The sequence below is a fragment of the Scyliorhinus torazame genome, chromosome 17 (assembly GCF_047496885.1).
Source record: "Scyliorhinus torazame isolate Kashiwa2021f chromosome 17, sScyTor2.1, whole genome shotgun sequence".
In the NCBI taxonomy this organism is placed as follows: domain Eukaryota; kingdom Metazoa; phylum Chordata; class Chondrichthyes; order Carcharhiniformes; family Scyliorhinidae; genus Scyliorhinus; species Scyliorhinus torazame.
Window position 1 is genome coordinate 1,874,778 of NC_092723.1, and position 72,089 is coordinate 1,946,866.

A 72,089-nucleotide genomic window follows, 5' to 3' on the forward strand; every position below is an offset into this window, starting at 1 on the left:
ATCCCCCCTCCACCATATCCCCCATATCCCCCTTCCCCATATCCCCCTCCCCCATATCCCCCCTTCCCCATATTCCCCCCTCCCCCATATCCCCCTCCCCCATATCCCCCATATCCCCCCTCCCCCATATCCCCCCTCCCCCATATCCCCCATATTCCCCCCTCCCCCATATCCCCCCTCCCCATATCCCCCATATTCCCCCCTCCCCCATATCCCCCCTCCCCCATATCCCCCATATCCCCCCTCCCCCATATCCCCCATATCCCCCCCTCCCCCATATCCCCAAGTGAATCCAGCCCTAACCTTAACCTCTGCAATGCACGCGCAACCGATGGCGTGCATTCATATACCTGCCTAACACTGTTGCCTTTTACCCCTGCCACCACCCCCCCCCACCCCCCCACCCCCCCAGGAGAAGCGCGCACACAACAATAGGGAGCATGTGAGGACTGGAGGAGGGCCCGCTGATGAGAGGCCACTGACCGTACACGAGGAAAGGGCCCTGGAACTGGCTGGCGGACCTGAGGACCGGGACGTTGCTGATGCAGAGGTCGGGGCCCCACGAGCAAGTGAGCCACCAACAGCCCGTCCCCATATCCCCCCTCCCCTATATCCCCCTCCCCCGTATCACCTGATCACTGCCTGATGTCTAACCATGCATGCTTCATTGTGTATCGCAGGACCAAACGTCCAGGCACCCATCCCCGCAGATGCAGACCGCCCGCAGGATGCCCCTCGGAGACCACAGGAGATGGAGAGACCCGCACCCTCCAGCATGCGACGCCCGCAGGATGCCCCTCGGAGACCACGGGAGACGGAGAGACCCGAACCCTCCAGCATGCGACGCCCGCAGGATGCCCCTCGGAGACCACGGGAGACGGAGAGACCCGCACCGTCCAGCATGCGATGCCCGCAGGATGCCCCTCGGAGACCACGGGAGACGGAGAGACCCGCACCCTCCAGCATGCGATGCCCGCAGGATGCCCCTCGGAGACCACGGGAGACGGAGAGACCCGAACCCTCCAGCATGCCACGCCCGCAGGATGCCCCTCGGAGACCACGGGAGACGGAGAGACCCGGACCCTCCAGCATGCGACGCCCGCAGGATGCCCCTCGCACACCACGGGAGACGGAGAGACCTGGAGCAACAGGGAGACGACACCCCCGTCACGTGCGGGAGCGACCACCCAGCGATGAGGGGGGCAGCCACAGGCCCCCGTCACATCCGAGCCAGGACACCACTACCCAGGACACCACTATCCAGGACACCCCTACCCGGGACACCACTACCCAGGACACACCTACCCGGGACACCCCTACCCGGGACACCACTACCCAGGACACCCCTACCCGGGACACCCCTACCCGGGACAGCACTACCCGGGACAGCACTACCCGGGACAGCACTACCCAGGACACCCCTACCCGGGAAGACGAAATACCGGACAGTGACTCAGAGTGGATGGGTGGAGACGAACCCCCACCCCAAAGTGCCATGGACTCAGAGTGGGACGAAGAGCACGACACAACTCCACTGCTGTCACCAACACCCTCCACCATCGCAGAAACACTCACCACGGTTGGGCACTTTAGTGATGAGGCGTCTGGTACACTCACTGGTGCGCACAACACAGCCGTCCCGGTACAGCAGGTGGAGGTAGGAGCAGCAGAGGGACCGGGCGGTCGGAGGGCAGCCCAGGCCAAGCGAACATCTGCCGCCCAGATGGATCCCGGGTTCCTGCAGTTACCACACCCACACATAGATCCGATGCAACCACCGACCCGGAGACGAGCGAAGAGGGTGACGGGTGGCTTGCGGCGGCTGCGGTCGCAGGTGCAGGAGTCCACCCGCGTCCAGGAGCTGGGAGTGGTCCCGGTCATGCGTGCCACCCAGGCTGACACCGCACGGGTGGCGTCCGCGGTGGAGGCAATGGGTGCGATGGTGTCAGACATGGGGAACGGTTTGCGAGGCCTGGGGCCTTCCGTGCAGGCGGCGTCTGTGGCCCAGGAAATGGCTGCCCTCTCACAGGAGGCCATGAGCCAGTGCCAGCGCCAGATGGCAGAGGCGCTCAACGCCATAGCCCAGTCTCAGCAGGCCATGGCCCAGTCTCAGCAGGCCATGGCCCAGTCTCAGCAGGCCATAGCCCAGTCTCTGCAGGCCATGGCCCAGTCTCTGCAGGCCATGGCCCAGTCTCAGCAGGCCATCGCTGAGGGCATCGGCGCCAGTGGCCATGTGCGAGCTGGCGTCGCACTGTCGCAGACAGGGTTCGACAACCCCCTGGGCTCCATGGCTGCAAACCTGCAGACCCCTGTCGATACCAGCACGGGCCTCCAGGACTGGCAGCGCCAGATGTCGGGGGCGCGTCGGATGGCCAGTCCGTTCGCATCCCCCACCCATGTAGAGGCCTGGGGGCCATCGGGCACCCCGAGGGAGGAGGAGGTGGTGTGGTCCATCCCGGCTCCCTCTGTAGGGGAGGTCCCGGTACACCGCGACACCTCGGACTCCCCCCCTTCCGTCCCAGGTGCATCGGGTGGGCAACGGGCAGGACAGGCTGGCAGCTCGCCATCCCAGTCGCCCGGGCCGCAGCCTGGCCCATCTAGGCCAGGACGCCCCAGGAAACGGCCGCCAAAGGGATCCAGTGTCAGAGGGCAGGAATCACAGGAGTCCACCTCCAGTTCTGCTGTACCGTCTGGGGAACCACGTAGACGTAGTCAAAGGGCCCGTAAGGCCAAACAATTAGACACTGAGTAAGTTGGCACGGGTGCAGGGCACAGATGAGTTTTAGGGGCTAGGGCACGTGCATGAACTCCTTTGGTTATTAAAGTCAATGTTACACCTACCGAAGCTGCCTTTGTGCTCTGTCCAAAGTGTGCGGGGGTGTCATGTACGTTGAGCGCAAGTGTGTGTGTGAGGGGTGGTCTTACCTCAGCCCCAGGTGAGTCTGCCCCCTTCCCCCTGGGCCGCCATCAACATCCCCCGGGCAGAGGACGGGACCATGCGCTGCAGTGTCACAGCCGCATGCAGGGATGGTCCGGGTGGATGGTGGTACTGTGGCCATGGGTCAGACATAGTCCAACGATGTAGAGCCAGGAGCTCATCGGAGGCGGGTTGTCATCATTCTCCATGGCCTGCGATAGACACGCGTCCACCCGCAACTGGGTGAGCCCGGCCCGTTGTGCCGCCGGTGGATCGGCAATTGGGGGTGGGGGGGTGGTGTGCATGCGGGTGGGGTGTGTGGGGTTGGGGAGGGGGGTGAGGGTGCTGGGTGGGTGGATGGGGGGGGGGTGTGGGTGGTCGGCTGTTGTCATGGTGTGCGGTCTGTGGCCATACTACCCGATTCCCACGCCCATCTAGTCAGTGAAGCGGGCGTCTATCAGTCTGTCCCGTGCCCGCTGGGCCAGCCGGTAACGGTGGACAGCCACCCGCCTGTGTCTACCCCGTCTGCCCTGACCATTGCCCCCATCCCCCTCATCTGGGGAGGACTGGGCCTCTTCCTGCTGCTCCTCCACTCCGCCCTCCTCTGCCTGCGGCACATCGCCCCTCTGCTGGGCTATGTTGTGCAGGACGCAGCACACCACAATGATGCGGCCGACCCTATCTGACCGATACTGGAGGGCGCCCCCAGAGAGGTCCAGGCACCTGAAACGCATCTTCAGCACGCCAAAGCACCTCTCGATCACTCCCCTTGTCGCTACATGGGCATCATTGTAGCGGTTCTCCGCCTCATTGCGTGGCCTCCGTATAGGCGTCATCAGCCACGATCGCAATGGGTAGCCCCTGTCGCCCAGCAACCAGCCCCTCAGCCGGGGATGGCGTCCCTCGTACATGCCGGGGATGGATGACCGCGACAACACGAATGAGTTGTGTACACTGCCTGGGTGACGGGCGCAGACGTGCAGGATCATCATGCGGTGGTCGCAGACCACCTGTACGTTCATTGAATAGGTCCCCTTCCTATTAGTGAACACGGCCCTGTTCTCTGCAGGTGGCCGCACGGCGACGTGCATCCCATCGATCGCGCCCTGGACCATGGGGAACCCGGCAACGGCAGAGAAGCCCACGGCCCGGGCATCTTGGCTGGCCCGGTCCACGGGGAAGCGGATGTAGCAGTGCGCCATGGCATAAAGGGCATCTGTCACTGCCCGGATGCACCGATGCACCGATGTCTGCGATATGCCGGACAGGTCCCCACTCGGTGCCTGGAATGACCCCGTTGCATAAAAGTTCAGGGCCACCGTAACCTTGACGGACACGGGGAGAGGGTGTCCCCCGCCAGTGCCACGCGGTGACAGGTGTGCCAGCAGGTGGCAGATGTGTGCCACGGTTTCCCGGCTCATCCGGAGTCTCCTCCTGCATTCCCGGTCCGTGAGGTCCTGGTATGACTGCCGGGGCCGGTACACACGGGGCGCCCTCGGGTGCCTCCGTTGCCGTGGGGCCGCGACGTCCTCCTCCCCCTCCTCGTCCTGTCGGTCAGGTGTCCCTCCAGCCTGGGCGGCTGCCGCCTGCCCCTCTGCGGCAGCATGCGCCGCCTCTCTGGCACGCTCCTCCTCCTCCTCCTCCTCCTCATCCTCCTCCTCCTCCTCCTCATCCAGGGCAACATAGACATGAGCGGCTGCCACCACGGCGGCCAACATCGCTGGATGGTCTGAAAACATGATGGCCTGGTGGGGGGGAGGGGAACGACGACATGTCATCATTGCCTATATCCCCTCCTCCCCCCAGCCAGGTGGCATGGACCGCATGGGTCCAACTGTTGGAGGCTGGCACCTGGCCAGGTGGACCAACTCATTTGCCCTCCCATCACCCACCCCGGCACGGACCCCAACCCCCAACCTCCACCCTCCACCCCGGCACGGACCCCCCCCCCCCAACCTCCACCCCGGCACGGACCCCCCCCCCAACCCCCAACCTCCACCCCGGCACGGACCCACCCACCCAACCTCCACCCCGGCACGGACCCCCCCCAACCCCCAACCTCCACCCCGGCACGGACCCCCCCCCAAACCTCCACCCCGGCACGGACCCCCCCCCCAACCCCCAACCTCCACCCCGGCACGGACCCCCCCCCAAACCTCCACCCCGGCACGGACCCCCCCCCAACCCCCAACCTCCACCCCGGCACGGACCCCCCCCAAACCTCCACCCCGGCATGGACCCCCCCCAACCCCCAACCTCCACCCCGGCACGGACCCCAACCCCCAACCTCCACCCCAGCACGGACCGCCCCCAACCCCCAACCTCCACCCCGGCACGGACCCCCCCCCCCCAACCTCCACCCCGGCACGGACCCCCCCCCAACCCCCAACCTCCACCCCGGCACGGACCCCCCCCCCAACCTCCACCCCGGCACGGACCCCCCCCAACCCCCAACCTCCACCCCGGCACGGACCCCAACCCCCAACCTCCACCCCAGCACGGACCACCCCCCAACCCCCAACCTCCACCCCGGCACGGACCCCCCCCCAACCCCCAACCTCCACCCCGGCACGGACCCCCCCCAACCCCCAACCTCCACCCCGGCACGGACCCCCCCCCAACCCCCAACCTCCACCCCGGCACGGACCCCCCCCCCAACCTCCACCCCGGCACGGACCCCCCCCCAACCTCCACCCCGGCACGGACCCCCTCCCGGCACTCCCCCGGAGCCCAGCCTACTCTAACCACCCCCGCCCTCCCCCCCCCCCCCCCCCCCCCCCCCGCCGCACACACACACACACAAGCCGAGACACACCTCTCCTCACGCAATCAGTCTGCGGCCACGCCATTTCCTGCCCAGAGCCAACCCCCCAGGCCGTCACTCACCTCCTCGCTGGTCGGCGTGAGCCTGGAGCACCGGGTCACGCCGATGAAAAGGTGGTTTGATTCACGTCGACGTGAACGGTCATCACGTCGACGGGACTTCGGCCCATCCGGAAGGGAGAATATCGGCAGGCCGAAAATCGGCTGCCTTGCGCAGACCCGTGACATTCTCCGCGGCAGCGGCGCCATTAACGCCCCGCCGACTTTTCTCCCTTCGGAGACTTCGGCGGGGGCGGGGGCGGGATTCACGGCGGCCAACGGCCATTCTCCGACCCGGCGGGGGGTCGGAGAATGACGCCCATGGTGTCTGGCCACAAACCCAACATGATCCTACTTTGCGGATTGAAATCAGTTTGCAGGGAGCCAGTGGTATTGTCACTGAATCAGTAATCCAGAACCAGTAAACCCTATCTCTAACCCTAACCCAGAGCAAGATCTGGGGACCGCGGTTCAAATCCCCCCCAGGGCAGATGGTAGAATTTGAAAATCTGGAATTGAAAGTCTAATGATGACCACAAAACCATTGTTGTAAAGGAAATCTGCCGTCCTTACCCGGTCTGGCCTGCACGTGACTCCAGACCCACAGCAATGTGGTTGACTCTCAAATGTCTTCAAAAATTAATTTTTTAAGAAGTCAGTTGTGAACACTGCATGCCATAGTCAACTACTTCATTGCAGCAAGGGAGCATCATATCATCAATAGCCTCTGCTGGAGTGGACATTCAGCCCTTCAAGCCTGTTCTGTCATTCAGTATGATCATGGCTGTTTTCAATCTCAACACCATACTCTCACGTTCTCCCCATATCCCTTGACACCTCCAGATTCTATAAATCTATTTTGTTCTTAAATATATTCATTGATTTGGCCTCCACGATCTTCTGTGGTGGAGAATTCCACAGATTCATCGCCCCCTCTGAGTGAAGAGGTTTCTCCTCAGCTCAGTCCTAAATGGCCTGCCCTGTATCCTGAGACTGCGATGCCCTGGTTCTAGAGCACCCCCCCCCCCACCCCCACCCCCCCCCCCCACCCCCCCCCCACCCAGGCAGAGGAAACAATATTCCTGCAACCAGGCGGTCCAGCCCTGTCAGAACTTTATACGCTTCAATTAAATCCTCTCTAATTCTCCTAAACTCTCGTGAATACAGGTCTAGTCGACCCAATCGCTCTTCATACAACACCAGGAAGCGGTCTGGAGAGGCGGTAGAAGAGGATTCTGGGAGAAGGCAACTCAGTCACCTCGACTGTGCTGTGGGTAGCTGAAGAACTGTCGTCAAGAAGCAGTTCAGCCCGAAATACGACATTAGTGTTTCCCTTCCTCCCTTCTAATCAAAAAAGGAAGACAAGCAGGGCTAAAAAAGGATATCACGGCCAGCAGGTAGGTGATTGGCTGGTGACTAGTAAGTAGTTTTTATTTTTATTTTCTATTTTCTTTTCTCTCATTCTCTCTTGGAGTTGTTGTAAAGTTAACTTGAGGGTTAATTCATAGCAGGAGATCCCTGGCCCATGTCATGCTCCTCCTGTGTGATGTGGGAATCCAGGGACCCTTCTGGTGTCCCTGACTCCGTCACATGCAGGAAGTGTGTCCAACTGCAGCTCCTGCCAGGCTCTGGAGCTGCGGATGGACTCACTTTGGAGCATCCACGATGCTGAGGAAGTCGTGGATAGCACGTTCAGTAAGTTGGTGACGCCTCAGATTAAAATTACTGAGGAAGATAGGAAATGGGTGACCACCAGACAGAGGAAGAGTAGGAAGGCAGTCCAGGCGTCCCCTGCGGTCATCTCCCTCCAAAACAGCTATACCGTTTTGGATACTGTTGTGGGAAATGGCTCACCAGGGGAAGACAGCAGCAGCGAGTACAGACCCAGAGTCCTGGTGGCAGGGCTATAGTGATAGGGGATTCAATGGTAAGGGGAATATACACGCGTTTCTGTGGACGCAAACAAAACTCCAGGATGGTATGTTGCCTCTTTGTTGCAAGGGCCAAGGATGTCTCGGAGTGGCTGCAGGCCATTCTGGAGGGGGAGGGTGAACAGCCAGCTGCCGTGGTCCACATAGGCACCAACGATATAGATAAAACACGGGATGGGGTCTTACAAGCTGAATTTAGGGAGTTAGGAATTAAAGTAAAGAGTAGGACATCAAAGGTTGTAATATCAGGATTGCTCCAGTGCCATGTGCTAGTCAGAGTAGGAATGTCAGAGGGCAGCATGTGGCGCAGTGGTTAGCACTGGGACTACGGCGCCGAGGACCCGAGTTCGAATCCCGGCTCTGGGTCACTGTCCATGTGGAGTTTGCACATTCTCCCCGTGTCTGCGTGGGTTTCACTCCAACAACCCAAAGATGTGCAGGTTAGGTGAATTGACCACGCTAAATTGCCCCTTAATTGGAAAAAAAAATAATTGGGTACTCTAAATTTATTTTTAAAAAGGAATGTCAGGATAGATAAGATGAATGCGTGGCCCGCGAGATGGGGCAAGAGGGAGGGGTTCAAATTACTGAAACATTGGAACCGGTTTTGGGGGAGGTGGGACAAGTACAAACTGGACGGTCTACACCTGGGCAGGACTGGAACCAATGTCCTAGGAGAAGTGTTTGTTAGTGCTGTTGGGGAGGGTTTAAACTAAATGGCAGAGCGATGGGAACCGATGCAGGAAGTCGGAGGGAAGTAAGGTGGGGACAGAAACAAAGGCAGTAAAGGGAAAAGTGGAAGGAAGAGAAACCAAAGACAAAAATCAAAAAGGGCCACATTACATCATAATTCTAAAAGGGCAATAAATGTCTAAATAACAAGCCCTGTCTGTGTCTCAATGCGAGGAGCATTTGTAATAAGGTTGATGAATTAACTGCGATGACAATCAGTAACAGATATGATGTAATTGAGATCACGGAGACCTGGCTCCAGAATGACCAAGGATGGGAACTCAACATCCAGGGGTATTCAATATTCAGGTAAGATCGAAGGAAAGGAAAGGGAGGTGGGGTAACGTTGCTGGTTGAAGAGGAGATTAACGCAACAGTGAGGAAGGGCATTAGCGTGGACGATGTGGAATCTGTATAGGTGGAGCTGCGGAACACCAAAGGGCAAAAAACATGAGTGGGAGTTGTTACAGACCACCAAACAGTAGTTGTGACATTGAGGATGGCATCAAACAGGAAATTACAGATGCATGCAATTACTATGGGTGAATTCAATCTGCATATTTATTGGGATAATCATACTGATAGAAATGTGATGGAGGAGGATTTCCTGGAATGAATAAGGGATGGTTTTCTCGACCAATACATCGAGGAACCAACTAGAGAGCAGGCTATCCTCGACTGGGTATTGGCAACGTTGTGGTGCAAGATCCTTTAGGGAAGAGTGACCATAATATGGTAGAATTCTACACTGAGGTGGAGAGTATCAAGGTTAAGTCTGAGACTAGGGTCCTGAACTTAAATAAAGCTAATTTTGATGGTATGAGATGTGTATTGGCTAGGATAAGCTGGCAAAGGATTCTGAAGGGGCTAACAGTGGATATGCAATGGCAGACACTTAAAGGATACGTGGATGAACTTCAACAATTGTACATCCCTGTCTGGCGCAAGAGTAAGACGGGGAAGGCGGCTCAATCATGGCTAACAAGGGAAATCAGGGATAGTGTTCAAGCCAAAGGGGAGGCAGATAAATTGGCCAGAAAGAGCAGCAAGCTTGAGGACTGGGAAGAATTTAAAATTCAACAGAGGAGGACAAATGGTTTAATTCGGAAGGGGAAAATAAAATATGAGAGTAAGCTTGCAGATAACTTAAACACTGACTATAAAAGCTTCTATAGATATGTGAAGAGAAAAAGACTGGTGAAGACAAATGTAGGTCCCTTACGTTAGAATCAGGTATCCAATTCAATTTTCAAAATTAAGGGGCAATTTAGCGTGGCCAATCCACCTACCCTGCACAGCTTTGGGCTGTGGGGGCAAAACCCACGCAAACATGGGGAGAATGTGCAAACTCCACACGGACAGTGACCCCGGGCCGGGATCGAACCTGGGACCTCAGCACCGTGAGGCAGCAGTGCTAACCACTGCGCCACCGTGCTGCCCATAATCGGGTGAATTCATAATGAGCAACAAAGAGATGGCAGACCAGCTGAACAAGTCCTTTGGATCTGTCTTCACTAAGGAGGACACAATAAACCTTCCAGAAATACTCGGGGACAGAGGGTCGAGCATGAAGGAGGAACTGAAGGAAATCCGCATTAGTCAGGAAATTGTATTGGGGAAATTGATGAGATTAAAACCCGATATGTCCCCAGTGCCAGAGCTCAGCATCCCAGAGTACCTCAGGAAGTGGCCTTAGAAATAGTGGATGCTTTGGTGATCATTGTCCAGCATTCTATAGACTCTGTAAGAGTTCCACTGGATTGGAGGGTAGCTAATGTAACCCCATTTTGAAAAAAAAGGGGGCGAGAAAACGGAGAATTATAGACCGACTAGCCTGACATCGGTGGTAGATAAAATGCTGGAGTCAGTTATTAAGGATGAAATAACTGAGCATTTGGAAAGTGGGGATAAGTTCGGCCCATTAGCACTGTGAGATTCTCCTGCAATTGGCGGGGCGGGACGTACCGACGGCAAAGAGCGGCGTGAATCACTCCGTCGTCGGACCACCCGGAAGGTGCGGAATTCTCCGTACTTCCGGGGGCTAGGCCGGCGCTGGAGGGGTTGGCGCCGTGCCAAAGGGCCTTCGCAGGCCGGCGCGAGTTGGCACATGCGCAGAACCGCTGCCATATTTCCTGCACATGCGCCGGGCATTTCTTCTCTGCACCAGTCATCACGGAGCCTTACAGAGGGCAGAGCGGAGGGAAAGTGTGCCCCCACGGCACAGGTGCGGCCGCAGATCGGTGGGCCCCAATCGTGGGCCAGGCCACTGTGGGGGTCCCCCGTGGGGCCGCATCCCCCCTTGCCCCCCCCCCCCAACAAGGACTCCGCCGGCCACCCTCCAAGCCAGGTCCTGACGGTATTGATCATGTCTAATCCACGCCAGCGGCACCGGCCGAAAAAGGGGCCCGGAGAATCGGCGGGGGGGGGGGGGCCACTACCAACGGCCACCGACCGACGCGGCGTGATCCCCGCCCACAAACCGACGCCGGAGAATTCGGCAGCCGGCGTTTGAGCGGCGGGGCGGGATTCACTCCGCCCCCCCAGCGATTCTCCGACCCGGCGGGGGGTCGGAGAATCCCGTCCGTGGTCAGTGAGAGCAAAGGATCATTTTGTCTGACATGAGCAACTGACTTGAGACAGGTCACCTGGGTGAAGGGGCAGTGCATCCTCACCTCTCTGGCGCAGGTGTGGGTGTCTGCTCTCTCCTAGGCCAACCCCACAATCTGCGGGGCCCGTTCCTCATCGGGGGTGAGAACTCGAATCTCTGGGATTTCACCCCTGTCTCCGCCCCTTCATGCTTATTATGGGCTATCTTCTCCTGCACGGACAAAGAGAGGGCATTGTGAGCTGGGTGCTTGATTGCTCAGGGTATCTGTAGCAGGTAGCAAGTGTGGGCACCACACCTGGTGTTACAACACCCTGGGCTAGTGCAGGGTCAGTTCTAGCCCCACCTAACCTGGAGTGGCAACACCCTGGGCTAGTGCAGGGTCAGTTCTAGCCCCACTTAACCTGGAGTGCAACACCCTGGGCTAGTGCAGGGTCAGTTCTAGCCCCACCTAACCTGGAGTGGTAACACCCTGGGCTAGTGCAGGGTCAGTTCTAGCCCCACCTAACCTGGAGTGGCAACACCCTGGGCTAGTGCAGGGTCAGTTCTAGCCCCACTTAACCTGGAGTGCAACACCCTGGGCTAGTGCAGGGTCAGTTCTAGCCCCACCTAACCTGGAGTGGTAACACCCTGGGCTAGTGCAGGGTCAGTTCTAGCCCCACCTAACCTGGAGTGGCAACACCCTGGGCTAGTGCAGGGTCAGTTCTAGCCCCACCTAACCTGGAGTGGTAACACCCTGGGCTAGTGCAGGGTCAGTTCTAGCCCCACTTAACCTGGTGTGGCAACACCCTGGGCTAGTGCAGGGTCAGTTCTAGCCCCACTTAACCTGGAGTGGCAACACCCTGGGCTAGTGCAGGGTCAGTTCTAGCCCCACTTAACCTGGAGTGCAACACCCTGGGCTAGTGCAGGGTCAGTTCTAGCCCCACTTAACCTGGAGTGGCAACACAAGTGAATTAACCAATAATTTTTAGAAAAATACCCACAGTCTTTGCATCTTGGCCGCCCAATAATTACAGTCACCAGGTTTGTAAATTTAAACACAGTTACTTTTTATTCACAGCAAGAACTATAATGAAATATGCAGCAAATCCAACTGGTTAACTATTATCTCAATCATAATCCCCACTTGAACTTGTATATACATACACACCACACAAACACACACACCACACAAACACACACCACACAAACACACACACACACCACACAAACACACACACCACACACACACACATACACACACACCACACACACCACACACACCACACAAAGACACACACAAACCAGACAAACACACACACCACACACACACACATACACACACACCACACACACCACACACACCACACAAACACACACACACGCCAGACAGACAAACACAGAGAGGAGAAGAGGGGTATAAAAATAATAATGAACAGGTTATAAGTCTTTTTCAGATGGTTGTCTTACACCTTCCTTAAATTTAGGCTTTCAGTTTGAGGTGTTCACTGTAGATTCATTCATTCAGGTCTCCATAGCTTCAGAAATACAGCAGCTCACGGAATTTCTGGAAAGAGAGAGAGAGAGAGAAGAGAGAGAGAAGAGAGGAAGAGCAGGCACTCACAGCTCCTTGTTCCTTAAGCATCCAGGACCAACTCTGCTTCACTTCGGTCTGTGGAAATCATTCCGCTCGGGCAGGACCCATCTGTTACCGGGCAGAATACGGCCGTTTGGCTAATTCATCGAAACCAATCGAACCGAGTGCCACCCCACCTCTCGGGTGCCATAAAGACTGGGTTCTACTGTTCGAAAACTAGCACCACACACTATGCTGCAACATTTAAATTCCTCATTCTTTCTGCTGCTAGACTTAAAGATACGTGTCCATTAACCATCCACGGGTCAAAATGATAACGGCAAAATAATAAAGAAATGGGAAGTAAGGAAATCACCAGGAAGGCTGTGGGTGCTGGGGTTCTGAGGAACAAGCTTGAAAATTGGATTATTGTGAGAGTGCGAGGTGTCAGCCAGTGGATTGAGGAGGAGCGGGACAGATTGCGAAATTGAGGGGCGGTAGGTAGAACTGATACTTTTTTTATTGGTTCTTGGGATTTCGGTGTGGCTGGTTGTGCATTTGCTGCCCACCCTTACCCTTGAACTGAGTGGCTTGCTTGGCTATTTCAGCGGGCGGCAATTAAGAGTCAACCACAAGGGGCCGGGGTGAGATCAGAGATTTTTTTTGATGGCCTTGGGGATCAGCACACCTTTCACAAATGGAGCTGTGTGCGACCTCGGCCGCACCTTCCCCAGTCAGGCCCCTGATTCAAAGCGAGTCGCGTTGAATAGCCATGTGTTCCTCAACCCTGCGAGTGCTGGGAAACACGCAGCTGAACCCGCTCGCGAGGGGACTTTCGTCCCTTTTGGGGAGATTTCCAGTCCACTGAATCATGCCCAATATTTCCAAGTTTGCTGATGACACAAAATCTGGTGAGTGTTGAGGGGGTGAGGCAGATGCTGAGAGGCTTCATGGTTATTTAGACAAGTTTTTTTTTCAAATATAGAGTACCCAATTCATTTTTTCCAATTAAGGGGCAATTTAGCGTGGCCAATCCACCTACCTGCACATCTTTGGGTTGTGGGGCTGAGACCCACGTACACACGGGGAGAATGTGCAAACTCTACACGGACAGTGACCCAGAGCCGGGATCGAACCTGGGACCTCGGCGCTGTGAGGCAGCAGTGCTAACCCACTGCGCCACCGTGCTGCCTGTGATTTAGACACGTTTAGTGAGTGGGTGAGTTGGCAAATACATTTTATTAAAATGTTTTTAATCCGGCATTTATATCATCAAACACAACAACAATCTCATAACAAACAAATAACCAACACCCTCACCCTCACTGCCTCCTCTTTTGTTAACCTCACAATCCCTCCTCCCCCTGCTGACTTCTTAAACATTCTGGAAGAAATCGGTAAATAATAATATAATAATAAACATTCCGGTGCCTTTTCGGGTACACAGAGGGAGAATTTATCAATGCCAATCCACCTAACCTGCACATCTTTGGACTGTGGGAGGAAACCGGAGCACCCGGAGGAAACCCACGCACACACGGGGAGAACGTGCAGACTCCGCACAGACAGTGACCCAAGCCGGAATCGAACCTGGGACTCTGGAGCTGTGAAGCAATAGTATGCTACCCACTGTGCTACCGTGCCCGTAGCCATCTTTATCTCCGGGCAAACCCCTCCACAGTCCCGCTCAAGGTGAACTTGATTTATTTCTAGCCTAAGGAATTCCGCGAGGTCGCTCACCCACAACCCCCTGGTTCGGCGGCCCCGCGTCTCTCCATCCCAACAGGATCCGTCTCCGGGCTACCAGAGAGGCAAACGCCAAAATGTCAGTCTCTCTCACCCCTGGACTCCCGGGTCTTCCAACACTCCAAAAATTGCCGATCCTGAACTCGGGACCACCGTCACCCACAGCACCTCAGACATCACGGCAGCGAATCCCCACCAAGATTTCTGCAGCTTCAGACATGCCCAGAACATGTGGACATGGTTCGCGGATCCCCCCGCGCGCTGCCCACATCTATCCTCCACCACTCAAAAAACCTGCTCATTCTGGCCACCGTCATATGCGCACTATGGCCTACTTTCAATTGAATGAGGCTAAGTCTAGCACACACAGAGGATGCGTTAACCCTCCTCAGAGCCTCCTCCCAGAACCCAGCCGCCCATGCGCAGGTACCCTCCCCCCCCCCATCCTGAGAACCCAGCCATTCATCAGCCCAGGGAGGGACCCAGAGGGGGACGCCCACAATGGCCCAGGGAGTATAGGTGTTCGAGCCCCAGCTGCCCCTGCATCATCTGGCTCTGCCAGCCCTGGTGGCTCCCCAATGCCTGCTCCATGGTGTTGACGCCATTAGCGATGCTCCTCAGTGACTGGGCCACGCTCTGCAGTGTCTCAGCCATGCCCTTCTGCGACTGGGACATGTCCGGCAGAACCTCATCAAGGTCAGCCTGGTACTGGATCACATCCTCCAGCGAGTCAGACATTGTGTCGAGACCCTCAGCCATGGCCGTCACCGACTGCACGACACCTTGGACACCTCCACTCATGCTGCTGACGTCGTGTACTGGAGTCGCCACCCTCCTGCGACATCTCCTACAATTGCTCAGGACCTGCTGGAGTGACGCTGACATCTCCCCCTGAATGTCCCGGCTGCTCCCTAACATCTCCATCAGCTCCAGTCACCCTGTTCCAGAGGTTCAGCATCAGGCTGGGACCCAGCTGGTCCTGGGATCCAGTAGACGTCCGACTGCTGACACGCCTGGGGGTTCCTGTCTCCGCCTTTTGCAATAGGGCTAGTTTAGCCATAGGGCTGGTTTAGCTCAGTGGGCTAGCCAGCTGGTTTGTGATGCAGAACAAGGCCAGCAGCGCGGGTTCAATTCCCGTACCAGCCGAGAATTCTGAATTCTCCCTCTGTGTACCCGAACAGGGGCCGGAATGTGGCGACTAGGGGATTTTCACAGTAACTTCATTGCAGTGTTAATGTAAGACTATTTGTGACAATAAAGGTTACTTATTTACATCAACAGCTGTGTGGTGCTCACCAGATTGTGCCCCAGAAGCCTGACAATTGTTTCCCACCGAATTGTGTGTTTCTGCGCTGGTGGAGGCTGGGGATGAGAGCTGTGACACATCGATCGGTGTCTTCCTAGGAAAAATGAAAACGCTCTCGGAGTCAGGACAGGGGACTGTTATATTCCTGAATTGTAATATAAACTCGTTTGTCTTGCTGAGTTGTATTGAATTCTGATGATAAACAGTCAAAGTGTTCGACGTGGGTCTTCGATGACAAATTATTTATAGAGTAATATAATAATAATCTTGTGAGTTCTTTCACTTTAATATTTTGACTTGTAAAAAAAATAAGGAAGATTGGAAAAAATTAACAATTATGATATTACACTACACTCTGATCTGATCACGCCTTCACTCCAGCTGTTCTCCACACACACTAACTAAAGAAAGAGCGGGAAACTCCTTTTATGGGTCCTGTTAGTGTTGCCATCTAGTGATCATCTGTCTGTACTGACTTCACATTAACTAAACATGTATTAACACAAACAGAGAGATAATGGAGCAGGAGATAAAAGATGCGATTGGGAGGATGCAGTCGGGGAAGGTGGCGGGGCCGGATGGGTTTCCGGATAATTCAAAGATAAGCTGGTACCGCTGATGGTGGAGATGTTTGAAGAGGCGATAGGGAAGGAGGTGTTACCACAAACTTTGGGACAGGCATCGATTTCCCTGTTACTTCAGAAAGATAAGGATCGGCAGAGTGTGGATCGTATAGGCCCATATCACTTTTAAACGTGGGCGCAAAGATATTAGCGAAGGTACTGGCGGGTAGGCTGGAGGAGTGCCTCCCCTAGGTGAGAGATGAAGATCAGACGGGGTTTGTGAGAGGGAGGCAGCTCTTTTCAAATGTGAGGACGGTATTGAACGTGGTTATGCACCAGCGGAGGGGAAGGAAACAGGTGGTTGTGGCAATGGACGCCAAGAAAGCATTTGACCGGGTAGAATGGGGGTACTTGATGGCAGTTCTGGAGTGGTTTAGGATTGGACCAAAATTTGTGGACTGGGCAAAGCTACTTAAAAGAAGCCGAGGTCGAGTGTCCGTACAAACAACATCAGCTCAGTCCTATGTCTCCCCTGCAGTTTGCACTCGCGATTGAGCCGTTGGCCATCACATTAAGAAGTTTGGGGTATGGAAAGGAATAGTACGGGGCGGATAGAACATAGGGTGTCTTTATATGCCGATGACTTGTTATACGTGTCGGAATCGAGTGTGTCGATAGGGGGAATACTGGAGCTGCTTCGAGTGTTTGGGTCTTTCTCGGGGTACAAATTAAATCTAGACAAGAGCGAGTATTTTGTGGTGTCTCGGCCGGGGGTGGGGACAGGGGTGGGGGGGCTGCCATTCCGTAGGGCAGGGACTCACTTTAGATATCTGGGGATGCAGGTTGCCCGGGAGTGGGGGGGGGGATGCTCCGCAGGTACAACATTTCTAGTTTGGTGGGGAGAGTGAAAGCTGATCTGGCAAGGTGGGATGGCCTTCCTCTGTCACTGGCGGGTCGGGTACAGGCAGTTAAAATGAGTGTGCTGCCGCAATTCCTGTTTATTTTTCAATGCCTGCTGATTTTCCTGCCGTAGGCATTTTTTGGAGAGATTGAATGGATGATTACCTCGTTCATATGGGGAGGGAAGGTGGCCAGAGTTAGAAAGTTACTGCTACAGAGGGGAAGGCAGGCAGGGGGTTTGGATCTTCCGAACCATGTATTACTACTGGGCGGTGAATGTGGAGAAGGTGCGGAGCTGGGTCAGAGGGGTTGATTCCCTGTGGGTCAGAATGGAGGAAAGTTTGTGCAGGGAGTCGGGATTGAAAGCACTAGCAACAGCGCCGCTCCCGATGGCCCAGGGAGATACTCACGGAGTCCGGTAATAATAGCTTCATTGAGAATTTGGAGGCAGTTTCGCCAACACTTCGGGTTGGGGCAGGCTCAAGGGAAATGCCGATTCGGGGGAACCATGGATTTGAGCCAGGGAAGTGGGATGGAAATTTTCGGAGATGGGAGGAGAAAGGAATTAGAACACTAAAAGATTTGTTTCTTGAGAGCTGTTTTGAGGGATTGAAGGAGCTGGGAGCGAAGTATGGGCTGGAGCAGGGGGAAATATTCAGATACATGCAGGTTCAAGACATACAAGACTTTGCCAGAAAGGAGATACAGAGCTTCCCGGTGGAGAAGGGGGTAGTGTCGGCGGTTTACAGGGCTATTTTGGAAGAGGAGAAGGCACCACTCGAAGGGATCAAAGCAAAGTGGGAAGAAGAGTTGGGAGAGGGTATGGAGGAGGGTATGTGAGGTGCTCTGGAGGGTAAATGCCTCCACCTCACGTGCGAGGTTGGGGCTGATACAGCTGAAGGTGGTATACAAAGCACACTTCACAAGGGCAAGGACGAGCCGGCTCTTTGAGGGGGTAGAAGATGTGCGTGAACGTTGCGCGGGGGGGGGGGGGGGGGGGGTTGGGGGGAGGGGAGCGTTGTGTGTTAATGGTGACTATGGGTGATTCCTGATTCCTCTTTGTCATTTGTTTATGTTAACATGCGGGCTGCTGTTTGGGGGTTTGGTGGGAGGATGGGATCGTTGTTATTGATATGGGAATTGACATTAGATTTGTTACTGATTATTGTTGGGTGTAAATTAGGGAGAAAATGTGAAAAAGGAGGAGAATAAAAATATTCTTTTAAAAACATACAGAGATCACTACAGGGACCACCAGGGATGGGCCAGTGCCATTGCCTGGACCACCTGCGGGAAAATGAACATGTGGTCAGTCAGTAAGGCAATAATAATTCACGTTGGACAGGTCCTCCGAGTGGAGCCCAGTGGATCCTCACCTCTGCAGAATCCGCCAACCTTTGTGTTGGTGACCCCTTGGTCCTCGGCCACACCCGTCACTTCCAGGACCTCTTCCTCGAAGGAGGTAAGGATTCTTATGTCCGGCACCCCTCCACCAGTCTGGGCCATCTCGCAGCGATCGTGCGAGAGCTTTTCCTGAGGAGACACAGAGAGGGCATCGTTAGCCGCACACGTGGTTCACAGTGATGGGAGGGGGGCGGTGAATGAAGTGCTGGGGTTTGAAGGGAGAGGGGTGATGGGAGGGTTGAGGGCCACATAGAGGTTTGGGTGTGTGGATGCTCACATGGGGCTGACAAGGTCTCGGGCGGGGGGGGGGGATGAGTGTTGGTGTCAACTCACCCGTATTGCCCGGTGTAGGTCGTTGATCTTCTTATGGCACTGGGGGCCAGCCCTCCTGGTCACACTGCCCGAGCTCACAGCCGCCGCCACCTCATCCCAGGCAGCACTGGCTGTCCATTGGCTCACCCTCTGGGACCCTCGGGTTCCAGGACATCTCTCCTGACCTCAACCGCATCTAGGGGTCTCACCAGGTCCACATCACCGAATCTTGGGGCTGTTCTCGTCGCCGACATTGTTGTGAGCTGAGCGGGGTTGGCTGAGCAAGTGCTGCTCGACCTTGTTAGCGGGGGGCTGGTGAGGGTGGTCCCGGCGAATCAGCTGGCGAGCCTTCATTTACGGCTAGAAGCCCGTGGGCCCTCGTTAAATGGACCAATTAACGTTGAATAGCGTTGCCGGCCTCGCTGGGCTGATTGCCGGGAAGCTCGCGGCAGTTCCCACTCATTAGCACACTTCGAAATCTGTACGGAGAATTGTGCCCTAAATCAACGATTAATGTCTTGTGCTGAATTGAGTCTAACTGCTGAGTTTTAGCAGGAAACTCGGCAGCTGGGCAGCCAGGAGAGTGGGAGTGGCAAGTTTCAGAGGTATCTGTCCTGGAACAATAAAAGCAAATATCTGAAGAATTAAGGAAGTTGTGCTGGTAATCCAAATGGTGGGTGTTCACAGTTGATAGAGAGTTTGTATGTAACACCTTGCTTGTTTTGATTCCTATCTTCAATTAAACCTATCACCCAAACTGATGTGCATCAACACCAAGTTCATTTGCAACTCTGACATGCCCCAGGGTTTACTGTAGAAAGTGATAAGCCAATTAACAGGAAATTGCATGAACAAATCCATGACAGTGCATTACTTTACTAACTGAACATGTTTTGCAGTTGTAATAAAAGCAAGTCGCTGACAATCAATGAAAACTAAAGACATCGCAAGACTCCTGAACCCATTCACTGTTGAATAGACTAAGACACCCATTCTGCAAATATCCACGATTCGAACTGTAGCACAAGTTAAATGTTTGTTCTTCGATTTGGGTTGAATTACTTTATTGTCCAATCCTCGTAGTCCTGAGAAAGGGGCATTTTTCCTGTTTCTTGATCAGTTGCATCATTCATGGTGATGAAACTCCCACAGTGTTGTCAGCTCAGAGACTGTTGATTCAGTGATGATAAAGGTGCAGCAAATATCAGATCATGATGGTGTGTAACTGATACACGATCAATGACCACTAAAGCGAGGTTGTAGTCCAACTGAAGGTTTTAATAAGCTAGATGTTTCCCCCAGCAGCTCAGGTACAGAATGAAGGCTGCTGGGGCGGCACGGGCTCTTATACCCCGCCTTGCAGGGCGGAACTACCATACAGCTTGACCAATAGGAAGCATACAATACCTACCAATGGTGTTCCAGCATTACCAGGTTCCGTAATACTTCTACACAGACTACCACAGTAACCGATTGGAAAACTGAGATATTCATGTTCTTATAATGTTACCAGCAGAAAAGGCGGCAGTAGCAAAGATTAGACGGGAGGTGCTGTGAAAATAAGAGTGGTGAGTTACTGCAGTGCGATCTGTGTGTCCAATTTGGCAGACTTCACCACCATATTGGTAAAAGCTGATGTGGTAATGTCCCTTTAAGAGCAACACAGCAAAGTAAGGGTCACATGGCCTGCGTGACCAATCGGGTCTCAGAGTGTGGCAGAGACATTTTGGGAGTTAGCTAGAGTTATGAGGCTGCTGCACCATTCTTATTAATAAATACCTTTTGTGTTCACTAAGTATGTCTGTGAAAGTGCATCATTCCATCTGGTAATAAGGATAAATTATCCTGACCCTGCCTCTGGCCCAACACCTGTAAGTATCCTGTTTTAATCAAAGTCTGTAAAGAAGTATTCATCAGAAGGCTTCTCTTTGGATGAATAGCCACATGTGACTCCTCCGCAGAGGACTGGACACAATCCGTTGAGCACCTTGGAGATTACCGTAACATCTTCGTAACATCTGGTACAAAAGGTGAAGTCACACGGGATCAGGGGTGAGCTGGCAAGATGGATACAGAACTGGCTAGGTCATAGAAGGCAGAGAGTGACAATGGAAGGATGCTTTTCTAATTGGAGGGCTGTGACCAGTGGTGTTCCACAGGGATCAGTGTTGGGACCTTTGCTCTTTGTAGTATATATAAATGTTTTGGAGGAAAATGTAACTGGTCTGATTAGTAAGTTTGCAGACGACACAAAGGTTGGTGGAATTGCGGATAGCGATGAGGACTGTCAGAGGATACAGCAGGATTTAGATTGTTTGGAGACTTGGGCGGAGAGATGGCAGATGGAGTTTAATCCGGACAAATGTGAGGCGATGCATTTTGGAAGGTCTAATGCAGGTAGGGAATATACAGTGAATGGTAGAACCCTCAAGAGTATTGAAAGTCAAAGAGATCTAGGAGTACAGGTCCACAGGTCATTGAAAGGGGCAACACAGGTGGAGAAGGTAGTCAAGAAGGCATACGGCTTGCCTTCATTGGCCGGGGCATTGAGTATAAGAATTGGCAAGTCATGTTGCAGCTATATAGAACATTAGTCAGAGGCTTTTCCCCAGGGTAGAGGGGTCAATTACTAGGGGGCATAGGTTTAAGGTGAGAGGGGCAAAGTTTAGAGTAGATGTACGAGGCAAGTTTTTTACGCAGAGGGTAGTGGGTGCCTGGAACTCACTACCGGAGGAGGTAGTGGAGGCAGGGACGATAGGGACATTTAAGGGGCATCTTGACAAATATATGAATAGGATGGGAATAGAAGGATACGGACCCAGGAAGTGTAGAAGATTGTAGTTTAGTCGGGCAGTATGGTCGGCACGGGCTTGGAGGGCCGAAGGGCCTGTTCCTGTGCTGTACATTTCTTTGTTCTTTGTTATTAGTTAGGCCACACTTGGAGTATAGTGTTCAATTCTGGTACCACACTACCAGAAGGATGTGGAGGCTTTAGAGAGGGTGCAGAAGAGATTTACCAGGATGTTACCTGGTATGGAGGGCATTAGTTATGAGGAGAGGTTGAATAAACTCGGTTTGTTCTCACTGGAACGACAGAGGTTGAGAGGCGACCTGATAGAGGTCTACAAAATTATGAGGGGCATAGACAGAGTGGATAGTCAGAGGCTTTTCTCCAGTGTCGAGGGGTCAATTACTTGGGGGCATAGGTTTAAGGTGCGAGGGGCAAGGTTTAGAGGAGATGTACGAGGCAAGTTTTTTACACAGAGGGTAGTTGGTGCCTGGAACTCGCTACTGGAGGAGGTGGTGGAAGCAGGGACGATAGTGACATTTAAGGGGCATCTTGACAAATATATGAATAGGATGGGAATAGAGGGATACGGACCCAGAAAGTGTAGAAGATTTTAGTTTAGTCGGGCAGTATGGTCGGCACGGGCTTGGAGGGCCGAAGGGCCTGTTCCTGTGCTGTACATTTCTTTGTTCTTTGTTCGCTTATCTATTACTTGGCGATGGGTATTATTTCTAAGCAAACAAAATGGGGGAGGAGGTGAAACACAAAGCAATTTTCCTCCGTGTTTGTGGAACTCAGACCTAGAACCTTATTCACAGTCTTACAACCCCAAACATGCCCAACTCCAAATCACTTTGTGAGCTTGTGGATTTAATGAAGCCTCCATTGCAACTCAATCATCAGTCATACTCCAGGGATTCAAACTTTAATTTGAGGGTGAGATCTCCAAAACAATCACAAATTACTTTGCTAAACTGAAGCAATTATTGGACTATTATGATTTTTGTGCCACCCCAAATGACATGCTGCAGGATAGGTTAGACTGTGGTGTGAACAACAAAGAAATTTAACACAGATTGTTTGATGGGGCCAACATAACTTTTAAACAAGCAATGGAGTTAATGTTGGATTTCGGCGGCAGCGGTGCGCAGGGGCCTTCTTGGAGGTGAGTAGTGAATTTAAAAGCACTTACCTTTACAGGAGCAGCCCTTTGGATTTCGGCGGCAGCGGTGCGCAGGGGCCTTCTGGGAGGTGAGTAGTTAGTTTAAAAGCACTTACCTTTACAGGAGCAGCCCTTTGGATTTCGGCGGCAGCGGTGCGCAGGGGCCTTCTTGGAGGTGAGTAGTGAATTTAAAAGCACTTACCTTTACAGGAGCAGCCCTTTGGATTTCGGCGGCAGCGGTGCGCAGGGGCCTTCTGGGAGGTGAGTAGTTAGTTTAAAAGCACTTACCTTTACAGGAGCAGCCCTTTGGATTTCGGCGGCAGCGGTGCGCAGGGGCCTTCTGGAAGGTGAGTAGTTAGTTTAAAAGCACTTACCTTTACAGGAGCAGCCCTTTGGATTTCGGCGGCAGCGGTGCGCAGGGGCCTTCTGGGAGGTGAGTAGTTAGTTTAAAAGCACTTACCTTTACAGGAGCAGCCCTTTGGATTTCGGCGGCAGCGGTGCGCAGGGGCCTTCTTGGAGGTGAGTAGTGAGTTTAAAAGCACTTACCTTTACAGGAGCAGCCCTTTGGATTTCGGGGGCAGCGGTGCGCAGGGGCCTTCTGGGAGGTGAGTAGTGAGTTTAAAAGCACTTACCTTTACAGGAGCAGCCCTTTGGATTTCGGCGGCAGCGGTGCGCAGGGGCCTTCTGGGAGGTGAGTAGTTAGTTTAAAAGCACTTACCTTTACAGGAGCAGCCCTTTGGATTTCGGCGGCAGCGGTGCGCAGGGGCCTTCTTGGAGGTGAGTAGTGAATTTAAAAGCACTTACCTTTACAGGAGCAGCCCTTTGGATTTCGGCGGCAGCGGTGCGCAGGGGCCTTCTTGGAGGTGAGTAGTGAATTTAAAAGCACTTACCTTTACAGGAGCAGCCCTTTGGATTTCGGCGGCAGCGGTGCGCAGGGGCCTTCTTGGAGGTGAGTAGTGAATTTAAAAGCACTTACCTTTACAGGAGCAGCCCTTTGGATTTCGGCGGCAGCGGTGCGCAGGGGCCTTCTGGGAGGTGAGTAGTTAGTTTAAAAGCACTTACCTTTACAGGAGCAGCCCTTTGGATTTCGGCGGGAACCGGAAGTTCGACCTCTGGCAAGTCCCCCCCCCCCCCCCCCCCCCCAACCAATAAATTCTGGTGGAGAGGAAACCCGAGACACTACACGTGTAGTGTCTCCCACCCGCCCTCCTCCTCTAACCTAATAATAAGACCCATTGGTGTAAGGTAAGTGCCATATTATATTATTATATTATTAGCATTGTGCAGGTCAAGGATTGGAGGTGGAGGAGCAGTCTCTGTCAGCGAGAGAACCTGAGAACATCTCAGAAGGTAAGCAAGTGATTTTTACTTTTATACCTGTTTTTCAAATTGTGTGTGTCGGGGGGAAACTGAAGTGACATCACAGAAAAGCTGTGACCTGAGTGGCTGGTTGGGATTCTAACCTAAATTTTTTTGAGTATTTGGGAACTAATTAAACATAATAACTTAATTATAATTTAGAGGATATCTAAGCCAGAGATCGGAGAATATTATAGTTAGCTATCGCATTTCTATTAGAAATCTAGTGCTAGGAAACAGATAGTTGACAGTAACTTTGAAATTTAAAAAAAGTATTTAAAAAAAAAAAAGACAAATTTTAATTTTAATTAATTGACGCAATGTCAGTTAGAGGGGTGCTGTGCTCTGACTGTGAGATGTGGCAGGTCCGGGAGGCTTCCAGCGTCCCGGATGGCTTCATCTGCAGAAAGTGCACCCAACTGCAGCTCCTCACAGACCGCATGGTTCGGTTGGAGCAGCAATTGGATGCACTTAGGAGCATGCAGGTGGCGGAAAGCGTCATAGATCGCAGTTATGTAAGTGTGGTCACACCCAAGGTGCAGGCAGAGAAATGGGTGACCACCAGAAAGGGCAGGCAGTCAGTGCAGGAATCCCCTGTGGTTGTCCCCCTCTCGAACAGATATACCCCTTTGGATACTGTCGGGGGGGATAGCCTATCAGGGGAAAACAGCAGCAGCCAGAGCAGTGGCACCACGGCTGGCTCTGATGTTCAGAAGGGAGGGTCAAAACGCAGAAGATTAATAGTTATAGGGGACTCTATAGTCAGGGGCACAGATAGGTGCTTCTGTGGACGTGAAAGAGACTCCAGGATGGTATGTTGCCTCCCTGGTGCCAGGGTCCAGGATGTCTCCGAACGGGTAGAGGGAATCCTGAAGGGGGAGGGCAAACAGGCAGAGGTCGTTGTACATATTGGTACTAACGACATAGGCAGGAAGGGGCATGAGGTCCTGCAGCAGGAGTTCAGGGAGCTAGGCAGAAAGTTAAAAGACAGGACCTCGAGGGTTGTAATCTCGGGATTACTCCCTGTGCCACGTGCCAGTGAGGCTAGAAATAGGAAGATAGAGCAGACAAACACGTGGCTAAACAGCTGGTGTAGGAGGGAGGGTTTCTTTTATCTGGACCACTGGGAGCTCTTCCGGGGCAGGTGTGACCTGTATAAGATGGACGGGTTGCATCTAAACCAGAGAGGCATAAATATCCTGGCCGCGAGGTTTGCTAGTGTCACACGGGAGGGTTTAAACTAGTATGGCAGGGGGGTGGGCACGGGAGCAATAGGTCAGAAGGTGAGAGCATTGAGGGAGAACTAGGGAATAGGGACAGTGTGGCTCTGAGGCAGCGCAGACAGGGAGAAGTTGCTGAACACAGCGGGTCTGGTGGCCTGAAGTGCATATGTTTTAATGCAAGGAGCATTACGGGTAAGGCAGATGAACTTAGAGCTTGGATTACTACTTGGAACTATGATGTTGTTGCCATTACAGAGACCTGGTTGAGGGAAGGGCAGGATTGGCAGCTAAACGTTCCAGGATTTAGATGTTTCAGGCGGGATAGAGGGGGATGTAAAAGGGGAGGCGGAGTTGCGCTACTTGTTCAGGAGAGTATCACAGCTATACAGCGAGAGGACACCTCAGAGGGCAGTGAGGCTATATGGGTAGAGATCAGGAATAAGAAGGGTGCAGTCACAATGTTGGGGGTATACTACAGGCCTCCCAACAGCCAGCGGGAGATAGAGGAGCAGATAGGTAGACAGATTTTGGAAAAGAGTAAAAACAACAGGGTTGTGGTGATGGGAGACTTCAACTTCCCCAATATTGACTGGGACTCACTTAGTGCCAGGGGCTTAGACGGGGCAGAGTTTGTAAGGAGCATCCAGGAGGGCTTCTTAAAACAATATGTCAACAGTCCAACTAGGGAAGGGGCGGTACTGGACCTGGTATTGGGGAATGAGCCCGGCCAGGTGGTAGATGTTTCAGTAGGGGAGCATTTCGGTAACAGTGACCACAATTCAGTAAGTTTTAAAGTACTGGTGGACAAGGATAAGAGTGGTCCGAGGATGAATGTGCTAAATTGGGGGAAGGCTAATTATAACAATATTAGGCGGGAACTGAAGAACATAGATTGGGGGCGGATGTTTGAGGGCAAATCAACATCTGACATGTGGGAGGCTTTCAAGTGTCAGTTGAAAGGAATACAGGACAGGCATGTTCCTGTGAGGAAGAAAGATAAATACGGCAATTTTCGGGAACCTTGGATGACGAGTGATATTGTAGGCCTCGTCAAAAAGAAAAAGGAGGCATTTGTCAGGGCTAAAAGGCTGGGAACAGACGAAGCCTGTGTGGCATATAAGGAAAGTAGGAAGGAACTTAAGCAAGGAGTCAGGAGGGCTAGAAGGGGTCATGAAAAGGCATTGGCAAATAGGGTTAAGGAAAATCCCAAGGCTTTTTACACTTACATAAAAAGCAAGAGGGTAGCCAGGGAAAGGGTTGGCCCACTGAAGGATAGGCAAGGGAATCTATGTGTGGAGCCAGAGGAAATGGGCGAGGTACTAAATGAATACTTTGCATCAGTATTCACCAAAGAGAAGGAATTGGTAGATGTTGAGCCTGGAGAAGGGGGTGTAGATAGCCTGGGTCACATTGTGATCCAAAAAGACGAGGTGTTGGGTGTCTTAAAAAATATTAAGGTAGATAAGTCCCCAGGGCCGGATGGGATCTACCCCAGAATACTGAAGGAGGCTGGAGAGGAAATTGCTGAGGCCTTGACAGAAATCTTTGGATCCTCGCTGTCTTCAGGGGATGTCCCGGAGGACTGGAGAATAGCCAATGTTGTTCCTCTGTTTAAGAAGGGTGGCAGGGATAATCCCGGGAACTACAGGCCGGTGAGCCTTACTTCAGTGGTAGGGAAATTACTGGAGAGAATTCTTCGAGACAGGATCTACTCCCATTTGGAAGCAAATGGACGTATTAGTGAGAGGCAGCACGGTTTTGTGAAGGGGAGGTCGTGTCTCACTAACTTGATAGAGTTTTTCGAGGAGGTCACTAAGATGATTGATGCAGGTAGGGCAGTAGATGTTGTCTATATGGACTTCAGTAAGGCCTTTGACAAGGTCCCTCATGGTAGACTAGTACAAAAGGTGAAGTCACACGGGATCAGGGGTGAACTGGCAAGGTGGATACAGAACTGGCTAGGCCATAGAAGGCAGAGGGTAGCAATGGAGGGATGCTTTTCTAATTGGAGGGCTGTGACCAGTGGTGTTCCACAGGGATCAGTGCTGGGACCTTTGCTCTTTGTAGTATATATAAATGATTTGGAGGAAAATGTAACTGGTCTGATTAGTAAGTTTGCAGACGACACAAAGGTTGGTGGAATTGCGGATAGCGATGAGGACTGTCTGAGGATACAGCAGGATTTAGATTGTCTGGAGACTTGGGCGGAGAGATGGCAGATGGAGTTTAACCTGGACAAATGTGAGGTAATGCATTTTGGAAGGGCTAATGCAGGTAGGGAATATACAGTGAATGGTAGAACCCTCAAGAGTATTGAAAGTCAAAGAGATCTAGGAGTACAGGTCCACAGATCACTGAAAGGGGCTACACAGGTGGAGAAGGTAGTCAAGAAGGCATACGGCATGCTTGCCTTCATTGGCCGGGGCATTGAGTATAAGAATTGGCAAGTCATGTTGCAGCTGTATAGAACTTTAGTTAGGCCACACTTGGAGTATAGTGTTCAATTCTGGTCGCCACACTACCAGAAGGATGTGGAGGCTTTAGAGAGGGTGCAGAAGAGATTTACCAGAATGTTGCCTGGTATGGAGGGCATAAGCTATGAGGAGCGATTGAATAAACTCGGTTTGTTCTCACTGGAACGAAGGAGGTTGAGGGGCGACCTGATAGAGGTATACAAAATTATGAGGGGCATAGACAGAGTGGATAGTCAGAGGCTTTTCCCCAGGGTAGAGGGGTCAATTACTAGGGGGCATAGGTTTAAGGTGAGAGGGGCAAAGTTTAGAGTAGATGTACGAGGCAAGTTTTTTACGCAGAGGGTAGTGGGTGCCTGGAACTCACTACCGGAGGAGGTAGTGGAGGCAGGGACGATAGGGACATTTAAGGGGCATCTTGACAAATATATGAATAGGATGGGAATAGAAGGATACGGACCCAGGAAGTGTAGAAGATTGTAGTTTAGTCGGGCAGTATGGTCGGCACGGGCTTGGAGGGCCGAAGGGCCTGTTCCTGTGCTGTACATTTCTTTGTTGGTCAGGGAAAGCACTGAAACAGGTGCATAGGAGCTGCAGAGCACACAAAATGGTGCTGTTCACCTGCTGGGCAGGAACCTGCAACCAGCTACGGCACTGAAACAGCTGCAAAGCGGGAAACAATTTCAGTCACTAACAAAACAAAAAGGTACAGAATTGGCAATCAGTCAGTTTAGGGGAATGTTACCAATGTGGAGGAGACCACACTCCTGAATCGTGTTGGTTTAAGGAGGCTGAGTGTTTTTATTGTCTTAAAAGAGGACATTTGATAAAGCAGTGCAGAGCAAAGTCAGATTGGCGAGTGATCCGTCAATCAAGGTGATACACGTATGCAATGCGGAAGAGCCCAGCACCAGTGATTCTGGTAGTCACTCTCTGTTTGACCTAAAAAACAGACTAGATAGAACCTATTGCTGTAAAGTCCGAGTAAATAGGAAGCCTCTCAAGATGGACATGGATACGGGGCCACTGCGATGGGCAAGCAGACATTTCAGTATCTAAGAGAGGGAGTCCAAACATTGAACGTGAAGAGCTTACCGGGGAGAAATAATAGAAACAAAAGTCACCACAATGGTCTCTGTAAGCTTTGGACAACAGACTACCCAGCTTCCAATGACAATAGGGTGAAGAACGTAGCCTTCTCAGCTACGATTCGTTTAAAGAAATCAAGTTGAATTGGGCCGAGTCTTTCAAGTGAGAGACGGGGACTGCCCGAACTGACAAAGAAATACGATAGTGCCTTTGTGATGAATTAGGCAAAGTTAGAGGGCTACAGATACGATCAGAGACGACACCAGATTCTTTATGGCAAGACCGGCATTATATACCTCACAGGAGAAAGTGGATATTCAGTTAAACCGGTTCTTAATAATTCCTTTTACGGGATCTGGGCGTTGCTGGTTGGGCCAGCATTTATTGCCCATCCCTAGTTGCCCTTCACAAGTTGATGGTGAGTTGCCTTGTTGAACCGCTGACGTCCCTGAGGTGTAGATACACCCACTGTGCTGTTAGGAAGGGAGTTCCCGGAATTTGACCCAGGTACGGCGATATATTTCCAAGTCAGGGTGATGAGTGACTTGGAGGGGAACCTCCAGGTGGTGGGGTTCCCAGGTATCTGCTGCTCTTGTCCTTCTAGATGGGAGTGGTCGTGGGGTTGGAAGGTGTGGACTAAGGAATCTTGGTGAGTTACTGCAATGCATCTTGTAAGATGGTACACACGGCTGCCGCTGTTCATCGATGGTGGAGAGTTTGAATGTTTGTGGAAGGTGGAGCAATCAAGCTGGCTGCTTTGTGTTGGATGGTGTTGAGTTCTTGGATGTTCTTGGAACTACACTCATCCAGGCAAATGGGGAGTATTCCATTACACTCCTGACTTGTGCCTTGTAGATAGGCTCTGGGGGGTTAGGAGGTGAGTTACTCTCCGCAGGATTCCTAGCCTTTGACGTGCTCTTGTATCCACAGTATTAATGTGGCTAGTCCAGTTCAGTTGCTGATCAATGGTAACCCCCAGGATGTTGATCGGAAAACCTTATCCAGCCAGTTAATTTTTTGGAGATGGCAGCATCGATACTCCCCTATTGAAACCAGACCATCAGCATTTTAATTAGGCCACCAAACTGGATAAATATCCAATCCTGCAATTTGAAGATCTGTGTGCAAAGCTGGCAGGAGATCAATCTAACACAAAGCTGGATATGAGTCACACAACTGATATCTGCAACTTGAGATAGATAACACTTGCCGGGGGTAGGTCACGATAAACACACAAAGGTTTGTTCCAGTCCCATCAGCATTTTGCCGTGTCTTCAGCATGTGAACTATTCCAAAGGACAATAGCGAATCTGCTACAGGGGCTACCGTGAGTTGTAGTCTACCTTCCTGATGTCCTTATAACTGGATCAACATAGGCCGACCATCTGACAAAATTACAGGAGGCTGGGGTTCACGTCCAGAAAAAGAATGCATCTTTCAAGCCACTGAGGTGACCTACCTGGGGCACTGTGTGGACGCACAAGGATTACATCTCATGGTCATTTACATTTACAAGGTCAAGGTGGTGAAGGAGACGCTTGCCCCACTTGGAGGGGGTAGGTAAATTACTATGGCCGTTTTTTAATCAAATTAATCGACGGTATTGGCCCCTGTGCAGATTCTGCTAAAGAAACACCATCATTGGTCCTGGAACTCTCCCCAGGAGGAAGCTTTCAACAGAGTTAAGTAATTGCTGCACTCCTCAAACCTGTTCATAATTTTGACCCATGTAGAAAGCTGATATTGACCTGCGATGCCTCTCCATACGGTGTTGGTGCAGTGCGGTCCCATGAGATGGACTCAACTCTGAAAGGCCGACAGGGTATGTGACAAGAACCCTCAGAGGCCGAAACAGACTGCTCACAAATCAAGAAATAGAAACTATCAATACTCTTTGGTATCAATAAATTACACCAGTACTTACACGGTCAACACATCACCATGGCTATCCCACCGATCGCCACAACGAGAACTCAATAATGACCGTTAATTCTGTCCGTCTATGAATATACTTTCCAGCACCAATCTGGAACATACATAGTGAATGAAGAGATCCTTAGCCACCTACCCCTGTAAGAAAGTATAGCATATACTCCAGTACCACAAGAAATCTTCATGGCATCAAATCCTTTTGACAAATTGCCCGTCTCGGCGAAGCAGATCAGGAACTGCACCAATCGAGATCCACCTCTGTCCAAAGTGAGAGACAGAATACTGAGAGGATGGGTAAATGAGCCAGTTTACGAGGAAATGATGTTAGTCTTTACCTGCAAGAATGAATTGAATTTCCAGGATAGCATCAAACTCTGAGGAGCAAGAGTAGCTGTTCCTGTACCAAGAGTAGCTGTTCCTGTACCAGGCAGTGAGCTGCTCCTCACTGAGTTACATAGCACTCAACCTGGCCCCTCTAAGATGATGATGCTGCCAGGAGTGATGTGTGGTGCCTGGCATTGACATTGATATCAAGAAGCTAGTCAAGCACTGCTAACAGTGCCAACTGCAACATACGTTGCCTGTTATAGCCCCACTGCCCCCTTGGGATTGGTCTGACTGGCACGGGTACAAATCCATATCGATATGTTGGCGCATTCCTGGACACAATGTTTTTGCTCATGGTTGATGCACACTTGGGGGGGAGGGGTGGATAATGCCCATGTGTGTGGGGAATGATGTTGGCCATGGATGGGAGGGGGGGGGGGGGTTTAGGGGGCCCTAAGCTCATTTAGAGACCAGGACATCCTTTCAAATGTCTCTGAGGAGACAGTCTGGCAGAGAGTTCGGCTCCCCAGTGATGAAGAAAAATCACTGAGACAGCTAGTCTCACTGTAATTTGCATTCCCGAGATCAAACCAAGCATGGGCTCTAACCCCCTCGCCTCGGAGACCTTGGGCAAGTGCCATTCAGTACTGCTCTCTAGAAGGGGGGGGGGGGCAGACAGAATGGCACGTGTAGGGATGTCCCAGGGGATTGGAGGCCCCCTGGGACTTGTCCTCTGGCACTGCTGGGACCACCTGGACACCCTGAAACTTCCAGCCTGGCACTCCAGCAGTGCTACCTGGGTGCTAGCCTGACACTGCCAAGGTACCATGCTGACATTTTCTGCATGATGGGGATCGGGCCCAGGAGTGCCCTCCCAGGTGTGGGGGGTGGGGGGCCTGAGAGAGTCCCTAATAGGTGAGTTGGGGCTTGGAGGAGCTTCGGGGGTCGTGATTGGGAGTCGAGAGATCAGGACGCCATTTTTAAATGGTGTCCCGATCTCTCGCTTCACGGAGGAGTTCCAGCGAGTGGAGCACCTCAGTGCAGAAAACTCGACTGAGTGTGACGTCTTGGTTGTGCGTTCCCCGCTGAGGCTCCTGATCTACCTGAATAGCCGTCGAATACCCTGGTGTTTCACAGCACTCCGAGCGCCGGGAGACACTTGGCTAATCGCGCGCTGTGGGACTCTGACCCCATTCGAGTAGATCGTTCCCAATATTTAGGATAGAGTGAATTAGTTACTAAAAATTGAATAAAGAACTTAAAGGGTGCGGGCTGTGGTAAATTTCTCTTTAAGGGCAGCACAGCTGAATAAGGGTCACATGGCCTGTATAACCAATCGGGACTCAGAGTGTAGAATCACACCCATGGGGAGAGAGGTTCCTCGGCAGAGAGTAGATACAGCCATGAGGCTGTTGTACAGCCATGAGGCTGTTGTACAATTCTTATTCATGAATACTATTTGTGTTCACTAATGAAGTCTGTGAAAGTACATCTTTACAGCTGAATGTGAGGCATAGGCCAAAAGCAAGCATTGGACCATTTGCAGACGCAAATAAAAAGCGTAATCCCTGTTTGAGCTCTCCTTTGCAAACTTGGTATGCCCTCAGTACAGCCAAGGCCAGGCCTAACCAGCAGTTATAGATTTCATAGAATTTACAGTGCAGAAGGAGGCCATTCGGCCCATCGAGTCTGCAGCGGCCCTTGGAAAGAGCACCCTACCTCGACTCTATCCCCATAACCCAGTAACCCCAATTTTGGACACTAAGGGCAATTTACCATGTCTAATCCATCTAACCACATCTTTGGACTGTGCGAGGAAACCGGAGCACCCGGAGGAAACCCACGCACACACGGGGAGAACGTGCAGTCTCCGCACAGACAGTGACCCAGCGGGGAATCGAACCTGGGACCCTGGAGCTGTGAAGCAACTGTGCTAACCACTAAGCTACCGTGCTGCCCAGTCCTTGAAGGAATCTCCCTGGAAACTGCCATCAAAAAGGTAAGTCAGTTACACAAAAACACTTAATTGAATGAGGAGTCAGCTGGTGCAGTCTTCGCAGCAAAGACCATCAGCCCCTTCCAGCTGCCAATCCATGATCAATTTCTCACTGTTGCGTCATTCTCCCCCAATTATTTCTGCCTCTCCCAGGATCTGGCTGAGAGTCACTCCACAAATCATATTTAAGTAGGTCCCAAGGCCAATTTAGGGTGTTCCTCAGGTCTACAGATTATTGGGGCATCGATTAATAATAATAATCACTCATTGTCACAAGTAGGCTTCAATGAAGTTACTGTGAAAAGCCCCTAGTTGCCACATTCCGGCGCTTGTTCGGGGAGGCTGGAATGAGAATTGAACCCTTGCTGCTGGACTTGTTCTGCTTTACAAGCCAGCTGTTTAGCCCACTGAGCTAAACCAGCCCCTTGCATTGTTCCATTCATCGCAATATGAAATGAATTGAATTTGCAAAAATGTGTTATCAAGGTCATTAAGGCAGCCTTAAAAGATTGTGGGCCTGTTCAGTTCCCTGCTTGTGTTCACTGGGTGGCAGTGTGATTGCGAGAAAGACATTTGATCTGCAGCACATGATTTGTCTGGCATTTGGCTAAAGGGAAGCCAGTGTTTTACCAGATTAAGCAACAAGCATGTTCTCGAACTAAAATAGGACAATATGAAGTGTATCTCGTATGTGTTATCGCTGAGCAATACAGTCACTACTTCGATATGTCCTCAAGGGGTGGTTGGGGGGGGGGGGGGGGGGAGAAGAAGTTGACATGGACAACATGAGTCAATCAAAAGCTGAAATCCTGTTTTCCATTGGGGTGATTACGAGTTTTAAGAAAGCAACTTCACATCTTTCTGCAGGTCAGCAGTTATTGTCAATGCTGAGCGATTAATTATCATATATCATCACTAATGTGTGGACCATTCTGCAAACTTTACTCCACGCCAAGACACTAATATCTTGTTTCAACATTAAGAATTAAGACTAAATGCTCAAAGAGAAAAATAATGACTTGTTTCACTTAAAGTTGATTTTTAGTTTGCAATCAACATTGCAATCTCTAACACGTGCCTGTGTTTACAAGAGTGTGTGACAGATCTAATGATGCCAGTTCCACTAAGTCATGGAGCAGAGCACAAGTCCAAACACTAACGTCAGAACTTTCTTAAAATCTACAAAGTCAAGGCAAAAAAGGTTATCGCGAGGCAAAATTTCAAAAAAGGAAAAGAAAAAAAGAGGTGATGAGTGGTACCTTTAGATAACATTTTCTATGATTCGTAAAATTGTCGATTGGTGGTTTTGTGGTAGAGTAGCTTCAATCGAGTTACTTTTTAGTGTGTCGAACATGTCTCAATCAAGAATAATACAGACATATCTTATCATTGTCCCACAATCCAGGAACAGCCCTGTTTCAGAGCCTCCACCATGATCGACAGTTTAATACATTAGAGATTTCCATTATATTTGCACATCAGAAATTAAGAAATTACTTTACGAAGAAGAATCTGAATCAATTGTTTCCTTTATCGTGTATTATCTCAATTATTAAAGCTGTTTATCACTGTTTACTGTTAAAGGAATAAAATGTTGCTCCACAATTCAAAACATATCATAACTTATGATCAAATACATTCAACAATTTTCACTTTAAACCAATGACTTTCATGAATGTCTTAAACCTTTGTGCGACGCAAAATTATTGTAAACCATACGCTGCACCTTGACCTAATTTGCAATATAAAATAACTATAATTGGCAATTCAGTGCATTTCAGTATAAGAAAAGGCAAGGGGAGTGAGCTCTATCATTACTTTAAGACATTTTGGCACAATCTCTTCAAGGGAACACTGGTGTTGCATAAATACTCAAACTGTGGCGTAGGATATGTTCTGGTCCATGTCTCCACAGAGAGTAAACTTGCTGAAATGATACCAAACTGAAGCGAAATGTTTGCAGACAAAAAAATAGGAATTGAGGTTTGTAAGAAAGTTATTTAGGGAGCAAATAGTTAATTGTGCTAAAGAACAACAAGAAAGACTGTTAGATTGACAGCGTGAAATATAACAAAATTCTGCCGTTTAATTTCACAATATTCATAGCGGTCAATGGAAACTACAGATTGCCGGGAAAATTTGACTGACATTAAAAATTTGACAGTAACCTCAAATAATATGTAACCAACAGGAAATTTGAATAGGAAGTAAGAAACCAATAGTGGTCACGCAGGAAATATATAAATAAAGAATCAAGGTATACGCTTTCGCACACATAAACGTACGGTTGTGCAAACTAGGCAGAAACCATGAAGTGTGTCACTGTTATATTGTACACAGTGATTAGCATTCAGTGTTGTTACTGCAGGCAAGAACAGTCGGGCGATCACTGTTTCAGCTATGCTGTGTTCCCTGCTCACCTCAAAGAACTCAGAGCTTCGTATCGGAAAATCAGGGCCTATTTTGTGAGTATGAAAATAAAATGCATCTTGTGCAGTTGTGGAGAATGATTCAATCTTTGTAAATTGCAGGTCTAGTACATGACAATATATACATTGCTGGAGAGTCAATTGCCTCAGTGACTGGCCTGTGACCAGGAATAATTAGAGCTCTTTAGTTTGCTTGCATGTGAATATATTGCAAACAGTATCTTGGGATTAAAATAGTTTAATTTGATTTGAAGATAAAAGTTGAAGTTGTTATAATGGTAATTCTAGCAGTTCAACACCAGCTACAATGGCATTGACATCAATTGTTTGTCAAATGGAATGTATTTTTACTGAGATAATACGGCAATTGCAAAACTTTTACATGTAGATTTATTCAATTTTACTTTGCAATACTCAATATGACAAATATGGATGTTGTTGCAGGTAAATTAGAACAAAAATGATTGCACTTACTCCGAAATGATTTTAACAAAAGCCACAAACCTGACACTGTGACTGTCAATCACAAAATTAATTTTTATTGTAATTAGTCTTGGTCAGCACATAGTTGGAAATGACTTGGTGCTTATTCATCTACATCACTCACTCACTGGAAACAGTACTGCTTTCAGTAATGATTAATTTCTTGCTTTTTATAGCAAAAGAAAGATGATAATTTTCACATAACACTGCTGGGAGCCAGACTTGATCATGGATTCAAGGTGAGAAAAGTTTAACATGAATTGATTGATAAAAGTTAGACATGCACAGAATTCATTGGCAGAATTCCACTATAGGGACATCCTGGTGTAGGTTGTACTCCTGCTGGTGATTATGTGCTTTGAATAATGGTAATTATGCTGAGTGACTGCATGTAACGAGGTTATAATGGCAGACATACTGTGCAAAAATAAAACCATTTGTGGCTATAGGCTTATTTTAGTGCATTGATTTATTCAGTGAGATGGGCTGAGTCACAGAGAACGTTATGTTCAATGTGTGATCGATTGGAAAACAGACAGCATGTAGAGAAAGCTGATGCCCAAACAATCAGAATCAAACGGGTTGATATAATGGTATTTCTGGCAATAATCCCAATCCTCTGTGTCCACGAGCAGGTGCCTCCCACTCCCCAGATGTCACGTGACAGTAAATCAGTGAAAAAGCTGTCATCAACACTGATTCCAGCAAGTGGGAGTCGGGATTCACTGATTTTCCCAGTTGGTGCATCTGCCCTATCTGTACTTTATCAAAGTGTGCGTTTGCGTATTTTAAAATTCTAACCCCAATCAGAATGAAGCATCCAATATGCAGATGACAGTGTCAGAGAGAGCCCAGTGAAATCAGCCAATATCCAGGGAAGATAAACAAACACATTTCAATAAAGCAAGCGCATTTGTATTGCCTTAGGAATTAATCATCTGCCTATTAGTTTTTTCAGCTGGTATGAGGAGGGACTTTGAGGGAAGAAATTCCTCATTTTAAAATTGGGTCAAAAAAAGGAAAAAGAATTTAACAATAAATTAGTTAAAATGTTCTGTTCAGATGAGGTTTTTGTTTAAAGTTATGGCTGTCCGAAATGAGGATTGTGTAAATGCATGTTTTCTAAATTAGAATATAGATTGTGGCATTATTCCAATTTAGTGACAGAATTGTCATTTCCTACTTGTGCAATGATCCTTTGCAAGGTTATGACGGTGACGTTTTAATTGTTCAGGGTCGTGAAGGATGTCAGTTTTTGAAGGAAATGTTGAATTTCTACCTCAGGGTTGTGATCCCTGCAGCCAAGACCCAGCAGAAATCCATCAACAGCAACATCAGTAAAATTGGGAACATACTGTCTGAGCTGAAGGAGAATGTTCAAATATGTGTAAGTACTGGGTTTCTGTCTTTACACAGTAACTGCGTTTGCTTTTAACTTTACTGAGTAACATCACAAGTGGTAACTAACAGGATGCTTCTGTCAAACCAAAGAGATGCTTTGCCTATCACACGAAAGAGTAATGTGGTCTATGAATTTCAGTGCCAGTGTGATACTCGGGATGTAGCCCATAAGTCCCAAACGTGTCAAACAGAACATCCTAACCGCTGTTCGCAATGGGAAAGGTACAGACCATACCCAAGCAATCTGTGCTTGCAAAACTCATAACATAGTGTCCAACATGAGATGTGATTCTGCAATTGGATAACATTTGCTAAATAATCCTCAGTGTGTTAAGAATTTATATCAATTTAAGATTGTCAGTTGGGCTCGCAGTGTGGTTGTTGTGTGTGTACTGAAAGCTACATGTAAAAATCCATGGGCCCTGTTCTTCCAGATAGAATGAACATACACACATTGGCCAGAACATTCCGGCTGTTCAAGGCGGGATCTTCTGGTTCTGCTTTCAGCACACTCCCGCCGTGGGTTTGCCGGCGGCAAGAGCTGCATTGAACAGGAAATCCTGTTGACAACGGTGGGACAGGGAGGTCCCACCACTGGCCAATGGCAGTCCACCCCCAGTAGCCGTGAAACACGGGCATGTTGCGCAGTAAATCCTTCCCATTGTGTCTGTTTCAACTAATCAAAATAAGTGACAGCCATTCACAGATTCATTCCTCAGGGGAATGCTTTGACCAATCAGGGTCAAGCTGCCTGGTTTGAATCTCAAACAATGCTTGGCAGTTAACTGTCAGTTACCATCAACTGGGATATTCTCCCTGGCAATGCCTCGTACAATCAGAGTCCACTTGCCAATCAATCAGGATTCTCTTCTCACGCAGTATAACTTGTTGTTTTCCCACATACCTGTATTTGTGCCATGCCCTGATTAGTGCAAGACACAAAGCTTCAACAAGTTTTTTTTTCACAATAGGCAAACAATTCATTCTAAAAATATTTTGATCAGTCTCTTTTCAATTGGAAGGCTCTGAGATCAAACATATTAACAAATCTGATGCCTCAGTGCATTATTGAGAGTATACTCTGGCTAACAATGCCACCTTCCAGATGAGACATTAAGCGGAGACCTCATAAACATAAAAGAATCCATGACGCCATTTGAAGAAGAGCAGGAAATTCTGCTGAAGTCTTGACCAACATCCCTTCCTCAATTAACACTGCCAGAAAGCAGATTATGGCCATTCACTTTGTTCCTGTTCATGGGACCTCGATGACTTTGTCTGGATAGCAGCGACTGCTGGCTCATTGACTGTGGAGCATTTAGCAATATTGTGAGGAGGTGTAAAGTCCTTTTCTCATCTCTGACCTAACTTCCTACCTCACAGAAATTCCACCAATTTCCTCATTTGAACTTCTCATTGACCACGTCGTATATGAATTCCTGATTTGTATAGTTGGACTTTTGTCCGACACAATCTCTCCTGTCACAATTTCCCCCGACACAATCCCTCCTGATACAATTCCCCTGACACAATCCCTCCTGACACAATTCCCCCTGACACAATTCCCCCTGACACAATCCCCCTGACACAATTCCCACCTGACACAATTCCCCCTGACACAATCCCCGTGACACAATTCCCACCTGACACAATTTCCCCCGACACAATCCCTCCTGATACAATTCCCCTGACACAATACCCCTGACACAATACCCCTGACACAATACCCCTGACACAATACCCCTGACACAATTCCCCCTGACACAATCCCCCTGACACAATTCCCACCTGACACAATTCCCACCTGACACAATTCCACCTGACACAATCCCCCTGACACAATCCCCCTGACACAATCGCTCCTGACACAATCGCTCTTGACACAATTCCCCCTGACACAATCCCACCTGACACAATCCCCCTGACACAATCCCCCTGACACAATCCCCCTGACACAATCGCTCCTGACACGTGGGCACGGGAGCAATAGGTCAGAAGGTGAGAGCGTTGAGGGAGAACTAGGGAATATGGACAGTGTGGCTCTGAGGCAGAGCAGACGGGGAGAAGTTGCTGAACACAGCGGGTCTGGTGGCCTGAAGTGCATATGTTTTAATGCAAGGAGCATTACGGGTAAGGCAGATGAACTTCGAGCTTGGATTACTACTTGGAACTATGATGTTGTTGCCATTACAGAGACCTGGTTGAGGGAAGGGCAGGATTGGCAGCTAAACGTTCCAGGATTTAGATGTTTCAGGCGGGATAGAGGGGGATGTAAAAGGGGAGGCGGAGTTGCGCTACTTGTTCAGGAGAGTATCACAGCTATACAGCGAGAGGACACCTCAGAGGGCAGTGAGGCTATATGGGTAGAGATCAGGAATAAGAAGGGTGCAGTCACAATGTTGGGGGTATACTACAGGCCTCCCAACAGCCAGCGGGAGATAGAGGAGCAGATAGGTAGACAGATTTTGGAAAAGAGTAAAAACAACAGGGTTGTGGTGATGGGAGACTTCAACTTCCCCAATATTGACTGGGACTCACTTAGTGCCAGGGGCTTAGACGGGGCAGAGTTTGTAAGGAGCATCCAGGAGGGCTTCTTAAAACAATATGTAAACAGTCCAACTAGGGAAGAGGCGGTACTGGACCTGGTATTGGGGAATGAGCCCGGCCAGGTGGTAGATGTTTCAGTAGGGGAGCATTTCGGTAACAGTGACCACAATTCAGTAAGTTTTAAAGTACTGGTGGACAAGGATAAGAGTGGTCCGAGGATGAATGTGCTAAATTGGGGGAAGGCTAATTATAACAATATTAGGCGGGAACTGAAGAACATAGATTGGGGGCGGATGTTTGAGGGCAAATCAACATCTGACATGTGGGAGGCTTTCAAGTGTCAGTTGATAGGAATACAGGACAGGCATGTTCCTGTGAGGAAGAAAGACAAATACGGCAATTTTCGGGAACCTTGGATGACGAATGATATTGTAGGCCTCGTCAAAAAGAAAAAGGAGGCATTTGTCAGGGCTAAAAGGCTGGGAACAGACGAAGCCTGTGTGGCATATAAGGAAAGTAGGAAGGAACTTAAGCAGGGAGTCAGGAGGGCTAGAAGGGGTCATGAAAAGTCATTGGCAAATAGGGTTAAGGAAAATCCCAAGGCTTTTTACACTTACATAAAAAGCAAGAGGGTAGCCAGGGAAAGGGTTGGCCCACTGAAGGATAGGCAAGGGAATCTATGTGTGGAGCCAGAGGAAATGGGCGAGGTACTAAATGAATACTTTGCATCAGTATTCACCAAAGAGAAGGAATTGGTAGATGTTGAGTCTGGAGAAGGGTGTGTAGATAGCCTGGGTCACATTGTGATCCAAAAAGACGAGGTGTTGGGTGTCTTAAAAAATATTAAGGTAGATAAGTCCCCAGGGCCGGATGGGATCTACCCCAGAATACTGAAGGAGGCTGGAGAGGAAATTGCTGAGGCCTTGACAGAAATCTTTGGATCCTCGCTGTCTTCAGGGGATGTCCCGGAGGACTGGAGAATAGCCAATGTTGTTCCTCTGTTTAAGAAGGGTGGCAGGGATAATCCCGGGAACTACAGGCCGGTGAGCCTTACTTCAGTGGTAGGGAAATTACTGGAGAGAATTCTTCGAGACAGGATCTACTCCCATTTGGAAGCAAATGGACGCATTAGTGAGAGGCAGCACGGTTTTGTGAAGGGGAGGTCGTGTCTCACTAACTTGATAGAGTTTTTCGAGGAGGTCACTAAGATGATTGATGCAGGTAGGGCAGTAGATGTTGTCTATATGGACTTCAGTAAGGCCTTTGACAAGGTCCCTCATGGTAGACTAGTACAAAAGGTGAAGTCACACGGGATCAGGGGTGAACTGGCAAGGTGGATACAGAACTGGCTAGGCCATAGAAGGCAGAGGGTAGCAATGGAGGGATGCTTTTCTAATTGGAGGGCTGTGACCAGTGGTGTTCCACAGGGATCAGTGCTGGGACCTTTGCTCTTTGTAGTATATATAAATGATTTGGAGGAAAATGTAACTGGTCTGATTAGTAAGTTTGCAGACGACACAAAGGTTGGTGGAATTGCGGATAGCGATGAGGACTGTCTGAGGATACAGCAGGATTTAGATTGTCTGGAGACTTGGGCGGAGAGATGGCAGATGGAGTTTAATCCGGACAAATGTGAGGTAATGCATTTTGGAAGGGCTAATGCAGGTAGGGAATATACAGTGAATGGTAGAACCCTCAAGAGTATTGAAAGTCAAAGAGATCTAGGAGTACAGGTCCACAGATCACTGAAAGGGGCTACACAGGTGGAGAAGGTAGTCAAGAAGGCATACGGCATGCTTGCCTTCATTGGCCGGGGCATTGAGTATAAGAATTGGCAAGTCATGTTGCAGCTGTATCGAACCTTAGTTAGGCCACACTTGGAGTATAGTGTTCAATTCTGGTCGCCACACTACCAGAAGGATGTGGAGGCTTTAGAGAGGGTGCAGAAGAGATTTACCAGAATGTTGCCTGGTATGGAGGGCATAAGCTATGAGGAGCGATTGAATAAACTCGGTTTGTTCTCACTGGAACGAAGGAGGTTGAGGGGCGACCTGATAGAGGTATACAAAATTATGAGGGGCATAGACAGAGTGGATAGTCAGAGGCTTTTCCCCAGGGTAGAGGGGTCAATTACTAGGGGGCATAGGTTTAAGGTGAGAGGGGCAAAGTTTAGAGTAGATGTACGAGGCAAGTTTTTTACGCAGAGGGTAGTGGGTGCCTGGAACTCACTACCGGAGGAGGTAGTGGAGGCAGGGACGATAGGGACATTTAAGGGGCATCTTGACAAATATATGAATAGGATGGGAATAGAAGGATACGGACCCAGGAAGTGTAGAAGATTGTAGTTTAGTCGGGCAGTATGGTCGGCACGGGCTTGGAGGGCCGAAGGGCCTGTTCCTGTGCTGTACATTTCTTTGTTCTTTGTTTGTTCTTTAATCGCTCTTGACACAATCGCTCCTGACACAATCGCTCTTGACACAATCGCTCCTGACACAATTCCTTCTGACACTTTGAAATAAGGCAAAGAAAAGAGGGAGGAATGATTTAGAAGGGAGTATGGGGAAGAGGAAATGAGCTCGATTTAAAAGCACAGCTCTCCATTTCAGAAAGATCCTCGCAGCAATTTACAAACCTGAAGACATTGTCAGTGAAATTGGCATTGTAAAAACTAGATTTTTGCGTAGAATTGTAAATGTGAGCTCTTTTGCAGTTTGCTGCAAACTAAATATGGGATTGTGACCTTGAAGTGATATAGAAACACTTCTGAAACAATAATTAGCAGGTTTTGAAAGTGACATTACTTTATTCTGGGTTTGTAACAGGGCAATGGGAACATAAGTAATCGAAGCATCAGTACACCACTTGGTTCCTCGATCCAGCTCCGTTTTTCAATAAGAATGTCGCTGACCTGGTCATGACCTTAACCCCACTCTCCTGCCTGACCCCTCACTATCACCCTTGGCTCCTTTGTCGACCAAAATTCTGTCTAACTCAGCCTTGAATATACTCAGTGATCCAAGTTCCACTGCTGTCTAGGATAGAGAATTCCAAAGAATTTCCTCTTAAATCCTGTCTTCAATGGGAGACCCCTGATCTGAAATGTTGCCACCCAAGTCTAGATTGTCCTAGGGGGTGGGAGTAACCCTTTCAGCACCCCTCTGTCTGGTTCCCTCCTATTATATATTTCAATAAGATCAGATTTCATTCTTCCAAACTCCAATGTGTATCGGTCCAACTCCAACCTGCTCAACCTTTCATCATTAGAACCCTTCATCCCAGGAATCAGTCTCGACTGGTTCCATTTAAATGTGGTTTATCATAAAGTTATTCAGACTTTGTGAATGGATAGAGAATGGGGCTCATGTTTTCTTGTTCAAGTTGATTTACAAAAGCTAAGATTTTCATTTCCCTCTAGTACAGAGTTCAGTCAACGTACGTAGATCCCATCTCTTGAAAGCTATTGTTCACAAAAGAAGCACAAAGCCCCAAATTTGCACCAACTCAGAGTGAAACAAAAGTAGCCGTTAAATGAATATACCACCATTGTTGCTGCGAAAACCGTTAACCAGAGAACCAGAACGCATTTGCAAAATGTCTATGTGAAAAGAAAGAATGCAAATTTTCAGTGGGACAGCACCAGCTGCAGATTGAGGACCTTACTTGAAGCAAAGGACTGCTGACCTAGTTGTTTTATTAACTGTAACTCATGATTCTATCTGATCAAACATAGTTTCAACCAACTTTGCAATAGCATTTTTGGACAAATTCAGATTTAGCACTGGGCTCTCAGGCATTTTAACAATATTTCAGAAATAAACTTTTGATGTCTGAACAACTTTAAAAATGAGCAATCATTATTTTCTTTTCATTGAGTGATTCAGCAATAAGTGACAAGTGCATTCAGTCAGATTGTGAGGCAGAATAATAGACAACACACTGATTCCCTATGTCTGTAACAGTCAGTACACTGATTCCCTATGTCTGTAACAGTCAGCACACTGTTACAATCAGCACACTGATTCCCTGTCTGTCACTTCCCATTGTGTACTGAATGGGAATTTTTACTTTCAGAATATTCCCACGCCAATTTTAACAGTCGTCTGCACTCATATATGACATTATTTAGCCTGCAACAATCTCTGAGGATGAGGTGCTACAGTGTATATCATGAGCGAGGGCCTGGCCCTGAGTCTCACTCTGCGATGCTCTATAGCACCTCTTTGCTATATATAAAGTGAAACCACTTGTCACCAAAAATAATCATTGCATAAGTGAAGAGCAGATGGTATATTTCATTGTTTATTGCTGGGATGATAGTTTCCAAAGTATATAATACACAATGCACTATCCTGAAACATGGATAAAGTAAATGGAAGATTTTCTTTTGAATGTTTGAGTAAATCTTGCTGAGTACTGTATAACTGCAGAACAGAAATTACCTACAGCTGTTATTGCTGGACACATTTTTCTGATATTGTCCTTTCTAGTCATTGATGTTTACCAACAAATTATAATTAAGTTAATATTCTCACTCTTCACAGTCCTCAAATGACACCTCACTAGGTCAGATTTAAAACAAATGCTTATATGTTAGTTTTGTAATTTGTTTGATATCCAACAAACAATTGAGTAAATTTGTAAACTTATGTCTTTCAGCACAGATTCTTCAACTGTGACCTGTGCAACTGCAGACCGAGTCCATATATTGAAAATATATATAAAGTTTACGAGAAGGTAGGCAAGAGATTTTGTACTAAAACATCATGGAAGAGATGATTTGAAAGAATTTTCATTCTCTAACCCTACCGTGTTTATCAGCTGCAGGAGAAAGGGGTCTACAAAGCCATAGGAGAGCTCAACATCTTTTTTGACTGGCTTCAGCAATACATAAGGATGAAAATGAATTGAAAAGCAACAGAACTGACTTGAAGGAACTAATACTTCATGATTTAACAAAGTCACTAGTATTTAAAGTGATATTTATGTTTAGACTTGACGGTTTCAGAAGCTATTTAATTCATAACCTCATTGAGAAATTCTTTACTGTTCCAAACATTCGCTGTCCCTTTTAAAATAAAAAAAATTCCCAGCACCTAATCTAGGAGAGAGCGTGGGGTTGGTTAGCTCAGTTAGCTGGACGGCTGGTCTGTGATGAGGAGCGAGGCCAGCAGCGTGGGTTCAATTCCCGTACTGACTGAGGCTATTGATGAAGGCCCCGCCTTCTCAACCGTGACCTTCACCTGAGGTGTGGTGACCCTCAGGTTAAATCCCCATCAGTCAGCTCTCATTCTCTCAAAATGTAGAGAGCAGCCTGTGGTCCTCTGGGACTTTGGCAACTTTCATTTTCAGGCAATATCACTCTGTAACCAGCTGCTAAAGTTAGTCAGAAATGTCCCACCAAGGGCAGCACGGTAGCATTGTGGATAGCACAATTGCTTCACAGCTCCAGGGTCCCAGGTTCGATTCCGGCTTGGGTCACTGTCTGTGTGGAGTTTGCATATTCTCCCTGCGTCTGCGTGGGTTTCACCCCCACAACCCAAAGATGTGCAGGGTAGGTGGATTGGCCACGCAATAAATTGCCCCTTAATTGAAAAAAGTGAATTGGATATGCTAAATTTATTTAAAAATAGATGAGTCCCACCATAATGTGCCATGTGATTTGATCGGCCACCTTGTGCAAAAGTGTCAGTTTACCCTCAGTTGGTCTTTGTTCTTCTTTAATGAATTAGTCACCGAAAAACAGCTGGTGCTGGAACTCCACAATGACATAAACACTCTGTGTCTGAAAAATGTGTCCCCCTCACTTTACACCTTTCAAATTCATCCTGAAACTGTTGAATCTAAATGTAAGTTATATATGAATGAATTTCATTCAATTATTAATTTTCAACACAGTGAATATGTGAACTGCAAAGAATATTTTCTCTATATTTGTACAGAGAGTTATTTTTGATGACGTATCAGCAATTTATTTTACAAATATTTCAGGAATAACAAATAGATTTAAATCAGCTATTTGCTCTGAGTTCATATAACTTACAAGATATTCTACTCCTACAGTTTAATACATGGTTAAAATATTTAAATAGTATATTTTTGTACTATTTGTGAGAGTGTAATATGGAGTTTTATTTACTTTAATTTCAAGTTATCTTCATAAATCCATCTCTTACTGTATCAGTAATTCTTTAACACCCATTTCAAAGTTTGCAGCATTAGACACAGCCAAATTTAATTCAACTATTTATTGAAATTGTATGAATACTATTAGTGTTCAAGTGTACTTGTGTGTACTTTATAAGTTATAGTATATTGTCTCCAGTAATTGCAGTATTTGAACCTATCTTGTCAGCTAGTTTAAAATGTACCTGATGTGCTACATCCTCAGATACCTCCCCCATCTGAACACCTTGAACACAAGTGGGACAGATTTTACTCAATTTAAGTGGGTGGGTTTTCAATGAGTTACAATCTTGTCCCATAATGTTTAACCAATTAAAGACAGGGAATTAGAAATTCATCTGAGGTACTGAAAGAAAATGGACAATATTGTTACACACAGCCCCGATGGTCAGTTCCATTGCAGCCAACATCGCCTCGAACAGGCGGCCAATCCAATGCAGCCTATTTGGAGCATTGCCTGAGATGAATTTCTAGCTCAGGGCTTTTTTGTTTTTGTGTGACAGTGCAGTCTGACTTCACTGTCATACTCACATCAGTGTTTTAACACAAAACAAATGTCCACAGATGCAGGCAAACCAATAAATAAATGATTCATTATTTTCACTTGGGTTCTCCCAGTGGTATCAGAGGATAGTGCACACAAGAGCTGTCAGGAATCTGTGTAAATGTTGGTACAATTCATGCATGTATTTGTTAACCAGCCTACCTCAAGATAATTGCAAACTGAGACAGTGACTTGGGAGTTTGTGAATGAAATAACTAAGCCCAGTGTTAGATGTTTCACAATAAAATGTAGCATTTGTGTTGACCCTTTGAGCTACTCAATCTCTTTGAAAGTTTTCAGCCCAGGCTCTTTCTGAAATATATCTGCTGCTGAATATTGTGAAGATTAAATTTGGGAACTATAGAATGCAAAACATTTTTATGTTTGCTCTATATCAATTTAAAAGTAATTCTTGTGGTTTGAGGAAAAAACTCCCATAATGTTCAAAGGGTTCGAACATTGATTATTCCAGTCTATTTAATGTATTGATTTACCTCATTTGTGTTAAAAGAATTCTAGTATTCTGTTTGAATAAATACCATTCAATGCTTTGTTTACATTTCATATCACTCCATTTATTTAGCTTTTAGCTTGATATAACGAACATTCGGGGATGAATCCCAAGCCGCAGGAAGCTCAGCAATCTGCACATTGAAGTGAGACTAGCTGTCTCGCTCTAATACGCAGATTTGCCAAAAAGTGATTCCACCAACAATGGCCAGGATTTACATTGCAACATCTCGTGAGGTCGTGTCTGACCTCGCGAGGCGTTGCGAGCTGGATAGATCCCGGGAGCGGGGTCTCTCGGTTTTTATTAGCCATGCTGCGCCGTGGCGAGCTGCTTCGCGGGTGCAGTGTGGCCATTGGCTCGCCCACTCGGAATTATTTTCATCACTGGAAGCTGAACTCTCTGCCAGACCGGCTCTGGAGATCGGGCCACCATTTTGAAAGGATGCCCTGATCTCTAAGTGAGCTTGATGGTCCCCACACCCTCTCCCCATGGGCAATGTCACCCCCCGCACACATGGCACATCTCACACTCCCCAAAGTGATGACACCGCACTGTGCCGTTACTGAGGACCCCCTCCTTCCAGGCATTCCCGCGCCTCCTTTTAGGCACCAGCCCCTTCCAGGACCCCCCCTCCCCCCAACCCTCCAGAGGCCCCTTCATATTCTGACCCTCAACCTCCTGCCCTTCATTCGTCCCTCCATCCTCCTTTCATTAGCACCCCACGCCCCCCAGGCTCTGACCTTTGACAGTGCCACTCTGGCACCTGTGCACTCTGACACTGCCACCCTGGCAGTGCACCTGCTGGCTTTGCAGTGCCACCCGGGTACCTTGGAAGTGCCAACCTGACAGTGCCGTGGTGCCCATGTTCTGGGGGGGAGCCAGGGGGCCAAGCTGCCCTGACCACCCGGGGCCTCGGGTGCCTTTCCGCTGGTCCACGTTTGTGTGGGTCGGTGCCAAACGGCGCCTTGCTGGGGTCTCCCTGGGAGGCCGGTAGATGTAGGAGCCTGGGTTGGCACACCTAAGCGGGTTTTAAACCTACTTAGGCATGCAAGGCTGGCCCCGCCTATTGCGGGCAGGATAATGATCACGATGCCTCACAAGACCTGGATAGATCCATGTGGTACGTCACTAATCACTCCTGCCTACATTCTTCCCTGTTCAATGTAAATGTACCAATCATGAACAAGGGTTGCTGAAACAATAAAATGGGTTATTTATTTGAAGACGAGTCTACATGTAGATAATAGTCACTGAGTCAGTATAATCCACACATATCAGTCCTGGTCCTGTAGCTGATAGACTGACTACAAATCAGTGGACCTACAACATCATGTCCTGTCCAGGGAGTAACAATTGGCAGCAGTTTAAGATATTTCACTTAAAGGTACTTGCTCATCATATCACAACCAGCACCCCTTTGCGAGGGCAATTAAGGGGCAATAAATGTTGGCCTTGCCAACGATGCCCACATCACAAGGATAAATAAAAAACACTCGGGATGAGAGAGAATTCTTCTCATTTGAATATTACCTAGGTCACTGAGTGGATCACAATGATCTCTGCAATCTTTCTGAGGGACGCAAAAAAAAAATTCTTGTGAGAATGGGGATGGATTGAAATGTGGTGGACTGGTTCCATAAACCAACATGAAGGATCACATGTACAGGGAAGAGCAATCAGAGGAAAAGCACCAAGAGAAATTTAGAGCAAAAGGAGCAGAAAGGCATCAAATGAAATATTGCAGGTGTCAAAAGATTAATATCCAATTAAATCAGGTGGGAAATTGTGCCAGTGGCATTTGTCCAGCCAAACTGTTGTCAGAAAGATATCTGAAATCTACATCATGCAGTTTTTCAAAGGCTCAGTCAGATTATCCACCGAGACCCAAAATAGTCCTCTCTCAGTTAACTCTAGTTGGATGAGGAAGTGGGGGCGACAATTGGTCATATGTCCCATCCCCCACCTTGGTTTTGGGGGCAGGATATTGGCAGATTCAGGGGATCATAAAATATTGCAGCACAGAAGAAGGAGGTCATTTAGCCCCATTGAGTCAATACCGGTTAGAAGATCAATCCAATTAGTCCCAACTTTCTGCTCTTCCCCATATCCTTGGGCATTTCTCTTCTTCAGATATTTAAAGAATCAGTCATCCATTTTATATCACTCCTGATTTTTATTTCCATTGACTGTACCAGAGGTGAAAACCAGCTGCCAGCCCCACTGTGACCGGGGTTACACGGCCAGGATCTCTCCAGTTCGGAGACTGGAATGATGGGACCAGGACAAAGCACAATAAATTCACCTATCAATACCAGACTCGATACAACTGTTAATGGATTTCCCAATTATATCAATAATTTTTTTTTTTAAGAATCTTATTATTGTCACAAGTAGGCTTACAATAACACTGCAATGAAGTTACTGTGAAAATCAACCTCGTCGCCACATTCCGGCACCTGTTCGGGTACACAGGGAGAATTCAGAATTCTCAGCTGGTACGGGAATTGAACCCGCGCTGCTGGCCTTGTTCTGCATCACAAACCAGCTGTCTAGCCCACTGAGCTAAACCAACTCTGCTACAATGACCACAGCGCATGAAAGAGTTCTAATAAAGAGACACTACACACCACTTAAAATAAATGTTATTTTCTGAAGCCATTTCGGCTTCTTGAATCCTAATCGGTCACTTTCCCAATTATGGACATTTTTGTCATTTCTGCAGTCACTTATCCTCAAATGAAATATTTTCCCACCATATCGTGCACCTATTCACATAAGCGGCCTTTTAACCACCAATGGTATATATCTATTTGAAACCAATAGTTTAGCAAAAGGCAAACTGAAATGACATCAGGGAAATATACAAATGCAGTGGTGAATGAGTGATACTGATGACATCATCGAATCAGTAACAAAACAGCCACTCTTGAAACCCATGAAGTGAGTTTAGAGCAGTTATACGAATAGAAACTCCTTTCCCCCAAATTAGGAGTTCTTCTTTGAAATAAAAACGAATTCACAACAAGGTTCTTAAAGTAAACGGTGGAGGGTTCTTAGTTGTGGTCACTTTGTTCTACCCTCTTACCCATGCATCACACCGCAGTGCCATACAGTGCAATAGCAAACAGGACTTTTATAACATTAGTTTGTTTTAACTATTAAATCATGACCCGGTATTAAGACTCGCCATATTTATTGAAGCTGAAGTTAATTTATTGGTCGAATCAAAAAGTATAAATACATTTAAGGGGACAAAGGATTGACAAGGGAGACAGGGGTCGAGCTTTGTCGACAGAATGAGATGATGTGTAGAGAGGACGATATTCATTTGGGTGATAAACACTGACATAGATCAAATGGTCATGTGCCTGTGTCATAAAACTGTATGGAATATTATTTAAATTTAACAATTCTGAAAAATAATCAATATTCTTCTATCTTCAAAGATGGATGCAACTTCCAGCGAGTAGAATTTCACACTGTGGATGTACAGCAAGTGTGAAAAATACAAAATGGCTGTGTGCTATTGCCCACAAGACAGGAGGAAAAATGCTCAGCTAACTGTGGGAGGTGTTAAAGCAGCCCAGAGAAGGTCTGGAGGGATGAGCATTCAGGTTTAACTATTTCAGCTGTGAAGAAATGCAGTAATCAGATGTCCCCTATGCTGCCTTCTTAGCTTGTGTGTGACCCACCAACTGACACAGTGGGATTCGGCACTTTGACTTCCCAGTGCCAACCTGAGCAATTCTAACGGATGTTCTAGGTTGTGTTTCAGTCTGTGTTACCTTCCTTTCACGGTACCTCTGCCTGTATCTCTGTTAAGCATAAGAATCGGCCAAATGTAGTTAAAGAGCCAAAGCCACTGAACCGACTCTACTGAGTTGATCTCCGTTGAAACAGTTGAATAAACACACGGATCAGTTGGGTAGTGAGTTAGGGGTAGAGCTTCACCTTGGAACTTGTAAACTGGGTGATATCGCTTTGGCCACTCATCATACGCCCAGACATTGCGTGGCGACCTTTGACCCAGAGGTAGTATAGTAAGGAACATTTGTAATTTCTTTAACATTTCAAGGAGATGTGTAATTGTTCTTAAGAATGTAAGAAATTGACTTGAAAGAATTTGCCTCAATTATAAAGGGATCAATTTAATTTTTCTCGGATAACAACAAATACTGGTTGATATGACCCTACAAGCCTTTCCCTGAGAGCCACGCCAATAGGACGGGAGTTTAAGATAAAAGACACATGTAACAGCCATTCAGCCCTTTGAGACTGCTCCACCATTCATTACCATCACGGCTGATCATCCAATTCTGCAGCCTAATCTCGCTTTCCTCCGATAATCTTTGATCCCTTCAGTCCCAAGACCAATATCTTAATGCTTCCAGAAAACATGTTTGGTCTCAACTACTTCCTGTGCTAACAAATTCCACAAACTCAGCACCTTTCTGGGTGAAAACCTCTCTCTTCATCTCTGACCTAAATCATCTGCCCCGTATTCTTAGGCTGCGACCCCTGGCTCTGGACTCCTCCTCCATCGGGAACATCTGTATCAACCCTGTCCAGTCCTGTTAGAATTTTATAGGTTTCTATGAAATCCCCACTCATTCTTTGAAAGACCAGCAAATATAATCCTAACTGACTCATACGTCAATCTCGCCATCCCAGGAATCCTTCAGGTAAACCTTTGCTGCACTCCTTCTATAACAAGAACATCCTTCCTCAGATAAGGAGACCAAAACTGCCCACAATGTCCCAGGTGTGGCCTCCCCAAGGCCCTGTATAATTGCAGCAAGACATCCCTGCTCCTGTACTCGAATCCTCTCGCAAAGAAGGCCAACATACCATTTACCTTCTTTACCACCTGCTGCACCTGCATGCTTACCTTCAGTGACTGGTGTACAAGGACACCCAGGTCTCGTTGCACATTCCCCTCTCTCTATCTACAGCCATTCAGATAATAATCTGCCCTCCAGATTCTGCTACCAAAGTGGATAACATCGCATATATCAAAATTATACTGCATCTGCCATCCATTAGCCCACTCACTCAAATTGTCCAGATCACACTGAAGGATCTCTGTATCCTCCCCACAGCTCACCCTCCCACCCAACTTTGTATCATATGTTAATTTGGAGATATTGGGTGTGATTCAGCGGCCGCATTGCACCCGGCGCGGATCCGGGTGCAAAGGATGAATCATGTGAGAGCCCCAAATCGGGCTCCCTGCCAGGCCAATCGCGAGTCAGGCCAATCATTCCCCCTGAGAAATCTGGATCTCGACCTCGCTGGGCGACATCCAGATCTGCATATTTAAATGAGCCATCAGGGTCATTGAAATACCCGAATGCTGCTTTTGCCCGGAGCCCGGGCGCCAATGGGCACTGTTTAGGTCTGGTCTCCACAAACACGGACCAGGCCATGAGAGACAGGGCAGGGTGGTACCCTGGCACGCCCCCTGGCACCCGGGCATCTTGGCACTGCCAGTCTGGGTGGAATTATCATGGTGCCAGGGGCACTGCCTGGGTTCCGGTATAGCAATGCCAGGCAAAATCAGCAAAGTGCTGAAGAATAGCTGGGTGAATGTTGGCGCTGCAGTTGTCGAACAATATCCTGCCAAAAGCAAGCTTTAACTTCTGTCTGCTGAATCGTGGCCATTACATTTTGTTCACTCATCTAAATCATTTATTTGTATTGTGAATAGCTGGGGTCCCAGCACCGATCCTTGCGGTACCCACTAGTCACTGCTGCCAATTTGAAAAAGAGCCGTTAATTCCCACCCTTTGTTTCATGTCTGCCACCCAGCTTTCTATCCATCTCAATACACTGCCCCCAATCCCACCAGCTTTAATTTTACACACTAATCTCTTCTGTGGGACTTTGTCAAAAGCCTTCTGGAAGTCCAAATATACCACATCCACTGACTCCCCCTTGTCAACTCTACTAGTTCCATCCTCAAAGAATTCCAGTTGGTTTTCCAAGCACAATTTTCCCTTCATAAATCCATGCTGACTGTCCGATCCTGCCACTGTTTTCTAAGTGCTCTGCTATAAAATCCTAGATAATCGACTCTAGAATTTTCCCCACTACTGACGTCAGACTGACTGGTCTGTAATTCCCTGTTTTCTCTCCATCGCACTTTCTAACTAGTGGAGTTACATTAGCTTCCCTCCAATCTGCAGGAACTGTTCCAGAGTCTATGGAATCCTGGAAGATGACCACCAATGCATCCACTATTTCTCAAGCTACTTCATCAAATTCTCTGGGTTGTAAATAATCATGCCCTGGGGATTTATCGACTTCAATCCCATCAATTTCTCTAACACCAGTTCCCGACTAAAACTGATTTCCTTCAGTTCCTCCCTCTCACTAAACCCTGCATTCCCCAACATTTCTGGTATTTATTTGTGTCCTCCTTCGTGAAGATGGAACAAAATATTTATTTAGTTGCTCAGCCCCATTTCTTTGTCCCCCATTTCAATTCCCCTGTTCATGACTGTTAGGGACCTACATTTGTCTTCACTAATTTTTTTCTCTTCACAGACCGATAGAAACTTTTACAGTCAGTTTTTTATTTCTCCACAAGCTTACTCTCAGACTCCATTGCCCCTTCTTAATTAATCCCTTTCTTCTTCTTTGCTGAATTTTAAACTGCCCCCAATCCACAGCGCTGTTGCTTTTCTGGCCAATGTGTACGCTTCTTCCTTGGATCGAATACTGGGCGGGATTTACTGACCACTCCTCCGCGTGTTTTTTGGTGGGGGAGGCGGTTACTGGTCCCGCCGTTGTCCATGGGATTTCCCGTTGACAGCATCCCTTGTCACTGGTAACGGCTGAAACTTCCCCCCGACGTGATCAGCCGGTAACTCCTGCCCACTAACTCCAATTGCCTTGCAAACCATGGATTGGCCACACTTCCCATTTTATTTTTCTTGGGCAGATGGCTCGCTTTTCTTCCTTGCTGCTGACCCCTTGCTCCTGGGATTGCTGGTCAGCCGCCTGTCACTCAGAATGTTCCCCTAACAGCCATTCCACTCCGACGTTTAAAAAAATATATTATTGAAATTTTCTTTCACTATAAACAAAATAATAAAGAACAGTTAACCCGAGTTTCAATGCAAAAGAACACAATAAACAATCAAGAACCCAAATTAACTAAACCCCCAACATTGGCGGCACGGTGGCACAGTGCCTAGCACTGCGGCCTCACAGCACCAGGGACCGGGGTCATTTCTGACCTCGGGTGACTGTGTGGATTTTGCACATCCTCCCCGTGTGAGCGTGGGTTTCCTCCGGCTGCTCCGGTTTCCTCCCACAGTCCAAAGATGTGCAGGTTAGGTGGATTGGCTGTGATAAATTGCCCATCAGTGAACAGGGATGAGTGGGTTAGGTTATGGGGTTACAGGCTAGAGTGCTCATTTGAAGGATCAGTGCAGACTCGATGGGCCGAATGGCCTCCTTCTGCACTGGAGGGATTCTATGATTCTCCGATTACAATTAACAACTGACAGTGACTGACTTATTAAAAAGATGATGTGGAGATGCCGGCGTTGGACTGGGGTGAGCACAGTAAGAAGTCTTACAACACCAGGAATGTTCCCTTCCAGTCGGGGAACACTTCAGCAGTCAAGGGCATTCAGCCTCTGATCTCCGGGTAAGCGTTCTCCAAGGCGGCCTTCAGGACCCGCGACAACGCAGAATCGCCGAGCAGAAACTTATAGCCAAGTTCCGCACACATGAGTGCGGCCTCAACCAGGACCTGGGATTCATGTCACATTACATTCATCCCCCACCATCTGGCCTGCAAAATCCTACTAACTGTCCTGGCTTGACACAATTCACACCTCTTTAACCTGGGGTTACCCCATCTCTGGATCTGTAAAGATTTAATCACCTGCTAATGCTCGCATTCCAAGCATTGTCTGGCATCTTTGAATTTGTCTATATATGTGTTTCTGGAACATACCTCTTCATTCACCTGAGGAAGGAGCAACACTCCGAAAGCTAGTGACATCGAAACAAACCTGTTGGACTTTAACCTGGTGTTGTAAGACTTCTCACTATTAAAAAGATAGCTGCCATCTAAGGTGGAACTCTTCTACCGACCCCTAACCTTCTCCAAATGTACAACAGCAGGAAGTCAACCAACGAGGCTGAGGCACTGGGTGGAGTATGAGACCGCCACCACAGCAGAACCTGTCTCTGTGCTATTAACAAGGCAAAGGTGAGGACCCCGCCTTCACCCCCGTCTGCAACATTGGTGAGTTCGATATCCCAAAAATGGCCACCAGAGCACATGGCTCTAGATTGACATTAAGACTCTGACATGGGGCGAAATTCTCCGGTATCGGCGCGATGTCGGCCGACCGGCGCCAAAAACGGCGCAAATCAGTCGGGCATCGCGCCGCCCCAAAGGTGCGGAATCCTCCGCAAATTGGGGGGCTGAGCCCCAACATTGAGGGGCTAGGCCGGCGCCGGACTAATTTCCACCCCGCCAGCTGGCGGAAAAGGCCTTTGGTGCCCCACCAGCTGGCGCGGAAATGACATCTCCGGGCGGCGCATGCGTGGGAGCATCAGCGGCCGCTCACGGCATCCCCGCGCATGCGCTGTGGAGGGGGTCTCTTCCGCCTCCGCCATGGTGCAGACCGTGGTGAAGGCGGAAGGAAAAGAGTGCCCCCACAGCACAGGCCCGCCCGCGGATCGATGGGCCCCGATCGCGGGCCAGGCCACCGTGGGGGCACCCCCCGGGGCCAGATCGCCGCGCGCCCCCCCCCAGGACCCCGGAGCCCGCCCGCGCCGCCTTGTCCCGCTGGTAAGAGAGGTGGTTTAATCCACGCCGGAGGGACAGGCATCCTAGCAGCGGGACTTCGGCCCATCCGGGCCGGAGAATCGCGGGGGGGGGGCCCGCCAACCGGCGCGGCACGATTCCCGCCTCCGCCGAATCTCCGAGCCGGAGAATTCAGCAACTGGCGGGGGCGGGATTCACGCCAGCCCCCGGCGATTCTCCGACCCGGCGGGGGGTCGGAGAATCTCGCCCATGGTGTGGAAGAAGGAGACCTTGAAGCTCAGTAACGTGGGACAAGACGGGAACATATGAGTGTGGTTAGCCGGCCCCCGAGAACAACGCTCACTCCCGTCCTCTGCCCAAAAGAAAAAAACACTCATCCTCGCAATAGTCAAATGAACCTTGTGTATCATCTTGAGCTGGATCAGACTCAGCTGAGCGTTAGAGGAGGTGGAGCTGACCCAATGAAGAGCCTCACTCCACACCTCCTCATCCAGAATAGGACCCAATTCATCCTCCCATTTCACCATCACCTCATTCAACAGAGCCAGCTCCGCTGATAGGATCTGACTGAATAATGAAGATAATCCCCTGTCAGACCAGACCAAAGATAAAATCCTCTTCAACAGGGAGGAGGGTGATGCCAAGACATCAGAATCTGCAAAAAATCAGAATATGAAAATATCAAAACAGATTGGTCCCAGCAACATCTCCTGAAAGCTGGAAATCTTTCCCTCCAAACAAATCCCCAAACCTTTCCACTCCCAGAACCTAAACATTGAGTCTAAACCTGCCGGCAAAAAGAGGCGATAACTGCAGATTGGGGCCAGCAACAACATAGAGCTAAGTTTAAAATGCTGCCTGAACTGCTTCCACATTCTCAGGCTGGACACCCTGACCAAATTCGAGGAAAATCATTTTGGAGAAAACAGCAATGCTGCCGTTACTAATGCACCGAGGGTGGAACCCTGACCAGAACTCTCCTCCATGTGCCCCAATATGGAGACTGGATCACTGAATGACCCCCAGTATTTCCTCAATATTGGCTGCCCAATAACAAAATAATAAATTGGGTAAAGCTGAACCTCCTGATTGTCTGATTCTCTGGGCAAACACCCTACAGATTCTTGGGTCTTACTCGCCCAAATGAAAGAGGACATTAATTTATTAATTCTGGCAGAGAAGGACTTGGGGAGAAAAGTGGGGAGACACGAGAAAAGAAGTAAAAATTACAGCATATTCATGTTAATAGTCTGAACCCTGCCAGCTGAGGACAAGGGAAGGTTATCCCACTTCTGGAAGTCAGACTTGACCCCATTGGTCTCCTTATTTCTTTGAAAGGGTGTAATTGCTTGAGTAGCTGTTCAAAAGGCATTTATCTGACTCATTCCTGGGATAGTGGGATCTTATAAAGAAAGGTTGAGCAGGTTGGGCCGATAATCATTGGAGTTTAGAAGAATGAAAGGTGATCTTAATGAGACATTGACACTCCTGAAGGGGCGTCACAGGGAGAATGCTGGGAGGATGCTGCATCTGGTGGGAGAGACTCAAACGAGGGGGCACTGTTTTGTAATAAGAGGTCTCCTTTTAAGATGGAGATTAGGAGAAATGTCTCTCTGTGCTGTGTTGTGCAATTCTTTGCCCCAGAAAGCAGTGGAGGCTGGGTCATTAACATTATTCAAGGAAGAGTTAGACAAATCTTTGATTGCCAAGAGAGTCAACAGATGAGAGTCAAACAGGAAAGTGCAGTTGAGACAACAATCGGATTAGCCAGGATCTTATTAAATAGCGTAGCAGGCTTGGAGGGCCAAATGGCCTTACTCCTGCTGGTAAGTCCTATGTAGCTATGTTCATATCCAGGTCTGCAACTTTAACACAATTCATTATTGTATTAACCCTTAGATTAACAGCATCAACTGTCGGTAGCCGACACGTTACCTGGTGAGTGATGGGCGGATTGGACAACACTGCTTTACTGAGTAAAAGCTCAGCCACTTTATCCACAAAGACGATCTGGCTGAATATAATTACTGTAAATCCATTCAGATTATTAATTTTATATTACTGGGTTTATTCTAATAGAAATATAGAACACAACTTCAGACACATCTGTTTTTCTGGAATGATACAAGCACTCTTGAGGGATCACGTGCGATTGCCACACTCTGAAATGTTGAGCAACACCAAATGTGGACATTAACTAGAACAAGTCTGTTTGGTTTCCTGCTGTGCTGAACGATGCTGAATTGGATTTCCTGAATGATTTGTGCTTGGTGTAGTTTGGAAGCCAATTCCTCAGTGAGAAGAGTTTTTATTCCCTTATAAGGGAGTGTGTTGTCAAGTCAAGGGTATGATGTGCCAAGGCCACTCTGAAACAATAGGGAAATAACTACTTAGTCCGAGATGAATGTATTTATTGTGCACATATGCATATTAATATATATACGTCCTACAGATCTGACTACACGCCCCCTGCCAATAATCTTGTCTTGGGGAAGGGCATTACATCCTCCCCCACATCTCTGTTCACCCAAGCTGTCTGGAGTTGGGTCTGAATGGAATGCTACCACTTACTCAAAGGTCCCTCCTTTGATCTGAATCTATTAGCAATCATAGAAAAGTCAGCACAGCAAGAAACCACTAGGGTTCACATGCCGGTAACCTTGTTTCATTTTTACATTTCATCCTAATTTCTGACTGCGCAGTATGTATTTTGATAATTTATATTTCTATTAGATACTCCTGTCTTCACATCTCCCGCCAGGAAGCTGCAGAAACAGCCTCCTACCAGGCTGCGCAAAATGCAAGAAATAGTGCAAAATAGGTTGGGCTGGCCCAACCTTTGGTTTTCCTTTTCTTTTCCAAGGAGCTGTTCCAAAATACCCTGCAATGTGATTGTGCTTCTGACAGAGACCTGTGGGTCACCCTGACTTTGTGTCAGGCACCATATATAAATGCACATTTTTCTTTCCACTTTTGTTGAATAAACACATCCATGCAATGTAATAGTTTCAAACAAGGCTTAACATCTACTCCGTATTCTAACCAAATTGGAGATTATTCTGACCTGTCCCACATTTATTTTCACTCTAAACCTAATTTTTCATAACTTTTTTTAGACACCAAGAAGTTTGGGTGCATTTTTAAATTTGACTGAAAGTGAATTTGACAAAAAAAGTGTGTAGGGATTTTTTTCTCTACGTTTATTTTGAGACATTTTCCATTGTTTAAGTGTAATAGTTTATCAAAGTTGATGATCATTTAAATTATTCAAGTTTTTAACTCCAAAGATTCAGAGTTATATAACTAACCACTAAACATGTCCTTTCTGACTCAGCACCTCCTACACAAGCACAAGTGAAGAAATTTCTGTTTGGTTAATGTTCATAAAATTTGAGCTATTTAAGTAATACTGCAAGATTCTATTCATAACATTCAATCATTTCTCGCGCCACAGGAGACAAAGAGAGTTCTTCTGGAAGGCTTTTATGTTCCTGGATCGCTATCGGCCTCTATTCCTTTGCTTATTCTAGATGAAAGGAGCTTTCTATTGTTATTCTGTCATATTTAACATGCTCTCAAGGAATGGGAATACACAATTGGGAACTGGAATTCCCTCTTCATTCTATGTATAAGAACAATGTCATCATTCACGTGCCACAAAGAAACATGTGAGTTAGCAGTGTGAGTCAATGGTAATGTATTTGTCATGTTTGGGAATAAATCTCCTTCATTGAAAGTTTTAATATTTACCTTTAACGGTGATTGTTACTGAGAGGGCAGATTCCTCGCCCCGTGTCATGCGAATGGTCACTTTCTTTTTAAACATAGACATAGAACATACAGTGCAGAAGGAGGCCATTCGACCCATCGAGTCTGCACCAACCCACTTAAGCCCTCACTTCCACCCTATCCCCTTAACCTAATAACCCCTCCCTAACCTTTTTGGTCACTGAGGGCAATTTATCATGGCCAATCCACCTAACCTGCATGTCTTTGGACTGTGGGAGGAAACCGGAGCACCCGGAGACCCACGCAGACACGGGGAGAACGTGCAGACTCCGCACAGACAGTGACCCAGCGGGGAATCGAACCTGGGACCCTGGTGCTGTGAAGCCACAGTGCTATCCACTGTGCTACCGTGCTGCTCACTTTTCTCCTGTCTGTCTCTAGTTTCACTTCTGTCTTTAGATTTAAAACAAAACTGCAGCAGGGATATTTTCAATTCACGTGCCTGTTTTAGACATCACACTAAATAACCTGAATGAATGAATCATGGAGTTGGTGTGAATAAGTAATCACACGTCTCTGTAAAAATACAAAAATTAACAGCAGGTGATCCAACTGGTTTATCACCATTTTGGGGGAACAATTGGCTGAGTGAAGTCTCACATCAATAACAGCAATATAGGAAGGGAGAGTGTGACAGGTCAGGGTGGGATGTTGTAACATTGTTTGTAATGATTCTGCAGGATATTTGTCCCAAAGTAATTTTTAATGCTGGAGTCAGAGAGTGTGTGTGAGTATTTGCAAATTTCTTAGCCCTCTTTCCATTGGCTGAAATATTTGGTGTATTCACTTGAACCAAATCTATTTTATGGAGTGTTGACAGATTCAGATAATTATTGATGAGGAAGGCGAACAGAGTTAATCTGACCAAAATGAATTGTGCCCATTATGGCATCCAAAACTTTTCCTTAATTATTGTGAGTTAGTTGCTGCTATCAAAATACCCGGGGAAAAGAAATGTCCCTTTTGACGCCGAAGTAGGGGGTGGCGCCTGTTTGACGCACATTTCCTGTGTTCCGCTCCCTCCAAAACAGCGTCATCGAGGAGCACGTTGCACTCCGGTGGGACGGCCTTAGCACATCACCTGAAGGCCCTCCCCCAATGCTCTGCCCCCGGTGGTCGCGGTTGACGTGTGGTCACACTGGCGCCGATTAGTTCTCCTTTTGAAAACGTGAACCTGGCAGAAGGGCTTCTGTGGGGAGCCGAGGAGGAGAGTCGCCATCTTTGCTCACAGGCGCTGGGCTTGCCACCTCAGTGCTCGGCGGGGGGTGGGGGACCCTCTGTTGGGGGTGGGGGACCCTCCACAGGGGTGGGCCACCATGTGAGGGTGGGGGGAGGTGCTGGGAAGGAAACCGGGGGACAACCACTCGCGGCACCATCATGCCAACCCCTGGAGCATGTGTATCTGTTCCGGGGGCAACACTTCTCCCTGCCCCTCTGCCCCACCGACCACACATAACCCCCACCGACTTCCGAGGCCTTGGTCCGCGTGGCTGAAGGCTATTGCTGATAGGGAGTTGGGAATCGTGGCTAAGTGAGCACTTCACACAACCCAATTGGTTCCCGTGTGTGGGCGGCCATGTAGAATGTGGGAGCCATTGCCCAGTATGCCAATCAGACCCTGATGCCTGGACACTGCAGGTGGCAACACCACACACGCAGCAGCCAACATCCAAACACACAACAGCAAAGGCCCCAGGACGAGGTAAGAAGCTGGAGACTCTTCTGGACAACATGGAGGAGAGGAGGGTGACCCTGTACCCTGTACCCCAGCACAGGAAGGAGGCTGCCAGTCGTCGCCGTGCCTTGGCGGAGGTGGTAGAGGCCAGGGTACAGGGTCATCGCCGTGGGCAACACCGTCCGGACCGGCCAGCGGTGCCGGAAAAAACTGTACAACCTCCCCAGGGCAGCCAGGGTGAGTAGGCAACACTGTGTCCCTGGCACCAACCTCTGTCCCACACACCCGCCCAGCGGGCAGAACAGCCTGGCACCAGACCAGATACGACAACCAAGCAGGAGCCGGGCTCATTCAGGCCAACCTGTCTCTCTGCTCTGTCAGATGGGTGTGAGGGGTAGGCTGGTCTGGACTGGCCAGAGAGGGGGCGTGAGTGGGGGGGGGGGGGGGATGTTGGGGGTGGGCTTGGCTTGAGGACCATGGTTCAAGCCAGGGCTCACCGCTCCGGGTCCCACTCCTACCGCCCCCCCCCCCCCACCCCCATCCCCACCAACCCCCCCACCCCCATCCCCACCTCCCCCACCTCTGCCACCGCAGGGATTCGACAGGGCCGTGTGATGGAATCGCATGCAGGGATCATCCAGGTGGACGGTGCTACCGTGGGCAGGGGTTAGACGTTGTCAAACGATGTGGAGCCTTTTGGGCCCTCAAACCTGCTCCACCGTTTTACAAGATTATAGTTAATCTTCCACCTGAACATCATCTTCCCACACTATTCCCAAACCCTTCTTCCCACACTATTCCCAAACCCTTTGGTGCCATTGGTATCTGGAAATCTATCAATCTCGGTCTTGAACATACTCAAAAAAGCTCTACTGTCCTCTGGGCTAAAGAATTCCAAAGATTCACCACCGACTGACTGAATAAATTTGTCATCTCATACCAAAATTAACTACCTCTTATTCCGAGACTGTGTCTGTTGGTTCCAGACTCCTCAGCCAAGAGAAACCTTAACCCTGCATCTACCCTGTCGAGACTTGTAAGAATTTTGGATGTTTCAGTGGGATCACCTCTCACCCTGCTAAACTCTGAAGAATGCAAGTCCAGTCTCCTCAATTTCTCCTCATTGGACAATCCCATCATCCCGAAGATTAACCTGTTGTACCTTCATTTCGCTCCCTCGATGACAAGTATATAATTCCTTAGGGAAGGAGACTAAAACTACTACCAGGTGTGGTCTCAACAATGCTTTATACAATTCCAACAAGACATCATTATGCCTGTACTCAAATCATTGCTGAAAAGTGTGACATAATACATTCTGCTAAGAAGACCATGATGAGACAATATAAACTAACCACTCTAACGTATGTGAAGGAACAGAGGACCTGTGCATATAAGTGCATAAGTCATTATAGGTGACAGGACAGGTGGAGAGAGCAGTTAATAAAGTTTTATTAATGGATCAAAATCTCGGAACTCCCTCCTAATAGCACAGTGGGTGTACCTACACCTCATGGACATCAGTGGTTCAAGAAGGCAGCTCACCACCACCTTCTCAAGGGCAATTAGGGACGGGCAATAAATGCTGACCTAGCCAGCGATGCCCATATCCAGGAAATTATTTTTTTTAAATGGAAAGGGGTGTAGAGTTTCTACAGCAACAGGTTAAGCTGAACTTATACAAGACACTAGTTAGACCTCAGCTGGAATATTGTGCACAGTTCTGGGTGCCACACTATAGGAAGGATGTGAGCACATTGGAGAGAGAGCAGAGGAGGTTCACAAGAATGGTTCTGGGATGAGAAACTTCAGTGATGAGGAGAGATTGGAGAGGATGGGACTGTTTTCCTTGGAGAGAAAAAGGCTGAGAGGAGATTTGATAGAGACGTTCAAAATCATGAGGGGGCTGGACAGAATAGACGGGGAGAAACTTGCTGGTTGTAAAAGGATCAAGAACAAGAGGGCACGGAGTTAAAGTAAAGTAGCAAATGTGATGTGAGAAAAACCTTTCACACAGCGAGTGGCTCAGTTCCAGAATGCACGGCCTGGAAGTGTGGACGAGGCCGATTCAATCGAGGAATTAAAGAGGGGATTAGATGATTATTTGAATAGAAATAATGTGCAGGGGGACGGGGGAAACGCAGGGGAACGGCACTAAGTCATGATGCTCATTTGGAGAGTTGGTGCAGACAGGATGGGGCGAATGGCCTGCACTGTAACCATTCTGTGATCACCTTGAAGTACAGGCTAACATTCTATTTGACTTCTTATTTTCTCGTTGCATCTGCATGTTAACTTTCAATGACTGACGGACAAGAACACCAAGGTCTCTTTGGGCTACAGCACTTCCCAATTTTGCCCCATTTCTGTTTTCCCCGCACATTTTCCCACATTCCATCTGCCACTCACATAGCCTGACCAAAACTCATTGAAGCCTCATTGAAACCTCCTCACAACTCACATCCCCACCAAGCTTTTGTCATCAAAGCACTTATAGAATCATAGAATTTACAGTGCAGAAGGAGGCCATTCAGCCCATCAAGTCTGCATCGGCCCTTGGAAATATTACATTTGTGGTCATGCAGTCATTGCTCATTTCCATTCACTTCCCAACTTTGCATAACTTTAAATATCCAACACAAATTAGGGAAAACTCTTGTCAACAACACATAACAAACTAGATTCCGTTTTCTAACTGGATAATTATCAGGTAAGAATCATGAACTCAGTGCAAAAGTTGTGGCAATCAGACAGCATTTTACAAGTGATCTTTGAATCTTTGAAAAATGGTAAGGAGTTTATTATCATCTTCTATATTCATTGCCTGTGTCTGTAAGTAACAATCAGACTCTAGGGAAGGTTAAGGAAAGATGACACCAAAACCTTTCAGGATGAGGGTGAGGAGTTGGTGGAGAAGTTGTGGAAGGCAGCAACTTACCCTCATTCATGATGGCTTCATCAACACCGACTTCATTCCCTGTTGCCCAAGACCCTGCAAATCATCTCATTGAAGGCACTGAGGGGATGATCTTTCCGGATCCATTGTCCATCATCTTCTGCGTCTTGTGCCATATCTCTGGCAAGAAGGAATACAGTGTAACAGGACTGTGACAGGTTGATTGTTCAGCTATATGCAAGTATGTCAAGGCACAAAGGCGACTGGCATCTTTGGAAGGTGTGTGTGTCACAGCAAAAGGATGCTGGAGATGAGGCCTGTGTACCAGAGCGTGCTATTAGGGGAGTGATATGGACAAGATGCGTTCAGCCGTGTGAGAGCTTGGATGTGTGTTCAGTGCGAAATGTGATGTGCAGATCCATTCACTCACCTCAATCTCAGCAGTGAGGCCATTGAACATTTTCAATGTGACCCATGGCTCAGTTGGCAACACATTCAGCTCAGGATTACAATGTGCTGGGTTCAAGCCAACCGAAGGACCCAATCATAAAAATCAGGGCTATTGCTGGATGCAGGACTGAGAGAGTGTTCGCCTGTTGGGGTGCAGGACTGAGAGAGTGTTCGCCTGTTGGGGTGCAGGACTGAGAGAGTGTTCGCCTGTTGGAGTGCAGGACTGAGAGAGTGTTCGCCTGTTGGAGTGCAGGACTGAGAGAGTGTTCGCCTGTTGGGGTGCAGGACTGAGAGAGTGTTCGCCTGTTGGGGTGCAGGACTGAGAGAGTGTTCGCCTGTTGGAGTGCAGGACTGAGAGAGTGTTCGCCTGTTGGAGTGCAGGACTGAGAGAGTGTTCGCCTGTTGGAGTGCAGGACTGAGAGAGTGTTCGCCTGTTGGGGTGCAGGACTGAGAGAGTGTTCGCCTGTTGGGGTGCAGGACTGAGAGAGTGTTCGCCTGTTGGAGTGCAGGACTGAGAGAGTGTTCGCCTGTTGGAGTGCAGGACTGAGAGAGTGTTCGCCTGTTGGAGTGCAGGACTGAGAGAGTGTTCGCCTGTTGGGATGCAGGACTGAGAGAGTGTTCGCCTGTTGGGGTGCAGGACTGAGAGAGTGTTCGCCTGTTGGGGTGCAGGACTGAGAGAGTGTTCGCCTGTTGGGGTGCAGGACTGAGAGAGTGTTCGCCTGTTGGAGTGCAGGACTGAGAGAGTGTTCGCCTGTTGGAGTGCAGGACTGAGAGAGTGTTCGCCTGTTGGAGTGCAGGACTGAGAGAGTGTTCGCCTGTTGGAGTGCAGGACTGAGAGAGTGTTCGCCTGTTGGAGTGCAGGACTGAGAGAGTGTTAGACTGTTGGGGTGCAGGACTGAGAGAGTGTTCGCCTGTTGGGGTGCAGGACTGAGAGAGTGTTAGACTGTTGGGGTGCAGGACTGAGAGAGTGTTCGCCTGTTGGAGTGCAGGACTGAGAGAGTGTTCGCCTGTTGGAGTGCAGGACTGAGAGAGTGTTAGACTGTTGGGGTGCAGGACTGAGAGAGTGTTCGCCTGTTGGAGTGCAGGACTGAGAGAGTGTTCGCCTGTTGGGGTGCAGGACTGAGAGAATGTTCGCCTGTTGGAGTGCAGGACTGAGAGAGTGTTCGCCTGTTGGAGTGCAGGACTGAGAGAGGGTTCGCCTGTTGGGGTGCAGGACTGAGAGAGTGTTCGCCTGTTGGGGTGCAGGGCTGAGAGAGTGTTAGACTGTTGGGGTGCAGGACTGAGAGAGTGTTCGCCTGTTGGAGTGCAGGACTGAGAGAGTGTTCGCCTGTTAGGGTGCAGGACTGAGAGAATGTTCGCCTGTTGGAGTGCAGGACTGAGAGAGTGTTCGACTGTTGGGGTGCAGGACTGAGAGAGTGTTAGACTGTTGGGGTGCAGGACTGAGAGAATGTTCGCCTGTTGGGGTGCAGGACTGAGAGAGTGTTTGCCTGTTCGGGTGCAGGACTGAGAGAGTGTTTGCCTGTTGGGGTGCAGGACTGAGAGAGTGTTTGCCTGTTGGGGTGCAGGACTGAGAGAGTGTTTGCCTGTTGGGGTGCAGGACTGAGAGAGTGTTTGCCTGTTGGAGTGCAGGACTGAGAGAGTGTTGCACTGTTGGACTGCAGGACTGAGAGAGTGTTCGCCTGTTGGAGTGGAGGACTGAGAGAGTGTTGCAATTTTGGGGCGCAGGACTGAGAGAGTGTTGCACTGTTGAAGTGCAGGACTGCGAGAGTGTTCGCCTGTTAGGGTACAGGACTGAGAGAAATGAAATGAAATGAAATGAAAATCGCTTATTGTCACAAGTAGGCTTCAAATGAAGATACTGTGAAAAGCCCCTTGTCGCCACATTCCGGCACCTGTTCGTGGAGGCTGTTACGGGAATTGAATTGTGCTGCTGGCCTGCCTTGGTCTGCTTTCAAAGCAAGAGATTTAGTCCTGTGCTAAACAGCCCCTTACTGAGAGAGTGATCGCCTGTTGGAGTACAGGACTTAGAGAGTGTTCGCCTGTTGGGGTGCTGGACTAGAGAGTGTTGGACTGTTGGAGTGCAGGACTGAGAGAGTGGTGGAATGTTTGGGTGCAGGACTGAGAGAGTGTTCACCTGTTGGGGTGCAGGACGGAGAGAGGGTTGGACTGTTGGAGTGCAGGACTGAGAGAGTGGTGGAATGTTTGGGTGGAGGACTGATAGAGTGTTCGCCTGTTGGGGTACAGGACTAGAGAGTGTTGCACTGTTGGGGTGCAGGACAGAAAGAGTGCTCGCCTGTTGGGGTGCAGGACGGAGAGAGGGTTGGACTGTTCAGGTGCAGGACTGAGAGAGTGTTCGCCTGTTGGGGTGCAGGACGGAGAGAGGGTTGGACTGTTGGAGTGCAGGACTGAGAGAGTGGTGGAATGTTTGGGTGCAGGACTGAGAGAGTGTTCGCCTGTTGGGGTACAGGACTAGAGAGTGTTGCACTGTTGGGGTGCAGGACTGAAAGAGTGCTCACTGTTGGGGTGCAGGACGGAGAGAGGGTTGGACTGTTCGGGTGCAGGACTGAGAGAGTGTTGAACTGTTGGAGTGCAGGACTGAGAGAGTGTTGCACTGTTGGAGTACAGGAGGTCACAAAGATGATTGATGCAGGTAGGGCAGTGGATGTTGTCTATATGGACTTCAGTAAGGCCTTTGACAAGGTCCCTCATGATAGACTAGTACAAAAGATGAAGTCACACGGGATCAGGGGTGAGCTGGCAAGGTGGATACAGAACTGGCTAGGTCATAGAAGGCAGAGAGTAGCAATGGAAGGGTGCTTTTCTAATTGGAGGGCTGTGACCAGTGGTGTTCCACAGGGATCAGTGCTGGGACCTTTGCTGTTTGTAGTATACATAAATGATTTGGAGGAAAGTTTGCAGACGACACAAAGATTAGTGGAATTGCGGATAGCAATGAGGACTGTCAGAGGATACAGCAGGATTTAGATTCTTTGGAGACTTGGGCGGATGATGGCAGATGAAAATGAAATGAAAATGAAAATCGCTTATTGTCACAAGTAGGCTTCAATAAAGTTACTGTGAAAAGCCCCTAGTCGCCACATTCCGGCGCCTGTTCGGGGAGGCTGGTACGGGAGTTTAATCCGGACAAATGTGAGGTAATGCATTTTGGAAGGTCAAATGTAGGTAGGGAATATACAGTGAATGGTAGAACCCTCAAGAGTATTGACAGAGAGATCTAGGTGTACAGGTCCACAGGACACTGAAAGGGGCAACACAGGTGGAGAAGGTCGTCAAGAAGGCATATGGCATGCTTGCCTTCATTGGCCGGAGCATTGAGTATAAGAATTGGCAAGTCATGTTGCAGCTGTATAGAACCTTAGCTAGGCCACACTTGGAGTATAGTGTTCAATTCTGGTCGCCACACTACCAGAAGGATGTGGAGGCTTTAGAGAGGGTGCAGAAGAGATTTACCAGAATGTTGCCTGGTATGGAGGGCATTAGCTATGAGGAGCGGTTGAATAAACTCGGTTTGTTCTCACTGGAGGCTTTTCCCCACGGTAGAGGGGTCAATTACTAGGGGGCATAGGTTTAAGGTGAGAGGGGCAAGGTTTAGAGTAGATGTACGAGGCAAGTTTTTTACGCAGAGCATAGTGGGTGCCTGGAACTCGCTGCCGGAGGAGGTGGTGGAAGCAGGGACGATAGTGACATTTAAGGGGCATCTTGACAAATACATGAATAGGTTGGGAATAGAGGGATACAGACCCAGGAAGTGTAGAAGATTGTAGTTTAGTCGGGCAGCATGGTCGGCACGGGCTTGGGCTTGGAGGGCCGAAGGGCCTGTTCCTGTGCTGTACATTTCTTTGTTCTTTGTTCTTTGTTTAGGACTGAGAGTGGGTTGCACTGTTGGGGTGCAGGACTGAGAGAGGGTTCGCCTGTTGGAGTGCAGGACTGAGAGAGGGTTCGTCTGTTGGAGTGCAGGACTGAGACAATGTTCGCCTGTTGGGGTGCAGGACTGAGAGAGGGTTGCACTGTTGGAGTGCAGGAATGAGACATTGTTCGCCTGTTGGGATGCTGGACTGAGAGAGGGTTGCACTGTTGGAGTGCAGGACTGAGAGTGGGTTGCACTGTTGGGGTGCAGGACTGAGAGAGGGTTCGTCTGTTGGAGTACAGGACTGAGAGAGGGTTGCACTGTTGGAGTGCAGGAATGAGACATTGTTCGCCTGTTGGGATGCTGGACTGAGAGAGGGTTGCACTGTTGGAGTGCAGGACTGAGAGTGGGTTGCACTGTTGGGGTGCAGGACTGAGAGAGGGTTGCACCGTTGGAGTGCAGGACTGAGAGTCGGTTGCACTGTTGGGGTGCGGGACTGAGTGACGGTTGCATTGTTGGAGTGCAGGACTGAGAGAGGGTTACACTGTTGGAGGGCAGGACTGAGAGGGGGTTGCACTGTTGGAGGGCAGGACTGAGAGGGGGTTCGCCTGTTGGAGTGCAGGACTGGGAGAGGGTTGCACTGTTGGAGTGCAGGACTGAGAGAGTGTTTGTCTGTTAGAGTGCAGGACTGAGAGTGGGTTTGCCTGTTGGAGTGCAGGACTGAGAGAGGGTAGCACCGTTGGAGTGCCGGAGTGAGAGAGGTTGCACTGTTGGAGTGCAGGACTGAGAGAGGGTTTGCCTGTTGGAGTGCAGGACTGAGAGAGGGTAGCACCGTTGGAGTGCCGGAGTGAGAGAGGTTGCACTGTTGGAGTGCAGAACTGAGACAGCGTTTGCCTGTTGGAGTGCAGGACTGAGAGAGGGTTGCACTGTTGACTGCAGGACTGAGAGAGTGTTCGTCTGTTGGAATACAGGACTGAGAGTGGGTTGCACTGTTGGAGTTCAGGACTGAGAGAGGGTAGCACTGTTGGAGTTCAGGACTGAGAGAGGGTTGCACTGTTGGAGTGCAGGACTGAGACATTGTTCGCCTGTTAGGATGCTGGACTGAGAGAGGGTTGCACTGTTGGAGTGCAGGACTGAGACATTGTTCGCCTGTTGGAGTGCAGGACTGAGAGAGGGTTGCACTGTTGGGGTGCAGGACTGAGAGAGGGTGCACTGTTGGAGTGCAGGACTGGGAGAGTGTCTGCCTGTTGGGGTGAAGAACTGAGACAGTGTTCGCCTGTTGGGGTGCAGGACTGGGAGAGGGTAGCACTGTTGGAGTGCAGGACTGGGAGTGGGTTGCACTGTTGGGGTGCAGGACTGGGAGTGGGTTGCACTGTTGGGGTGCAGGACTGGGAGTGGGTTGCACTGTTGGGGTGCAGGACTGGGAGTGGGTTGCACTGTTGGAGTGCAGGACTGGGAGTGGGTTGCACTGTTGGGGTGCAGGACTGGGAGTGGGTTGCACTGTTGGGGTGCAGGACTGAGAGAGGGTTGCACTGTTGGAGTGCAGGACTGGGAGAGGGTTGCACTGTTGGAGGGCTGGAACATAAGAACATAAGAACTAGGAGCAGGAGTAGGCCATCTGGCCCCTCGAGCCTGCTCCATCATTCAATGAGATCATGGCTGATCTTTTGTGGACACAGCTCCACTTTCCGGCCCGAACACCATAACCCTTAATCCCTTTATTCTTCAAAAAACTATCTATCTTTATCTTAAAAACATTTAATGAAGGAGCCTCTACTGCTTCACTGGGCAAGGAATTCCATAGATTCACAACCCTTTGGGTGAAGAAGTTCCTCCTAAACTCAGTCCTAAATCTACTTCCCCTTATTTTGAGGCTATGCCCCCTAGTTTTGCTTTCACCCGCCAGTGGAAACAACCTGCCCGCATCTATCCTATCTATTCCCTTCATAATCTTATATGTTTCTGTAAGATCCCCCCTCATCCTTCTAAATTCCAACGAGTACAGTCCCAGTCTACTCAACCTCTCCTCGTAATCCAACCCCTTCAGCTCTGGGATTAACCTAGGGAATCTCCTCTGCACACCCTCCAGTGCCAGTACGTCCTTTCTCAAGTAAGGAGACCAAAACTAAACACAATACTCCAGGTGTGGCCTCACTAACACCTTATACAATTGCAGCAGAACCTCCCTAGTCTTAAACTCCATCCTTCTAGCAATGAAGGACAAAATTCCATTTGCCTTCTTAATCACCTGTTGCACCTGAAAACCAACTTTTTGCGACTCATGCACTAGCACACCCAGGTCTCTCTGCACAGCAGCATGTTTTAATATTTTATCATTTAAATCATCAGTGTGGAATGATGTAGCATGTTACAGAGGGATATAGATAAGCTGCAGAGCTGGGCTGAGAGGTGGCAAATGGAGTTTAATGTAGAGAAGTGTGAGGTGATTCACTTTGGAAGGAATAACAGGAATGTGGAATATTTGGCTAATGGTAAAGTTCTTGGAAGTGTGGATGAACAGAGGGATCTAGGTGTCCATGTACATAGATCCCTGAAAGTTGCCACCCAGGTTGATAGGGTTGTGAAGAAGGCCTATGGAGTGTTGGCCTTTATTGGTAGAGGGATTGAGTTCCGGAGTCAGGAGGTCATGTTGCAGCTGTACAAAACTCTGGTTCGGCCGCATTTGGAGTATTGCGTACAGTTCTGGTCACCGCATTATAGGAAGGACGTGGAGGCTTTGGAACGGGTGCAGAGGAGATTTACCAGGATGTTGCCTGGTATGGAGGGAAAATCTTATGAGGAAAGGCTGATGGACTTGAGGTTGTTTTCGTTGGAGAGAAGAAGGTTAAGAGGAGACTTAATAGGTGCATACAAAATGATCAGGGGGTTAGATAGGGTGGACAGTGAGAGCCTTCTCCCGCGGATGGAAATGGCTGGCGAGGGGACATAGCTTTAAACTGAGGGGTAATAGATATAGGACAGAGGTCAGAGGTAGGTTCTTTACGCAAAGAGTAGTGAGGCCGTGGAATGCCCTACCTGCAACAGTAGTGAATTCGCCAACATTGAGGGCATTTAAAAGTTTATTGGATAAACATATGGATGATAATGGCATCGTGTATGTTAGATGGCTTTTGTTTCAGTGCAACATCGTGGGCCGAAGGGCCTGTACTGCGCTGTATCGTTCCATGTTCCATGTTCGAAATAATAATCCCTTTTGCTGTTATTCCTACCAAAATGGATAACCTCACATTTGTCAACAGTGTATTCCATCTGCCAGACCCTAGCCCATTCACTTAGCCTATCCAAATCCCTCTGCAGACTTCCAGTATCCTCTGCACTTTT

General features: G+C 48.8%; 1 protein-coding gene across 1 annotated transcript; it reads left to right on the forward strand.

Annotated features, from left to right (window-relative positions):
- The first annotated feature begins 8,650 nt into the window (after positions 1-8,650).
- LOC140394550 (interleukin-10-like) lies at positions 8,651-46,105 on the forward strand. Its single transcript, XM_072481908.1, has 7 exons — positions 8,651-8,751; positions 10,095-10,185; positions 35,481-35,645; positions 36,269-36,331; positions 37,327-37,479; positions 44,697-44,774; positions 44,859-46,105. The coding sequence occupies exons 1-7, from the start codon at positions 8,651-8,653 to the stop codon at positions 44,946-44,948; spliced, it is 741 nt and encodes a 246-aa protein (XP_072338009.1). The 3' UTR covers positions 44,949-46,105.
- Positions 46,106-72,089: the final 25,984 nt, after the last annotated feature.

What these genes read in the sequence shown, in the direction of transcription:
- LOC140394550 (XM_072481908.1), top strand. Translation starts at nt 8,651, where the DNA reads ATGACAATCAGTAACAGATATGATGTAATTGAGATCACGGAGACCTGG. An exon ending in AGGAGAATGTTCAAATATGT is followed by an intron (nt 37,480 to 44,696) that starts GTAAGTACTGGG and finishes TATGTCTTTCAG; the next exon opens with CACAGATTCTTCAACTGTGA. An exon ending in TATATAAAGTTTACGAGAAG is followed by an intron (nt 44,775 to 44,858) that starts GTAGGCAAGAGA and finishes CGTGTTTATCAG; the next exon opens with CTGCAGGAGAAAGGGGTCTA.